This window comes from Centropristis striata, chromosome 14 (assembly GCF_030273125.1).
Source record: "Centropristis striata isolate RG_2023a ecotype Rhode Island chromosome 14, C.striata_1.0, whole genome shotgun sequence".
Taxonomy (NCBI): Eukaryota; Metazoa; Chordata; class Actinopteri; order Perciformes; family Serranidae; genus Centropristis; species Centropristis striata.
Window position 1 is genome coordinate 28,125,614 of NC_081530.1, and position 66,889 is coordinate 28,192,502.

The following is a 66,889-nucleotide window of genomic DNA, read 5'->3' on the forward strand; positions in this document are numbered from 1 at the left end:
GTCCTTCTGGGACGTGACCCAGCATGCATGTCATGTTGTGTAAATCTGTCAGCTCAGTCCTGGCCTGAGACATCTCACTTCACTTGAAAACATTAACTTTATATGACCCCAGGGTGGACCACACCCAACCTGAGAATAATGATGTTTGTGTGTGTTTTGGTCCCCTGTAGACTTCCTTTAACAGAAACACAATTAGTCCAAGGTCCAAGAACAAAGACTTCAAGAGGCATTTTCCATCTTCACAAAAAAAAACACACCTTTAATGGAGTTAACAGTTGACATGCAGGAAGAGGGTTGTGTGTCCTGCGAACAGGCCCCTGGAGGCAAAATACACACACACAAACAAACACACATGTACACATGACTGGAAATATATCTGCTTCCTTCCTTCCTGCTTTCCCCTATTTGCTCATTTTTGTCACACTTGACAGTTTCAGATCTTCAAACAAAACTGAATATGGTACAAATGCACCCCAAGTGAACACAAAGTACAGTAAGAGTACAGTTTAAATGATGACTTTAATTATTGAAGAGAAAGAAATGTAGGTTTACAACACCAACTGGCCCTGTCTTAAATAGCAATTGTAAATTTAATTGATAACTGGGTTCAATTAGAGTTCAGTAGAACCTTCCCAGCATCGGTGTGCAATATCATGTTCTTCACGATAACACCGGTATAAGCAACAAGCATGGCTGAAGGTGAAACCGCCATTAAATAAAAGATTAAAAAAGTGGACTTTTTATGTTTTATACAGTCTGAATCTCACTTTATTGTTGTTGTTGTTGTTTACAAACTAAAGAACTGAGATATTTTTAATTTTTTTTTACTGAATATTTGAAGCCAAACTTTTTTAAATTCTCGAAATGATTAATAAAATATTTCAGTATTTTTGTAATATAATTGAGAATATTATTACAACAGAAATACCTTCAAATGTCATGTTATTATTTTAGAGCTATATAGCCCTGTCCTATTGTGCAACAATGTGAAAAAAGCGAAAAAGGACTAAAAGGTCACCGCATGCAGCATTATATATCGCGTTATAAATAAATTCCAGAAGTGAGGAAAAGTGATTGAAATAAAGTCATTTTAAGGTTATTATTATCTGCAAATGGAGAACTTGGAAGAGTGGTGAATCTTGTCAGGAGTGAAGCAAATATAATTAAAAAAAACCCTGTATTTTTAAAACTAGCTTTTATTTTTGTTTACCCAGGCTATGTTTGTATTTTGTTTGACGCAAGACCTGAAACCATTAAGTGTGACATGTATGCAAAAATAGAACAAATCGGGAACAGAGGCAACTGTATGTACACACACACACTGACAATAAGACAACCCCAGGATATGATCATAGCTTGAAGTTCCTGTCATGCTCTCCTCGCTGCATTACACGTCCTGTTTGTCTTCACTACTTCCTATGTCTGTGTGTGTGTGTGTGTGTGTGTGTGTGTGTATGATTTTAAGCATTTTCATGACAGCCCCCTTTAGCTTTACTGTCTTCATGTGTGCTTAATGCAACCGGATAGTTGTTAACAATATTTGGATTCCAAGAGGGGCGGCCGCTTGCTGCCGTATTGGTTACACCTATCTGGTTACATATGATGTGTAAACGCTCCAAGGGGGAGCCAGAGGTTACTTTAGGACATGTGGTCTTGTCGCCTGATTTTTGCGTATGCAGCCTCTCTTGACCCATTTTCTTTAAACTTAATAGTGAGTCTGAACATGCTTCCAATGACATGGACAGACCGTCAGGAAAAGTTACTTAAATAGAGGAAGGTTTCTATAGGAGAGCTTTTTAAAAGACACACCGCTGGAAGTCTCTCCCTCCGTCTGTTGCTACCCACTTCCCCTTTTGCGTCTGTCTGATAGCTGCAGTGTGTGTGACTGAAGATGTGCGCCTGTCTCAGCTGTGTTTGTGCGATCTGTGCTTCTTGTGTTTCTTCTTCTTTTTGTCCTCTCTGTCGTGCGTGTGGTCGCGGCGCCTCCTCTTGGATTTGCACTCGTCACTGCTGCTGCTGCTGCTGCTGTCGCTGTCCGACTCCTTCCTCTCCCTCTTCCTCTTCTTCTTCATTTTCTTCTCCTGGAGGACAAACATACAAGATAAAAAAATGTGTTATGTGGCAATAAAAGGAACTTTAACAATGACGGTGCAGAAATGTTTAGGAAGTGGGCGGCGGTTTCAATACCTCAAAACCCCGCCACTAAACAATGATTTTTCATTATATCAGCATAAAACCAGACTGGATTCTCTCAAACTACACTTCTGTAAAGAAGAATGTCTTGTGTCTCAAAATAATTGTTTGGAATGAGTTACTGCCTTTTACTTTGTGTAAGAGTGCAAGTATTGCAGGTTGTTGTTTACAAGTGTGGTGCAGCGTCCACACTGATGCAGGTGTTGTACATTCGTTTCTGACCTTCACCTTTGGTCATGAGGTTTGGCTAGAGACCAAAAAAATGAGACTGCGGATTAGAGCCCGACAGATATATCTGTTGACAGATATTATCGGCCCTATTTATCATTTATTTTCTCAGTTATCATTTATAGAATTGGCTGACTATGTAATATATTATTTCTATTATTATGTATAATATTATTCAATATATAATTCAGTTTTATGTTTGAGAAAGTAGCTCTAGAGTGCTGAAAAATCGTTGCACAATCCACATAAAAAAGGTCTACTTTCATTCCAGCTCAAAATATTACTATATCGAGTGCCATATTCGCCACATATATTGGTTAATGATTAATCTCCCCCCTCTAAAATTAGAATCCGCATCGGTCTCAAAAATCTCGTATCAGTGGGCTCGACTGTAAATACAAGCTACCATAATGAGCGTACTCCGTAGGGTGGCTGGGCTCAGCCTTAAAGACAGGGGCCCTCATTTACCAAACGAGTGTACGTCAGAAAGTGAGCGTAAAGTGGGCGTAAGATGATTTCTACGCAAGCCTCGGCATTTATCAATTTGGACGTGAGCGGACGGTACGATCAGATCTCACGTCTGCTCTCAGCTCGTGTACGCAAATTTGAGTCAGCGTGAAGTCCACACGTCTGAGTCTGAGAATTGATCTTAGACTAATGTATCGATGCCTGGAGCTGATAAAACTCTGTGGTGTTTTGATTTTTAATGTGACAAAGCAAAACATGTTTAGACTACATCATTTATCATTAAAACATAATCCAAAAATAAATACACCCTGCGATCGTGAAATTCTTTAAACAGAATACCAGCTGAGGATATTAAATGTTGTTGTCTTCTGCTGTTTACTGTTATTATTATTATTATTATTATTATTATTATTATCCAGCTCCGACACCGGAGCGTCAGCGTCTCTTTTACCAGCGGTGCTGCCAGAATAGAAACATTTCCAATCAGCGCTGTCACACGCTCCTCTGACTAGGACATCATTATTAGTAAATGTAAAGAGGTCAATAATATCTCTCCATCATAATAATAGCAATATTCGGATATTATATAGATTATTAGGCTTTATATATCACAATGTAATTACTCAAACCTCGCCGGGAGTTTAATAGTCCGCTACTCTGCTGACAGCACCACTGATTTCCTTCTTTTTCACTTTTTATGCTGCCAAACAAAACCAGTTTGTTGTGTTGCTGCTGTTGGATGTCAGCGTTTCACTTTCTGACAGAGAAATTCCTCTTCTTTTATTAATTAAAACTTACTTTAAAACATTGTTTACCTCCTTCAACCAAAAAGCTGAAAACTTCTAAGTCCGTGCTCCAAATGTAAAATATTCAGTGAACTTGTTTGAGTTTATAACTATAAGTACTTTTATTTAATAAACCTCCGTCGCTGCGTATTTCTGTAATATGTCTATATTGCCCCTATTGTTAATTGTAACGGTGCACTTTGCTAATAAAGCTGAGTTTAGAGGGTGAAAAAATCCTCTTTTTGGCCGTATTGCGCCCTTTGGTGTCGTAAACTCTGAAGGCGAGTCTTCTGAATCGGGTATACATTAGGGCGTGGTATTTAAATTACGCATGTTTCGAGCCGCCACATTTATCAACAGCCGATCATTCTTACGCTGTGGTTGGCGAGATACGATCGTTTGATAAATCACACGTGGACCCTGTCGTAAGACGAAATATACACTCAGATCTGCGCTTGTTTCTACGCTCGGTTGATAAATGAGGGCCAGGGTGAGGAGCTCAGACATCTGGAGGACTTTGCAGCCCCAGATAGGCAGAAGATACGCATGGATGGATGAATCTCAAAATAATGACATAGTATCTCAAACTAATGAATAAGTATGTCAAAATAATAACAAACTTTATCAAAAGTCAATATTTGAGATACTAAGTCATTATCTTAAGAAAGCTTCTTATTTAAGGGCTTGTGGGATCTTTTTCACCATCATATTTGCCGAAATGGGCTTCTGTAACTCTGATGGTTCTCTTGAAGCTGTTTTGTATTTCTCAGCATAAGTAACCACGGAGATGTGTGGGTTGTTGTGTCAGATGACTCACACAATAAGAAAACTGTATGAAAGCTGGAAAAAAAGGAAGTGATAGCCATGCAAGACATTTACTGTAACATACTGACCTTCTTTTTCTTCTTCTTTTTGTCTGAGTCTTGCTGTGGTGCAACTGTGGAGGTCTGCTGCTGTGGCTGCTGTGGCTGCCGTGGCTCTTCATCCTCCTCTTCAGGAAGAAGAGCGTACTGCAAGCCCGGAGCAGAGAAGCAGTCCTTTGTGAAGTGACCTGAAAAGAGTAAGGATTTATTAAAACTTTAAAGTGATTTTAAGCAAATGTCCCAGTAAACAGTTGCAGGAAACAAACATAATCTCTGTGTTTTGTTCATGTTGTTGTTGTACCCTTGCAGCCGCACTTTGAGCATGTCGTGTTGAGTACAGCCTCCAGTGTGATCCTGTTGCCAGTGTGATCTCTAAACTTCTTACGACGCCTCGCATCCTGCCTGCAATCACACACAAACAGTAAGAACACACATATGTTCATGCACCCATGCAGAAACCTACATACCACCTATATAACAAAATAAAACCGCAAGTACTTACTCAGCCATAACATTGTTCGGGTCCAAGTCCCGCCCCGTTCCCTGATTGACAGCTTTCATTGAGAAGGATAACTTCACCTTGTCATCCCGAATCTGAGAGAGAAGAGACAGAGCTGCAGTCATCCTATTAACTTCAATAACAGTGTGTGTGTGTGTGTGTGTGTGTGTGTGTGTGTGTGTGTGTGGTTACCTCTCTCCCGATGACTTTAATCCACACCTGTTCCCCCACATCGACAATCTCTGAGGCACTCTCAACCCGGGAGGCCGACATCTCGCTCACATGTACCAGACCTGTATGAGCAAGGAAAATAGGTTAGATATCATTTGGAAAAAAATAATTAAAATGCTGAGCAGAAATTGCACTCAAAAGGATTTGGACATTCAAATATCTCTTTGTTTTTCTGATGATGATGATGATATATATGCGTTAATTAAATCAAGACTCAAAGATTCAAACATTTTGTTTTTATGTATTCATAATGACATTCATTAAGAAAAGAGACAGGTCTGCAGACGGATTTTAAATGTATTTTAAAATGTATACCAGCTCTAACTAAAATAAAAATCAAATAATTTTATCTTAAACGTGAAAAAAAATAATATTATTTTCTCAGGGTTTGAACTCCATGGTTTGATTGCTGAATTTGCCCCATTAACTTTGCTCATTGTGCCCTCCAGTGGTGAAAATGAACAGCAGCAGGTAGTCAGTTTGAAATGCAGGTCAAGGACAATTTTGCCATAACAAATTATAACCAAAAAAGGTAATCCAAGTTTAAATTCAGATTATATAACTGACATCCCACTTCATCAATCTGTTTTGTCACATTTCTCTAAAATCCCCAGTAGGGGTGGGCGATACGGCCCTGAAAGAATATCACGATATTTCAGGCTATATTTGCGATAACGATATTCTTGACGATATTACGAAATACTTAAAAGGATACAGAAAATATGCTTTTTTTAGTCTGTATAAATAAATAAAATGTAGTGTGAAGTGCAAATCTCCACAGTTGCCAAATACAAAAAAAATTACTCTTGACTCTTGAGTATGAGCAAATAATAAAAATAACCATTTAGTGGTTTGGGGGGCATATTTTAATGACATTTTGTAAAGGAGAATAACGGTTCTTGTACGTTTTATTTAAGGCATCTTATTTTGTTCTGTGGTGGATTCTGTTAACACACCGTGCTCTTATTTCGAAAGCTGCATGTGTTTAGCAACAGAGTGCAAGTAGCTTTTTGTGATTAAAACAACTTTAATTGTTAGCTGATGTTAGCTTGTGGCTAACGAATGGCATAATGCAGCAGTGTGTTTGGAGGGCAGCTCGGTATATTCAGTTGTGAAAGTGTGTGAATGCGCGTGCATGTCTGGGAGGAGGACGGAGAGGTGGGTCGGGGTTTGACTGACTGGTGACAGACACGCAACCTTACGCCACTACATCAAGAAGTAGGAATGTTGCCAATATCATGATATGCATTTTTTTTTTAACCATAAAAAAATATACCGATATTATCGTGAACGATACGATATGGCACACCCCTAATCCCCAGCCTACTGCAGAGCCCTCCTGCACAACTTTTACTAGGAAGTCCCATAACTCAAACTGGGTGATTGTGCTAACATAAATATATAAAATCAACATATCAAAACCATGGACTTACACTGTATATATGATATATACTGTGTCATGCCAACAGATTGCAACAGCTACCTTACTGGCCCTTCCATAAACAACAAACAACAGAGCTGATAATCATGCAATGTTTTCTTGCAACTGCAGAAGGAAATCTGTAGAAATGTTGAAATCCTACTCGAGTAGCATCATGTAGCGGGGTCTCTTCTGCCAACTTTGGCTGAAATAGCACGGTCATCCACTGACACAGACACTATGCACTAGACTGTGAGAAAGAGGGCGGCCTCTTGGTTCCTGCAGTCTCTGCACTCATTCTGCATTGCTTTCGTCTCTGGCTAAAGTCCCATCTCTGATGCAGTGCTTTTATCTGGAAGTGGATGCAGTTGTTGACTTCTTTCTCTTCTGTATTTTGTGTTTTTTGCCTTCTTTACAGTTCTATTTCTTCATATTATTGTAATTCATTACACTCAATTTGCATTTGTGACTTTTCCCCCTCTAATCTTGGAAATGTTTGCAACAGAAGTCTACAGAGATAAATTAACTTTTTGCCAACCTTCCTTCTTGTATCCTGGCAGTCTGACGAAGGCTCCGTAGGCCTGCACAGAGACCACTTCTCCCTTTGAAATGCTGTGCATTGGTGGCAGGCCATCCAGTCCAGCAGGCTCTTGTGCTGGGCCATCACTGTCCGACATTGCCTCAGCAAAGGTGGACCACAGGTTTCAATTAGTGGATCTAGAAGATTGATGATTAAAAATATGTCATCATTTGTAGTTTCATAAAAATAGAAGAGAACATTATTGTACATGTTTGACATTTAAGATGGTTTTTGTCCATAAATCCTGATGAAGGACAAGACAACAAATAAAATTCAAGTATCTGGTGGTAAGAGTTTCAGAAAACACACGTAATATCAGTGTCTGCTTTCAATATCTGTACAGTTTACATTATAACAGGTTTATAAAACATTAATCTGATATCTGACATAAGGAGGACTCTATTCCAGTCAAATACTCCCAATAAATGGAACTAGAAAACCGTAACCTTTTACCAGCTGAATCATACCATATATCATATATCACCGAGAGGAATCGTATCAAATGTTTGTGATAGAAGCAGTGTAAAATGTACATTGTACTTTGTTATAAAGTCTCCATAAACTGTATAACCTGTACTATTTTTAAAAATGGCTAAACAAGAAGAAAACATCGCGTTACATAAAATTGCGTGATTTAAAATTAATTGAAGATTGAAAATGAAGTTTAAAGATATTCAATTTTAGGGGTTAACACAATGAAATCCCTCTTTGAAAATTAGCATTAGAAACACTTAATATTTGCGCTCTTCAACAGTATTTTCACTGCCCAAATGCTACTCAGTTATCTACCTGATGGATACAATGTAGCTCAGATTTGCAGACTAAAATGTGTGCATATGAAACTTAGATATGATGTTAAAAAAGCTGCTGTAGGCTAGCTGCACTTTACATCCACTATAACGAGCTTTCAATAGTAGCAGCTAGGCTAACGGTGGCTAAGCTAAGCTACATGAAAGCATTGTTTTCTCACTAACCTGGTTAATCCAACAAACACAAGCATAAAAATGATAATTGGTCCGTACGTGAAGCATGAATCTCGGTCTATAACATAATAATCGGTGCACATGGTACCGCGATTTCAGGAGATTAAAAATATTAAAATAATATTACCTTTCGTTAGCAGAGCTGTTTCAATTTTACATCCGGGGCAGATTCGTTTACCAACAAATCATATCAACCAATCAGCGCAGTCGGCGCAGATTTCGACCAATCACAAACTTCAGGGCAGGCGGAAGGACTTCACTGCTGTTCGTTCTTCGGTCGACGTCCCTCCATGAAAGACGTCCATTCATTTCTTTATAAGTTAAGCGTTAAATTCAACGTTTTTGCTGTTTCTTGTCGACTACCTCGCAATGATTGAACCTATGAAGAGACCGGCGGACATGGCGGTGGTTCCCACGGCCGTGAAGCGGCCCCGGACGGAGCTGGTGGCGGCGGCTCAGTCCCAACAACTCGTGGCCATGGTACGTAGAGTAACGTTACTGTAGCTGGAGAGGAAAGTTAGAGCCACCAAAACATACACACCTGTACCATTGTATACTATGTTGTTTACTCAACATACCTTTAAGTCAGGGATGGGCAACTTAAATGCTGGAGGGGGCAACAATTTTTCATGTTCACTACCACAGGGCCACATATAGGACCGTGCACTTAACCAGATATGGTGAAACTGCAATTTTAAATATGTTAACAGTGCAGTAACTTAACATATTTCATGCTCAAATGCATGTATAACAGTATAAATAGGAATACAAAAGGTTTGAAGCAAATAAAAAATAACCACTTACTGTGAACAGCAGACCAACATTAATTGTAAGAAGTAATATTGTGCATTTTTACACTGCACTAAGATTTCATGCTCAAAGCATGTAGTTGTACTGAGGGCCACTTCAAGTGAGGGTGTGGGCCATATGCGGCCCCCGGGCCTCCAGTTGCCCATCCCTGCTTTAAGTGCACTAGCTGAATTGTCTTAACGTGTTTAAATGGGTCTGTGCTGCCAGCTAAACAACCAGGAAAATAAAACAATATTACATTTACTTAAAACGCAGGAAATGCTGTGGTGTGCTTTATTTACATTAAACCCTGACTAGTGGTCGACCGATGCAGGTTTTTTAAGGCTGATGCTGATACCGATTATTTTGACATCAGTCTTAACCGATCCCCGACATGTGCTGCCTAATTTTTTGGGCCGATTCTTGAAGCCATTATTGCCTTTTCTCCCTCCATTTACATGATAAAAATGACACAATGATAACAAATGTTACACAAGTCTCAATTTAAACAAAAGAAGAAACATTTATTAACAATTTGTCCAAACAAATGTACCTTTAGTTGTACCAGGCATTAAAATGAACAAGAAATTGAAGAAAAAGGGTGGTCTAATAATTTTTCCCATGACTGTATATCTGTACAGCAATTAACCCAGGCCTTACCTCAGTCAGACAGCCACTATATTTGATCTTTGTGTTTTCCACAGGGTCCCCCAAGGAGCTCCAGCCTGCAGGCTCCCATCATGCTGATGTCTGGCCACGAGGGCGAAGTCTACTGCTGCAAGTTCCATCCCAACGGAGCCACGCTGGCCTCCTCAGGATTTGACAGGCTTATATGTAAGATATTAAATCTTAAAGACAATCCTGCAGGTCACACATCCTCTGTAAAACATATTTATACTCACAGTTACTGTGAATAACTTGTACACTGTGTTTCTTTGCTGCAGTGATGTGGAATGTGTATGGAGATTGTGACAATTACGCCACTCTGAAGGGCCACAGTGGAGCAGTGATGGATCTGCACTACAACACAGATGGCAGGTAGGAAGGATCAGCGATGAAGTTAAACATCATAGGTCAACACAACTTCAGACAAATCTAACTGCTACATAAATGTTGAGTTGAGTTGCCAAACAGAAGGAAAAATGGAGAGTTAGTAAAAGTAATTTAAATATCTAATGTTGTCAAGTTTAGTCCATCTTAAACATACACAAAATGTTATCTGTCGTTGATCCAGTGCAAGTAAAGTATCAGAGTCAGAACTTTTGGTGCTTGTCACAGTGAAGTACATGTGTACATATATAGGTGGTAATCCTATACCTTTTATGTTAAATGATATTTGTTTGAAATTATGATGTAATCCTTGTTTTATATGCATGCAAATATTATGAGTAGCAGACACTCATTGGAGCTTGACTGTTAGAATGTCAGAATAAAACATAATTACAGTTACTGCGATTATAGCCTTTTTGCAGCTTTCGTTAATAATTCTGTAATAATATCAGCTGTCCATCACTCACATTGGTCCAAAGCAAGTGACCAAGCAAAAGTGGCTTGTTTTCTGTTGTTTTTTTATTTTTAGTATTGTGTAAGTATTTTGATTAGTTTTTCAGGTTATACAAAATACAATTTGTAATAGAGTTTGAACCGTTAAACAAAATCCAAATCCAGAAATGCACCATTGTTGCACCACTACAGTTTACAATATGACCTATCAAGACATAGGATCATCGGTTTGATAAACGACTCATAGACACGCACAAAGAACACATTCAAGTGAAGAAAGGGGGGTGAAAGTTGGAGGAGATTTTGATCAAAGTGACCGTTAAAGACACGTCCAACCCATGTTTCTTAATTCACTGAGTTCATCCAGCAGGTTGAAAAAAGTGTCTTGAAAGAGTTGACTGACTGTGTTCTTTGGTTGTGTATATCAGCCTGCTGTTTTCAGCGAGCACAGACAAGACTGTGGGTGTATGGGACAGTGAGACAGGTGAGAGGATCAAGCGTCTGAAGGGCCACACCTCCTTCGTCAACACCTGCTACCCGGCTCGCCGAGGGCCCCAGCTCGTCTGCACCGGCAGCGATGACGGGACAGTGAAGGTGAGATTTCCAGCTGCAAATTAGTTGAAATTCAGTAATTGGCCACTGTATTTACTGGCTATTGTTCAATTGAACTGTGACACAATGTGATGCTCTCAGTCCTCTCAATAATACACTATGTTTCTGAAAAGGATTTAATGTTGTCACTAATTGATCTCAAATACTCCAGCTCAGTTGTTGCTCTGATCTCCTGATTATGTTTCCACATGTGTTTGTCACTTTTGTAGCTGTGGGATATTCGTAAGAAAGGGGCGATCCACACTTTCCAGAACACCTACCAGGTGCTGGCCGTGACATTCAACGACACCAGTGATCAGATCCTGTCAGGAGGCATTGACAATGACATCAAGGTACTGGACTCCAACATACACAGAAAACTGGGAAATTACACTGAAAATGATAATATCCTGGAAAATGATTTTCATTGAAATAGATTAGATTAGATTAGATTTGACTTTATTAATCCCACAGTGGGGAAATTTCTTTGTTACAGCCGCAAAATTTCACACAATTTTTAAGATAAAGATAAAAAATAAACAATCTAAGAAAAGACATTTAACAATATACAATAATATACTATATACAATTTAGTGCAAATTAAGTGGAGAATGTGCAGAGTGCACATTATATGCAAAAATATTCAGGTTGTGCTGGTGTTGTACAGTCTTATGGCAGCTGGAATGAATGACCTGCGGAAGCGTTCCTTCTTACACCGTGGGTGTAACAGTCTGCTGCTGAAAGAGCTGCTCAGAGACCCCACAGGGTCATGCAGGGGGTGAGAGGGGTTGTCCATGATGGATGCCAGCTTGGCTTACATCCTCTTCTCACCCAAATAGATTTTTTTAAATATCATGATGAGATCTGAGAGACTCAAATAGCTGTAAAGACATCACAACACATGCTGGTGATGCTGGCAACATTGGGAAGGGAGAGGAGGTCATGTCCAGAGAAAACATTTACATATCCTTGCACCTATCCATTGTGTTGTAGTTCCTGATGCAGAAATGCTAACACCATGTTCACTTCAGCATGTTTTTTTCTTCTGAATAGCCCCAATTCATGGCCATATCTCTTCAAGTCCAGATGATTCTGATAATAAAGTGATTCTGAGCTTAAAACAGTGTGCTTCCTTGTTGCTTAATCTGATTCCAAAGTATGATTTGATTAAGCCATCCACCGCAGGCGTAATACACGGCAAGTGTCCGCACTTTCCATGAACTTCATCCAGCCTTGCAGAGTGAAACCATGTCCTTTGACTTATCAATAGTTGACTGGCCATTGCAGCTCTAATGACAATAAGATTGAAGACAACTGATAAAGACTGCAACAGTTAGTTGATCAGTTGTGCAAATTTTTCATGCAAAAATGCCAGGAAATGCTGTTTTCAGCCTCTCACATAGAGACTTTCTTTTTTTTCATTATTTCAGTAGTTAGCGCATTGTCATTGTGCTGTGAAACTGCCTCCCTCAGGTGCCGCTAATCCCATAAAATGGTCAATTTGCTGCTAGGTCCTCTTCACTAGCGCTTTATAATGATGTTTAAGAATTACATTTGGTGTTTTATGTCTCATTCTGTTACCAACAAACCCTGCCGTAGGCTGCTGTGTGATCATGTTCATGTGCTGTAAGAACATTTGTTGTTTTTCCTTTTCCCCTGGACTTCACTTCCACAGTCATGACAACTGGTTCCACTCACATACAGGCCTGTATGTGTATGTGCTGTTGTATAAATCCTGTTTCTGTATCGTGCAGGTGTGGGACCTGAGGCAGAACAAGCTGATCTACAATATGCACGGACACGGTGACTCAGTAACCGGACTCAGCCTGAGCTCCGAGGGGTCATACCTTCTCTCAAACTCCATGGACAACACAGGTAGGATGTTTTTGGGTATATTTACAGTATAAGAAATGCATCTTCTCATATAATAACAATTAAGTTTCTGTGGTTGACTCCTTTTTTTGGCTTTTGTCCCTGTGTCTCTGTGTAGTGCGTATTTGGGATGTCCGACCTTTTGCACCCAAGGAGAGGTGTGTGAAGATTTTCCAGGGCAACGTTCACAACTTTGAGAAGGTAACTTAAATTACTCTCACCCAGATGTTCTCTACTTGAAGTTACAGCCCTGATACTTCTTTCCATGGTTGATATCACCCAGTCTGCAGTATTGTTTATATATATACACTACTGGTCAAAAGTTTTAGAACACACCAACTTTTCCAGAATTTAATTGAAAATTATTCAGTTTAATGTCTCAGTGTACTCTGAAATTAATGCACATTTGCAACATTTAAAATTCTTTATTGAGCATGATAGTGTTTTGAAAGTAAAAAAAAGATTCAAAATCACATTTTATGTTGGACTAAAGGACTAAAAAAAAGACACAAAATGACCAAAAAAAGACACAAAATGACTTACAAAGACATGAAAAGAATTCAAAAATGTACAAAATAGCCCAAGACTCCATAGAGTTAAGTTGTTAACCCATTTCTTGTTCCCTGAAAAAGGCCTACTTGTATAATTCTGAAATGTACATTATTTTTCAGTTTTGGTTAAGCTTACCTTTTTTTATTTACCTCTGACAGTTCACCACTTTTGTAACCTTTCAGGCTGTTCATTTGACTTGAACTGCTTGAATTTCAATAAAAAAACTGGAAAAATTGGGGTGTTCTAAAACTTTTGACCCGTAGTGTGTGTGTGTGTGTGTGTGTATATATATATATATATATGGAAAATACTGGAAGAACAGAATGATTTTTATTAGTAAGCAGAATCTTTAACCTGCATATTTTGCCACTGTGCCAATGAGTTGCAAATATGTTTTGAGATTATCTTCCTACAAAGACATCAGTACATGTCACTTTCTGACACACAATAAACAGCACTTCATACTTCATCCTGTGAGCTGACACAGTCCATAAATTCCAGTCCTGCTGGTGGTGTTTACGCCTGTTGTCGACCACTGTTGCATGACACCTCCTTTTATCCTCTCCTGCCTCTCCCGTCACTCTCTGCTGTCCTCTCGAATAAAGAAACCGTCATCTTTCATCTTTTTGGTTTTGTCATGTTGCTAATGTGGTTTCTAACATCTGTCCCTGTCTGTCAGAATCTACTGAGGTGCTCCTGGTCGACTGATGGCAGTAAGATAGCTGCTGGCTCCGCTGACAGGTGAGAGGCAACCAATCACTCACCTCATTTACACACATAAGCTGGGGGTTTATCTAGTTTGGGAAAGATTGATTTTGAAATCTTTGAAATCCTTTTTTGTGTACATGCACCCAAAAAAAAAGTATAATGTATAACATGTTTTCCTATTTTTCTGAATTGTCAAGGCTTTTCGATGTAATTTCAGCTTATTATCCCTTAAATGTTCTCAAACTATACAGAAGTATACTTTGATTTTTTCATGGACATAGTCAGGTCATCCCTGTATAATAATTTACAGTGAAACTATTTCAAATTTTATATGGTCACGGGAACATTTCTAGCAGCTTCTCCGCTAACCTAATAAAGAAAACTGATTTTTATCAAATTAGAACTTGATAGAAGCCGGTTTGAGCGGGTTTTACAAAGTGCAGCTGTCGCCCCGCTGTGCTGCTCTGTCTGCTCTGTCTGTCTTCTTTTTTCGACACAACTTTCGGTTATTATTTTGTTTCTCATTGGATGAGAAGATAGAAATGTGTTGTGACAGTGTGTGAATTACATGATTCTTTCAGTTAGTGCATGAGAATTATGTGCACATACATGTTGTTTTTGGAGCCCTGGTTTCTGTTAGCATAAAATATCTTTTACCTTACATCCAGTCCTTGATTAAAGTTCCACATTGGTTTTTTTAATGTAAATATAGGTTTAAAAGGATATATCACCAGGAATAAACAAGATTTAGGTAAATTCTGTATAAAAAGTAAAAATAAATGTTGTCTCATATCGACTTCACACTTTCTATTTTTTCTGAGAACCCAAGGACGTGAAGTCTCAAATGCAAGCTCTTGAGATCTATAGGACATGTGTATTATTAGTGCGTTATTATATACACAATGTACCGTGTATTTAAGGGGACCCCCATTAACCATAATGGCACGCCTGGCATGGCTCCCTCTCCGATGCTCGCTACAGTTCATTTAAGAGCAGATGAAGAAGGAGAGACAGGAAACGTTACATACAACATTTCAACCATCAGTGATGTAACTCTCAGAATGAATGCCTTGCTCCTGGAGATAGCCTGGTCCCCAATAACTAGCTGTTAGAAAATGATGTGTATACTCATTGCTAGGTGATGCGTCTATGTCATGGCAGTTGTATTGCTCAGAAGCCAAGGATGTGTCGTGTCGAGTGGAAATTTGTTTGTTTGAGCCGGTAGCGGCAATATTGGAGGCCAAACAATCAGCCTGTTCTGAACATGCACTGCATTAGTATAAACAAATCTATGAACCACTATATACACGTATAAACTCATATCTATATATTCATTGTTGTGCTTCTATTGAATCAACTTCAAGATAGAACAAAAATATGCCTTAACCCTTTATCAGGCGAAGAACCGTATTTGGTAACTTCAGCGGATATCCAAAATAAAAATATTTCAAGAAAAAAGTTGCAAATTTACTAGATTAAAGTGGCAGATCTACAATAGAAAAAGTCCCAGATTTAAGAGATTTAAAGTGGCAAATCTGTGTGGAAAAAAGTCACAGATTTACGAGAAAGAAGTGGTGGGAAAAAAGCAACTTTTTTTCTCACAGATTCACCACTTTAAGTCTCATGAATCTGCAACTTTTTTTCTTGTAGATTTGCCACTTTAATCTAGTAAATTTGCAGCTTTTTTCTCAACCCCATTTTGATATCCACTGAAGTTACCAAATACAGTTCTTCGCCTGATAAAGGGTTAAACCCACCTATAACTAGTTTGTGTCGAGACTTATAATACATTAGTAAGTACTTACAGAAGTCCATATTTCTAGATGAGTATCCATCTAAAATTGCAAGCTAGCTGTAATATTCTCTCTGAAAAGTGACCTCTTTGAACCTCGCTGGATCCACCAACAACATCGTTACTTGATATACACATACAGCACAAAATGTATTGTAACAACAATATGAGGACTCTTAAGTCTCATATGTCTCGGCTTTGTGCTGTCTCACATCAGGAGTCATTCTGGCTGTTTATTTGTCTCCGTTTATAGATTTGTGTATATCTGGGACACCACATCACGTAGAATCCTCTACAAGCTTCCGGGCCACGCCGGCTCAGTCAACGACGTGGCCTTTCACCCAGAGGAGCCCATAGGTGAGTCAAACAGGCTGTGATACATGTGAGAGGAATAGAATTGAGATGATTGAAGTCTTGATGCAGTAATCTTAAGCAGAGAGCTGGGGAGATCTGGAGGGAAGATCGTTTTAATATTTATGTGGTTCTGCTAAAATGTGTTCATTACCTAACCCTTTTATTTTGTGTGTTCATTTGACATTACTGGTTAGTTCACCTGAGGCTTAGAAACAAAACATGACTAACAAAAAGAGTTTAATCATCTTTTTCCCTTTGTCCCTCTACACAGTGCTGTCTGGCTCCAGTGATAAGCGGCTCTACATGGGAGAAATTCAGTAGGGTGTGTGTGAGCATATGTGAGTGTGTGTGTGTGTGCGTGCGTGCGTGTGTGTGTGTGTGTGTGTGTGTGTGTCCTGCAAGCGAGTGTCCTGCCTAGAAGTGGATGGGTGGTGTTCGACAGCGGGTTAGGACTCTGTAATTTCATGTGCTTCAGCTCGTCATAGAACAACCTCAGGACGTGTGTTTGAAGTTATCATCAGTCACAACAAACCTCCACAATGACTTGTTTTGTATTCTCATTCGTTTCCTTTTTAATAAACTTGAGTATTCTTTAAATAGAGTTTGTGAGATTCTTTTTGCTGCTGGTTTTATTTATTTTAGTGGGTTCTTGAAATCCTTGAAGGTTTGTGACTTTGAGGAAGAAGAAACCAATGCCTTGAAAAGTTTTGGAAAGATGCATAAATAGACGGATCATTAAAAGTGCTTGGATTCCAATATTTGTGCAAAAGTAGACAGTTCTTTTGATATTTGTTTTACTTAACGTCAGTAAATAGGCCACGTTCTGCTGTTTGCATGTGCATCTCCCACAATTGTGTCATTGTTTCACACACCACCTGTCTCCAAAGTGTGATGGTCATGTTTGTGCATGTAGCACAGTAGAGAAGTGTTCACACATTCAAGTGTCTCTTTCCTTTTAATTGTTGTCTGTTAGCTTCTGTGAGCCCTGCTTGTTCTCTGTGCTCTTACTATAATTAACTGTGATCAGTGTCTTTAACTATGCCGTGTTGGGTCCTTGAATTTGAGGGAATTGGTTGTGGAAAGTCCTCAAAAAGTACTTTAGTTTAATGTTTAAGCACTTGTTGAAACCCTGACGTGTTATTTTACTTCATTCATCTAAAACTACTCAAAGAAAACATCGTGTCTCCAACTACACTAGATTTATCTGACAGTGAGGGCTTATAAATTAGGTGTACTGTAAGATTTTAATCAATTGTTGCAGCGCAGCAGTATATGGAATTACTTCCTTCAGGTTATTATTATAAGAAGTTGAGCTTTTTATACAAAAGTGGCGATATATAAGAAAAGACAACAGACGTTCTTACTGTGGAAGTTAACTGTTATAAATGTGAACGGGAAGTTAATGGTGTTGCATTAATTTTACAGATCTGGCCTGTTCTGTCCCAAATGTCTCAGTTATGGGAGTTTAAATGTGCCAAACAGGAATCGGTCTGGATTATCCCTCTGCTTGGAGATGCAGCAGGGTGCTGAAGGAACATTTGGTTCCTATTTTGTTTTATTCTATCTGCATGAATGCACTTCATTCAAATGCACAGTTTTTCTGTCTCTCAGTTATCCACACAACCAGCCTATTATGTTATTATCTTGAATGAAGTGCTTTAAACTGCTTGGAATTTAGGTTTTATTGGATGACAAGTCTACTGACAAACAGGACACATTTTGAAATGGGAAACTGATGTGTTGAAGTGAATAATCAGTTCACTGTATATACTATATGTACTGTATATAAATATGTAATTTACTGAAGCTGTAAGGTGCCAAAGAAGCTTCAAAATGCTCCATGATAATGCTTGAATTTGACTTTTGAAAAAGGTTCAGGAAACCTAAATTAATTTGTTTTTTCATCTTCCTTGTTCCAAAGGGAATTCAGTCTTGTTGGACAGTAAAGAATTTGAACTGTTTATTTGATTGAAAAGGAAGAGGCAATTGATGAGAATGAGTCATATTAAACTAATGAATTTTACAGAAAACAGTTTTATAAATGCATTTCATTTTATTTGATGAGTTCTGTTTGTGTCTCCTTGTTCCACCTTAGTATTGCCTCTTCATGTGCAAGAGTTGAGCTTTTGTCTGGATTAGTCTATCTAGTAATAATTAATTAGGTCGGTTTAATTAGCACTATATAGAGTTACTGGCATGTGTCTGCCGCTATTCATGTTTTTTTTTTTTCTCCGGGGCCTAATTACACAATGAACAGAGGTTTACTTAGCTAAGTAGGGCTTTGATTATGGGTCACTTCACCTATTAGAATGAAGTATTTCGGAGCTTTGCTCTATTTGTAAGGCAAGGTAAGTTTGTTTAGCACCTCTCAAACACTGCAGGCAGTTCAAAGTGCTCTACAGACAGAAAGATGGAGATAGAGCGACATTTAAAAACAAAGCAAAAATGTAAATGAAATGTTAAAGTTTTAAGTAAGTGCTCCTCTTGTGTGACAAGATCAAAGTCCTCCAGAAAAAAGGAACAGCACATATGGTGGTTGCAGACTACACGCATTACATCTGTAGTTTGTGCCAGTACTCTTTGATTTAACTAACTGTAAATCGTGAATATGCAAAATGAATTTTAGTTGCAATGAAAATGTTTTGAGATGTTTAAAGGAGGAAACATTGCAATACTATTCTTCTTTTGAATGCCATGTTATCTGAATGCAGCTGACTATATTTAAAAGTAATGTGACCCAACCCTACAGTATGTGTAATGTCATGGTTGTAATACTGAACAGGCCTTCTGGGCACAGACCCTGGGGCCAAAAGTGTCAGCCCCCCCTGTCTTTCCACCACACCAACCACAAATAAATGCAAAATGCCCACAAAAACACACAGAATGAGTCTAAAAAAGACACAAAACGACCACATTCAGAGGTATATTTGTTCCTGTTTAGTTTAATGTATTTAATTTATCATAGGTATCGCTTTCTTGTGTTTTTCTTTATACAGAGAGTAGGTTTGGATTTCATTAGTGTCTAGTAAGTTCATATCTAATTTGTGAATAAATCATCAGTTTTGCTTATGTCATTTACCTGTTTTTCCTTTTTCAAATGTACTCGGACAAGCCCTCATAGAGGCAAAAAAAACAGATTTATTAACAAATTAAATAGGAACTTACAATAGAAACTCAAAACTACTTAGTATATATAAAAAAAGCCCACAACAAAACACAAACCATTCCACCCCTAACAGAGGGGCCTTTGGCATGTCTGTGCCCATTGTCTCATAATCTGCCCGTGTGTAATGTCACATTGATTATAGTAAACTAGTTATAACATGTAAAGATTTGTTTGTTTTTCCATTGATTGTAATATGGCCTTACGATAACCACCTAAGCCTTCATTACTATCTGCGTTTGCATCATGAGTTTGTATGAAGCTGACTTTGTTGTGTAGCGTCGCGCTGCTCGTGGTAAGTAGCTGAGATTAAACAAGGCTGCTAATTGTGTTTCTTCCGCTCTGAATAACCGCAGCCTGAGGAGGCGAGCGGCAGGCCCGCGGGCCGGCAGCTCTCCCCTCGGATGGTGGTGTGGGAGGCGATTACAGACTATTATTTTCGGCTGTCTGAGCCTCCTTCTCCTCCTCCTCCTGCGCGAGCCCCCCGTTTTCTATTGTGCTCCCTTTTTGAACGCCTCGCGGGGCTGCTCGGCCGCGCGCACGCACGCACGCGGGTCTGCAGAATCCATGCAGCTCCTCCTCGAGGGGGTCGCGGTGACTGAGAGCCCCCACCCCCTCGCCTCTCTCTCCCTCTCTCTCTCTCTCTCTCTTCCCCCCGGCTCCTCCTGCGCCCGCCCCGGCACCGATTGTTGACAAAAGACGCTGCGAGACGGAGCGAAGGAGCCCGGAGCCCGGTACTGGTGAGCAGATCCGTTAACTTCTTCCCGTTAGAGGAGAAGATCGGGGCGGCGGAGGTAGAGGGGGCACGAGGACTCGTCTGTTCCTAGAAAACCGTGAGTCACAACGGGCTGCTTTGTGTCCGGAGCGGCTCGCATGTAGCCAAACGTTAGCCGTAGTAACACTGCGGGGTCGGTCCCCTCCTCCCCTCCGCCCCCGTGTGATTCGGTATCATATGATGCTCATTTCTGTCTGTAGCCTGGGGCAGATTATGACAGCTTTCTGTCTCTCTTTGTGTCTTTGTGTGTCCCCTCTCCGGAAGGTGTGGCCGAGGTGATACGGTTGTCGGTGGTGGTCGGACCGCAGCAGGCCGGTGTGAAGAAGTGGACGCCCCCCCCTCCTCCTCCTCTCCTCCTCCTCCTCCTCCTCCTCTTCTCGCGATTGGTATTTACCGACAAAACCAGCGGCCAAGATGGGTCACTCGCTGTGAGTGCGAGGGCCACACCAGCGTTACAGGAGGAGGAGGCGGCCTTGGGCAGGTCTATTCATCCGGGAATGGTGTGAGCTGAGGCGGCCAGGCATTCTGGATCTGACCGGGGACCCGTCATTCCCCCGGAGCCTCCGCGGCTCCAAGCCGCGTCCTGAGCCCTCCAAGATGGGGAAGTGCGACGGAAGATGCACGCTGCTGGTGATATGTTCACTGCAGTTGGTGAGTGTGTGTGTGTGTGTGTGTGTGTGTGTGTGTGTGTGTGTGTATGTGGTTGTTTGTGTGTATGTGTATGTGTGCACGTCCAAAGCTTGCTCTCTTCTCACTCACCATGATGATATAATTAGAGCAGCGTGCTACAGACACACACGCACATTGCAATCAATTTTTGTCCAGCCTCTTTGTACAGTCACACTAAAAAAGCTTTGAGCTGCAGCTGCTGGGGTGCCATGCCACATTACAGGCGTGTGTGTGTGTGTGTGTGTGTGTGCATGCATGTCTTTGAAGCAGAGGGAGCAGGGCAGGGGGTGTGCTTTGGTGTCAGGGGTGGCCTGCGTGTCTGAAGAGAGAGAGAGAGAAACAGAGGGGTGATAGCCCCAATCTGGGCAAAACCATGTGAATGTTAAGCACAAGAGGGACAAGGAGGCCCTGTTCACCATCTGGTCTCCATTCTGGAGTTAAAGTTAGCCGTTCCTTGTTCCTACAAATAGCTCAAGACTATCCCTCTAAAATGTAATAAGTGTGTAATATGAGACAGTATCAGCTATTCCTGTAGTGAATGATGCAGGCGTGGAGCCCGGCAGTGTGCGGGCCGGTTATCCAGGCTATTGTTTGCAGGGCTGATGAGTTGTTGTGTGGCAGGGGGATTCGGCCCATAGATTCTCATTAGTTTGGGGGAGCTTTTGGGGGGTGCTCCTCTTTTACAGTCACTGGACTGGCTGGTGCTCCAGGCAGTTACCATGGAAACAACTGCGGCAGACCTGTGTATGTGTGTCCCTGTCACTGTCTGTGTGCGTGCATATCTGGTCTGTGTGTGTGTGTGTGTGTGAGAGAGAAACCTTAATCACTCGTGTGTGTTGTGTTTCTGTGTGCGTCACATTTGCATATATCCTCAGTTGTGTGCGTGTTTGCATGTATGTGTGTTTTCCTCTAATGTGTAAATGACCCCTCCCCCTGTCCCGTATAGGTGGCGGCCCTCCAGAGGCAGGTGTTTGATTTTCTGGGCTACCAATGGGCTCCCATCCTGGCCAACTTCCTGCACATCATGGCTGTCATCCTGGGCATGTTTGGCACCGTGCAGTTTCGCTTCAGATACCTTATCTTTGTGAGTATCTCCCTTGCCTGCCTCTGATGATGCACTGCTCCTGTTTACTGTAAACTGATAAAAGCATGAGTGTGCAGTTACTCTCATTGAGAAACTGATCTGTGTGTGTGTTTGGCAGTATGCAGTATGGCTGTTCCTCTGGGTGGGCTGGAACTCGTTCATTATCTGTTTCTACCTGGAGGTTGGAAACCTGTCTCAGGTAAGTTCCCTGTCTCTTGTGGTTATGTATGGATGCTTAACAACTTCTGTTGAGTTCCATTTTTATAAATCATTTATTTGTTATTTCAGTGGTTCTTGAACTTCTTGTTACAGTCTGCATGTATCTGCATGCTGTGAAACAGTTTACCCTCAGATTGATTTTTCCTTCTCCGATTGTTTCATTGATGTAAAATGACTCAGTAAGTCATTAGAACACACATTTTTGGTTGCAGAAATGTTTTTTTCTTATCCTTTTTAAATATCTTACATTATAGGATTGGATGCACCTCGATTCTCTCTTGAAAGTTTAAAGAAAAGTCAATAATCGGAAATGTAATACCCAGTTTGCTAATTGCTCATAAAAGGAGGATTTTGGTTAAAGAGGAGTCTTTATCATTCATTAATGATTAAGGGCAGCTTTTCATGTAATCAAGTCATACATACATGTTGAAGTCTGTGTTATTTACAGCAAAGAAGCTGCTACATGCTTACTTTCTTGTCAGTGCTATACAGTAAAAAAACACAAATACATCCTTGTTAAAAAGTGTTAGGTTTTAAACATTACAAGTAATCATACAGTGAGAAAAAATAAATCACATAGAGAAATAAAAATCTTTTGATGAAGATACAAAATTGTTGTATAATGGCATGTATGATCGTAGCCCCCTGAATTGTAATTTAATCCTGAGATGCTAGAAATTTCCACTCCAATGGTACTGCGACCCCTTAGTCTGGGTTCGACACCCATGTTGGGAACCCCTGATTTAAATAATCTATGCAAACATGTCAAATATTCTCTGGTTCCGGCTTCTGAAATCTGAGGATTTGCTGCTTGTCTTATTTATCATAATTTATCAATTTTCTACAAGTGTAAATTAAGCCCAGGGAAATTGTGAAGGAAATGTACTTTTTCTTACTTAAAGGCACAATAAATAGGATATATATATATATATATATATCCTATATATATATATATATTTATATATATCCTATATGTATATATATATCCTATATGTTTATATATATATTTATATATATAAACCCCACAATAGACTCATGGAAAATAATCCCTCTTAGATATTACTTATGACCCACTAGCAGTGTGTGGCTGTATCTCGTGGTTTTCTACAGATCCATGAAATCCTTGCATGTTTGTTAATTATAATAGACACAGGTCATTAAAAGTTCTTGAATTCATATATTTTGTGCAAGAATACAAATTGAAGTTTTTCATTTCTTCACACTGGTATAAGCTACATTCTGCTGTCTGCATGTATGTCTCCTGCCGTTGTGTCACTGCTTTACGCGCCATCTTCTTTGAGAAAGTGTAATGGTCTCATGCATGAGTGACTGAAGTCGAAAGATGCTGGTTGAGCAAGCAAGCAAGCCTGCCAGTTCTCATTATGAAAATTCCCAGTGTTGTGACAGTAATTAACCTTGATCCATATATCAAACTATGCCGAGTTGGGTCCTTGAACTTGAGGGAATTGGGCCTAGGAAGTGTTGAATTCAGTGTTTAAGTAGGTGTGCGGGCGTGATGTTGGGCGTGGCCTGACTGACGCTGTAATTGGTGTCTTCTGAGTTTGGGAAGCTTCACCAAATTCTTCTGTCCGGTCAAAAATAGCATGCTCATGCCTAGCTAGACTGAAGATTGCTAAATTTGCTAGCCAATATAATGAAGTGGGGCCAGTTTACAAATCTTGCTCATTGTGCCTTTATTGAATTTAATTGTATGATGGACTTTAACGTTTTTCGAATTGGAATTAACGTGAGCTGGAGCCCTATTTTCAATGTATATGTGTGTGTTTTCAGGACCGAGACTTCCTCATGACGTTCAACACATCCCTGCATCGTTCATGGTGGATGGAGCACGGTCCTGGTTGCCTGGTCACGCTGGTGCTGGACTCTCGCATGGCCCCTGACGACCACCATGTCATCACTGTCTCCGGGTGTCTCCTCGACTACCAGTACATAGAGGTGTTGAGTTCAGCCATTCAGATCCTATTGGCGGTAAGTAGAAAAACATTTTTTTTTGTTGATCAGTTTGCTGTGACTCAGCCTTTACAACATTAACCACCTGATTTCTGACCTTCTCCCCTCGAACAGCTGTTTGGCTTCGTATACGCCTGCTATGTGAGCAAAGTCTTCCAGGATGACGAGGACAGCTGTGAGTTTTTTTGTCTTCTCCTTAAAGCTTGTTGATCCTCTTCCAGCACCTTGTTCAGCTGATTAGGTCTACCTGTGTCAAACTGTCCAGAGGGCTTTTGTGTTAGCGATCCACGGCTTTGTTTTCTCCCGCCTGATTCACGCCGAGTAATACCACAGCAGAGGATTCCCTCTGAGTGCTCTATGTGTTGGGAGTATTAAAAATGTCTGCTGGAAGATTCCCATTGTTAAGAGTCGCCGTCTGTCTGCTGGCTGGTGCTTGTCTGTGGGCTTGGGTGTGCCATCTGTGTGTCTGAATGGTTCTTCTTCTCATGTGGCTCTCCTGAGTCTTTCACTCTCTCTCAACAGGGGAAATTAAGTGTAGTTAGAATATGGCTTCATGAGATGGATTTCCTGTAAAAGGAAGTGTCATGCTGTGTGATAAGGCTGCTTGATTATGGCAGAAACTATAATCATGTTTATTTTGGTCAACACTGAGATCACAGACCACTTAAATGTCTTTTTAACAGTGGATTTCCTTGTATTTTAAATTAAACAAATCAAATATTTAAGTAAAATAATAATTAAATAAAATACTTAAAAAGAATAAAGGAAAAAATAGACAAATAAATAGAATGAACAATATATAGTATGTAAATACATATACATTTAAACAAATAATCTAAAAAAATAAGATAGAAATAAATTAGATCACCTATATTGTCATGTTGCACTTTCACAACCTGCTGAAACGGCCAAAGATCAAAAATGTCTAACATATCTATAATCAATTTTATGACCAACGTGTTTACTTTTTACTTTTTCTTTAAAAAACAAACTTTTTGGCAGAACTATGGACCATAAACATTATTTCTAGATCATCTCTTGTGTATTTCTGTTCTGCAGTGTCATCTGCAGCAAACTAATGAGAAGAACACGCCAAGGCCATGCCCTATCTCTCAATGTTAACCACAGTTAAAGTTGTTGTTGACAAAAAAACAAACCAAACCCAAAACATAACCTCCCTGGTCGAGCTAATAACGGCCGTTTTGTCAAGGAAAGGAAGAAGGAATTTCAGCAATACAACATCACAGGAATAATTCTATTAAAATGTCAGATCTTGCATCTGGGGAAACAGATCTCTCACTTGCGGTCTATATCTCCACTGATGCATGCAATCAGGGATTTTATTTTTCAGCTGGCACCACAAAAGTTTGTTCCTCTGAATCGATTGAGAAAGATTAGAACAATGTATCAGTGACACAGAAGCAGATGAAGTATAGGTGCATCTCTGCAGATTCTGATGTCACAGTGGGTTTACAGTGTTATAAATGTATACTAAGCATCGTGATACCTTAATAGATTTTCATGTCAAAACAGAATCGGATCTTGGAATACAATGCTTGTTTAAAAAAATCCAGATGTAAGAGAATGTGGAATGATGTCATCTCTTTTTTTTCTCTCTCCTTTTGAAGTTGATTTCATCGGTGGCTTTGACTCGTACGGCTACCAACCTCCTCAGAAGTCCTCCCATCTGCAACTGCAGCCTCTTTACACGTGAGTTCCCAATATATCATTCTCCATTCTTCTTCTTCTTTGTTCTCCCTCTTGATTTTATTGTTGAACGTTTGTATTTCAAGAGGTACTCCAGCAATGCAAAAAGAAGGGGTTAAATTATCAGGACTTATTCCTGGTTAAGTATAGTAGGAAGGGGGAAATTGACAGACCAAGCTTGCTCAACCCTTATTGGAGCACAGAGCAAAATGGGGTGGAACTTAGGAAGGCTCAGTTGTACAGCATAGATTTTAAAAATTGTGGTAGTGATTAAAAGTACTTTGGTCCTACCACATACCACTAAGGCTAACTCCTTGCTGCGACAGACAGGTTTGAATCCGGCCAAAAGTCCCTTTGTCGCATGTCTTACCCTCTTTTTCCCTTTCCATTCTCTCTGACACTGTCTCATAAAGCTGAAACATATTACGGCCTCTACTCATGGTAGCTTGGCTTTTTAAAAATGGTGGTTTGTGCAAGATGTCATGTATCTCGCTTGTGGCCAGTGATAATTCTCTCTGACCAATCAGTGGTCAGTAGTATTTTAACTCCACCTTCTAGTAGCAGCTTAGCTCGCTTGGAACCTCAACCAATGTGTGAATGAAAAAGTACTATCCACAACATTCCTCTAGGAAAACCTAAAAAGAGCTAGTTAAGATGAGTAGAGCTGGACCTTGCACAGTGGCGGTTCTAGACCAGTTTTACTGTGGGGGCCAAGCAGGGGCCAGTGTTTAATCAGAGGGGCACATTAAAAAACGTCAAAAATGATATTTAAGCATTCAAAACCTTTATTTTAGCTAAAAGTCTCATTTAAGTATATTTGGAAGAACTACATTAATTGAAACAATGAGACTTGCCAACATTAACAATTATTTTTTTACAACAATGACATTTCTAATTTTTGTGCACAATTACTTTTTTATAATTTTGAAAGTGCAGTAAAGTGAGAATCTTTATATTTAGCTTTTATTGCACAATTAAACTATTATACAATGTACACATTCTGGGTTCCTTTTGTGTACAATGAGATATTGTTTGAGCAAAAAATAGGTAATAATTGTTCCGTCGTTCATCGTTATAAATTGATCATTTTATTATTAATTTGATACAGGGGCCACAGCAGGGGCCAAGGGCCCCTACAGGTGTAGAAGCGCCACTGGCCTTGCACTAGAAATGCAGCAGAAAAATGCAACTTGGTGGTATCTTTATTTCGCTGCCTGATTGCCTACTTCTTTAAAACCTGCACCTCCAATCTGTGTATAATTCTTGTTTACATTCTCAATCCCAAACTGCTATAATCCTGACATTATCATGATTATTGTCTGTTTATTTGCTCTTAATGTTTCACTCATGATGAATAAATCAAACTCCATGTTTAAATCTGGAGTGTCTTTCATGCCATTGCATCAAAGTACCCTTTACTGTAACACTGATGTGTGACAGCGTGAATCCCTCTGATCTTCTCCTCTCTGCATCCCAGGGCTGGTTAACCGTTGGTAGCGCCCCCTTCAGGCCAAACCCGGACGGTGTCACTGTGGACAGAAAGCGGTGGTTGCCTCGATTACACTCACTCTGTGTTTCACAGTTTACCCGAGGAATGGACTTACCCCCACCCGGAGGGAGAGACGTCTGTGCGTGTGTGCATGTGTGCTTGTGTCTGAGAATGAGAAATTCAGCCCTGAATAGAATGTACAGAGCTCAGGGAAGAACCAGCATGCCAGGTGGTGTGATAAGATGAAGGAGGCGGGGGAGGACGGATACAGAGAACAAGAGCTGGGGACACCTCTGTCAAATCACAGAAGACACACTTCACTAAACTGCCAGCTCTCAACACTCCCACAACTGTGTGTATGTTTGTGCGTGTGTGTGTGTGTGTGATTGTGCAACTCCACAGGACTAGCTGGTGCTTTGTGGTTGCACCCTGGACTCTTACCACTCGGTGTCCCTGTGAATTATTATTTTTCAGGTGCTCATGTGTGTGCGTGTGGGGGGCGGGGATGTGGGTGGGGTCACATAATAAAAAGAGGCACGGCTCGTACCTGTTGTCGTTTTAGAATGTGGTGATGTTGAACTAGAGCAGTCTTACGATTCCCATTCCCAAAGCCATCTCTCCCTCTCATGCCGTTAAAACCACTGTTCAATCCTTTTTACATGACGGACCTCTGGCCTGCTGAGGCAGTAAAACAGAGCTGCTGGAGCAGAAAGGATGAACTGCTTAAAGGATGAGCCTGGCTATATTTTATACATTTTATTATTGACCGAAACCAACAAATGCGTTCATCCGGCCCACTTCGTTCCAACTTCCCCAGCTTGTGCCTCTCCGGCCCAAGCCTATTAGTTCCTGGAAGCGTAAATCTTAAAGGCATACTATGCAGGAATTACCACTTACTGTTTGTAAACCCAACTTTTAGACATGGCCCCTCCTCCCCGGCTCTTAAGAAGTGAAAGAAAACCTCTTTGGTTTGCTCTGCTTGGCATTTCCGAACGCCATATATGCAGTTTTTGACACTGTGTGACACCCAGAAACATCCCAAACGCAGCAATATTAAAAGAAAAGAGAAAATACAGGCAGAGGCACATTTCCAGTGGTTCATAAATGATGATTGAAAGGGATTACTTTTGTATTAGTCTATACTGTGAGTGTCACAATATAACGATATTGACAATTACTGTGATCTTTAAAAAAATAATAATAATATTGATATGTGAATAATACATGTTGCAAGATATCTCATTAATCCAACTTCCAGCGGCTTAAATATAATTTTTGTTTCTATCCGTTCTCGCTTTGTTATGTAGTTATAGTTAAAGACTGTGCTCCTTTCCTACACAATATATTTTGAGTGTAAATCAATTTCCAACCCCTTCCCACCCCCAATATTAAACACTTTAATATAATTATCATAAATTTATTTGGTCAAGATAATTGTGTAGTGAAAGTGAAAAAAAAATCCTGCATAGTGTACCTTTAAAAAATCTATTTATCAATCTATATATATATATATAGTATAACAAATAGTGCATTTGTTTGGGTCTATTTTCAGCCATGCCAGTGAGTATTTACAGCAGCAGGACGGTGCATGTGGTATCATCTTAAAATAAACTACACCTTCATCTGAATGAAGGAACATAGCCACTGTGCAACAATGTGGCACATTGATGTGTTTTTAAGATTTTAAGTCCACTCATTGTTGGTTTTGGTCTTCTAATATGATGTGTTGACATTTACAATGAGAAAAATTATAGAAGATCTCCAGACTTATCCTTTAAAGTTCTGGGTTACTGCAAAAATCAAGTCAAATGTCCATTTCCAGGATATTATGTTTTCAGGAACTAGATTCTGCCTACTGTACGTGTAAAGCTGTTGATTAGGGATGCAGATGGCTTTGGGATCAGGCATTAGTGTGTCTATGGGGGGGGGAGCAGTGGGGATACTGTGCATGTAAATAACCAGCCAATGATTGTTTTTGTTGGTTCCATTTAGAAAAGGGGGGTTGCATTAGGGGGTGGGTCAGGCTTGGGGACGATGGGTACACATTGAAGTTTTTCTTCATACCTGTTTCTCTCGTTCTCTCTTTTTTGGATATTGTCATGCTGCCCTCATCTAAGCCATCTGCAGCTTGTTCTCTCCATCATCTTTCTCAATAACTGCATTCGCCTCTGCAGCTCATTCGCTGATTTCCACAGGAACATGATGTTAAAGGAGACCTAAGAGGAACATATCATGATCAGTAGTTTTTGTAGATGTAACTGGAGACATGAAGAGGGGAGAAGGGAGACAGGTATGAGGTGAAGACCTTATCGGGTGTAAGGAGGAGTTTGAAATAATAAAAATACACTTTCTACGTTAAATAAGACTTGTTGTCATCTGTAGTCGACACACATTTGTCTCACTGAGCGTGACTAAAGGTTTAATAAAATGAGTGCTTTCATCCTTAATTTTGATTACATTATATTAATGTCTGGATTATGGGGCACAGAATTACATTTTTGCCAGATTAGTTTGGAAGATTATGCACCCTGGTGAGCTGATATTGTACAATGAGGATTTTGATTTGTCAAAATAATGTGATGCATTTTATAGAAAGACAGCCCGTCATTACAAAACAACACTATGAAATTCATAAAGACACTTTTTTTATGCATGCAGTGCTAAAAGTACAAAAGTATCAAAATTAAAGAACTTGTAATGCAGAATGGAGCCACTCAGATTGTTTTATAAATTCCAAATATATTATTAGATTATTTATATTGATGCGTTCATGTAAGCAGCGTTTTGATTTAGCAAAGATAGGTTCATTTGAACTACTTAATATACTGTTAAAAAATAAGTCCAATCACTTTAAATTGATCACATTTTTCATGTTAAATCTTGACCTGAAAAGTAACTAAAGCTGTCAGCTAAATGTAGTGAAGTAAAAAGTATACATAAAATGGAAATACTCAAGCAAAATGCAAATACCTCAAAATTGTACTTAAGTACTGGACTTGAGTAAATACTTAGTTACATTCCACCGCTGGACCCCTCCTTGAAGTTGATTTTAATGGTATTAAATGTATGATCTATAATGAGAATAAAGTTATAAAATAAAACGTTAAAATAATTCTCAACTATGACAAAGTAGCACTCTTGACATTCATAAAGTGACTTATTGTTTGCTTTTTTGTTTACTACTATAAAAAAAAGTAGGCCTAGCTATCATGTAAAAATGTTGCAGTGTATTAATATTTAATAAAAGTAATATATGAGTGTGACTAAGGCATACTAAAGGTTATTTAACCCTAGAAAGCCTGAACCATTAAATAACTGCCAGAAAATTCTTCTTTTTTTTAAACTGGAGTGTTTATTGAACCTGCTGACAGATAATTTAAAAAAAAAATCCAAAAACAATAGGGATATATGATTCTAATTTGTATCATATTTGATACATCAGGTCTTTTTGTGCAATTTGTTGCTCAGTTTGTTTTTCTTGAACTAACAAAAACATATAAAACCCAACATTTTTAACCTTTTAAGGCTTTACTTTCTTTTAACATTTTCCTCAAACATGCAAAATATGTTTTTCCATATAACACAACATCATACATCTGATGATAAGAAGTTTCCACGCAGCAATGACTGATCCACCAGTGGAACCTGCATATAAATTTTGCTATATCTTGTATTTTTGTGCAATTTGTTGCTCTTTTTTTTTTCTTCAACACATGTATACATCAGGTTTTTCAGGAAAATAATATCACACTGATGATGTATAGGTCTCAAAAACTTGTGTATCAAATATGATACACTTGGCTTTATAGGGTTAATCCAATATGACTATCACACAAGTTGATATCTTCAACAACCTATTCTAAAAATTTCCATACGATTGCCATAGTTTTTCTACCAGGCTGCCATAATCCAGCTGCATTACGTCACCCACACAGCGGCGTGGGACAGTCGGTCTCTGCTCCGGTCTGCAGCAGCCCCGGGTCGCCGCTGGCAGCTCACCAAAAAGCCGAAGGGGTATTTTTGTTATTTGGGCCACCCCCTTTTACACCGTGCACTTACATACCGGAGGTCTATCGGAGCGTCCAGCAGCCGCACACTGTCCGTGTGGCGCAGCACGTTGCCATGGCTGCCAAGTACCCCGTTACCGTAAGGACCCCGGTACATTGTGTACAGTCCACCCCCGACCAGGGCACGTAACAGATGATGGAAGATAATTAAGTGTTTTCTAATGGAAGTTGGCCAAGTGGCCTACCACTGACGGCCTTACATAAATAGAGATATATATTTTTTTTATTGCAGTTTATGTTTTTGTTGTTCATATTAGTGACGTCCTCTGGAAATACAGCATGTCTATTCAAGGAGAAAAATAATAAAAATAATAAAAAAATAAACAATAGACCGAAATATCATCATGAAACTCCACCGGTTTATTATAGTTTCATTAAAAAAAATTAAAACCTGAAGTTTTATGTTTTTAATGTGCAAGTTATAAATTATATTAATAAATAATTTGCATAGAACAAAACCCCCAACACTGGACCAAGCCCGGCTCATAATTCCTTATTTTATTGACACTCAAAAAACCTTTTGCCTTTAAAGTTGGCTTATTATAGCCTAAAATGCCGTAGACTACTTGTGAATAGGGAAACGTATGAAGTATGTAGAAAATATATTTAATACATCACCATGAAACGTCCCACGTTAATAATGCAGTCTACATTGAGGCATTTTTTTCTTCGTTGCAAGTTTTCTTACATGTTACCTTTGAATATGCAAATTATACATTAAATGTGTGCTAATTTGCATACACTTCCAGAAAAAAACAAAAACAATTGAACACTTGACAACGCCAGGTTCAAAATTATTGTTTTATTTTATTGTTACCTAACATTCTTCTACATGTTTCAAGATATTACAGGTGAATATGATAAAGAAAATGTAACCAATAACTTCCTCTGTTGATTATGTAGCCTACATTAAAACAAAATTTCTTTTGTGGCACATTTTATGTTTAAATATGCAAGTGTTAGGCCTTTTTCTAAATGTTAACTTTTGTTGATTTTATGAAAAATCTACAGAAGCAAATTGACCACCGAAATGTGTATTTTGGGTGTTTTCCCCACTAGTCTGGAAGAAGACATGTTATGGATGCAAAATAGCCCAAAATCTCAAAATTTGGTGCATGAAAACACATTGTTTTTGCTTGAAGTGCCTCACCTCAAAAATAATCAAATGTAACTCTATTGACAAATACTGCGAATGAAGTCAAAAACAAAAAAGCTATCCAAATAGCCTAGACTTCACAATACAAATTGACTAGAAACATAACAAAGGGACCGGTCCGGTATGACCCTCCCCTCCCGGTTGGCGCAATGAACCGCACGCTCTCTCTCATCCCTTCCCGTCATGCAGCGCTCTTGCCTGCTCCTCCGTCGAGCCGCCATGTTGTCGGAGTGAAAGCCTGGGGTGTCAGAGAGAAACTGGGGCCGAAATCCGCGTCCATCCTCCCTCTCCGCCGGTGAGTATCACCTCCTGCCCGGTCGCGGCAGCAGGGGACGTTGCTTATCCACGCAGCGGTGCGGGTATTGTGGCCATGGCGGGTCTAAGAGGGGGCTAAACGGGAGGATTTGGCGCGGCAGTAGCGGCTGCCTCCCTTTCTGCTGCCTGCCTCCTTCCTCCCGTTGTGTCGGTCTTCCGCTCCAGACAGCTCTCGGGCCTTTGTTAGCATCCGCGTCACGGGGACCTGTGGGGCTGCGGACCGGGCAGACAGGTAGAGACCCCCGGGTGTTTATTTATAACAAGACGGGGGTGTTAGGGCACCGCTGCCGCCGTTAAAAACACTGTGTGGAGCCCGTGTTTGTCCACCGGTTGGCTTGTGTCGGGAGGCCGTGTTATTGTTGGTAGACATGGGCATTGAACCCTCCACAACAGATCCGAGGCTGCACGAAAACGAACCCCCCGGCGACGACCCCGTTTCACCGCTCTTCTGCATATTCCGTTTCGTTTTGATGTGTCACGTCTGTTCGGAGGGAAATGTTTAACGTGATCTCCTGCTAGCTGCAGGTTGCCTGCTCGTATTGTCACACCCCTGTCTGTGCCCGGTATGCGGTGGATTGATCCCCGGTATTGAATAATGATTAACCCAGTTAGATTGTGGAGCACAGTGGCCGTTTCCGTGTGCCGAGCTAAAACTTGTAGCGTTACAAGCCGTTTCGCTTTTAGGGGGAACGGCCACTGTGTTGTGGATTTCCGGGTGTTTCTGTACCTGATCTGTAGCAGAGGAATAAAGAGCTAACATTTCCTTGTTGCTCAATGAAGAGTGGAGCAGGAAAACAAACGCATGTATGTGAATGATCACTTGGCAGGCTGGTTTGTTTTTATCTTTTGGGACTGTTCAGCCGGTCAGCTCGTGTGCTTTTTTTTTTTGCATGTTTTTTTATTTATTTTTTTGTCTGTATGGAGGTGGTGTGTTGCACAGTGGTTTCAGCAGACTGGAGAGAAAGCTGCATGCGTTTGAAGATCCACAGTGTCAGACAGACTCTGGCAAAGTTAATTACTGTATATGGCTCAGTGTAAAAAGAGCTGCTTGTAATTTCCTCATGGCCTGTAGGGACACTAATGTGAAACTGGTAATTTTAACACAGATTAGAGCTTGTTGGATAAAGAGAGGTTGTAAAATACAAATTATATCCCTCTGACTGTCGAAAACCACAGAGGTTGTTTTGCCCAATGTTGACCACGACCACCAATCAGTGTGGTGCACGCACATTGTTGCATACATTTTTGTTTTGTCATTGCTCATAATGACACTCTGCCCACCACCCTTTACAAAAGTTACATGACAGGGCCTCTCTCCAGTCACATGACCCTCTGAACTTATGTATAAGACCAGCATCAGTTTGTCTTAATTTCTTGGCAAATAAAGTCAGTAATCTCCATTGTGCAAACATACTGATATAATTTAAACAGTTCCCATTTACACAACACACTTGTCAGTTTTTTTTAGGTATGCCTAGCTCAAAGGAATATTAACCCTTCTTGTATATCAATAACTCAGCTAGTGTTTCCTTGAACTGTAGAAGAAAACTTCTTGCATGCCTCTGCAGCAAGCAGCAAAAACAAAAAACTATTTTTTTTGGTGTAAAAACAGCAAAACTCCAATTTCAAATTCTCACTTAACTTGTGCCATATAATCCAAGTTTAATTTATTCAATTCTACGCTCACTACTTTCCAAAAGCATGCATTTTTGCAAAAATCTTATTAAACGATTACGCAGTGTCATATGGAAGTATAATCAAACCTTGCATGTGTGCGTTACCCATCTGTGCTTCATTTCAGGCAGCGCACCTGCACAAGCGTCAGACAGTTCATGCTGAAGTGTTTAAAATAGTAAGGTTTTAGTGAAAGCACTCACTACTTGGCAAGTAGTCAGAGACTGGATAAAGGACACTTGTTTATACTGAGCAAGTTGAGAGTTTGTAGATGTTTTAATAGTGTTGCTGTTGTTATATGCAGCCCCCATTTACTTCAATTCATCAGGGATTTTCGTTTATCGGATTCTTTGTTCATGCATGCAAGAAAAACAAATCTTTCGTCAAGGTAACACAGGATGGGTAATTAATAAATAAGTGGTCATGTTATGGGTGAAGTATTCCTTCAAAGTAATGCTGTTTATTACAGCTGATAATAGCTAGTATTGTTCCCAGGAGGCTTTTTAAAAAATGTAATTCCATGGTAATTTTTGTAGTGCTGGCTCCTCTTAGTTGACAAATGGTTCATTTTGGTCTTGGTCAACAAAGATTTCTTTAGTCTATCTTTTTTTAAAAATGTTTTTTAAAGCTGATTTATTTCCATGAAAATTATGAGCAAGTCTCTGGAAAACACACCATTTAAAGTGGTGCTTTTGCAAGAATCTTCTTGGAGAAACTCAGTTTTCCACATTTGGATTAAATAAACTAATAAAATGGGCGATAAAATTGTTGAGTCAGTTGACGAATAATTTCTTTAGTCGAGGACAGCCCTACATTTTCAGAGGATGTAGTTTGTGGTCAATTCGGACAGTCCTGTGTTTCACTCTGAGGTGTTTCCAATATCTAGTCTACCCTCACTGATTAAACAGAAATAAAATTGAGACACCTCAGTAAAATGCAATACAATTTAAACAACACAACAAACTGCAGCCTTTAAAAATCACCATAAAGTTGAATCAACACCTCAAACAGTTTTAACAAAACTGGAAATCATCATCTTCATGCAAGCAGGACTGATGTAAAAGCCTGCATTTGTTTTAGCTGGATCTTTAATAAACTTGCGTGACGTGAGTATGTGCACTCTTGTGGTGGTGTGACATATTAGCTGCAGCAGTGTGATCTGCAGCCATGTCCCACCTAAAACCATGCACGCACAGGTTTTTATAACAGACAAATTTCTGTGGTTAGAAGAACACCTTGAACTAGAGATGGATACCTGGATACCAACTGCAGATCAGTACGATAAGAGTCAAAATAGTATTTGGGCTTTTACTTAATATAAATATATATATATATATATATATATATATAAAAGAGAGAGAGCGCGCCACATACAGCAGTAAAGTAAAGTTTACAGTACGTCCTGCAGATAGGCAGGCTGTCAGTTAAATCACCTGCCTCCTAAGCCAGCTTGTAAAGTGATTCTCTAGTTTATATCTGTAGCTGTTGATCCCAGCTCTCTTGTTCAGATTATCGGCAATTAAGTAGCTTTAATGGTAGGTTTCCACTTTGCCCCAAGAATGTTAAACCTACTGAATGATTAATTATAGTGCTGTCTCATATGTGGTTGCAACCTACAAACGTAATAATGAACTTTGGGTTGAATTTATTAGACTATTTATATATAATTTGACTGATTTAATCAGTGCCGTGCTGCAGAACGATATGCAGTTTGTTCATTCAAAATGGATATTACAGTTGCAGCTAATTTTTCTAAGCCAACAATTTTTCGCTTGAGAGAGATTTAGTAAAATCAACTGCTGTAGTGTTTCATTTATGTGAAAATATCTTATGCTGCACTTTGCTGTATATGTTCTTTTGTTAGTCTGAAACATCCTTGGAATTTTTTTTTTTATGAATAAGATGTTATGATATCAGAGTTTTATATGATATTCTCTCAGCCTCTTTAGATACCAGTAGGCACACAAAACGGGATATTTCTTTAACAACCTCCACACAGTGCTAGTACACTGTAGTAGATCCATTTATAAAAAAAAAAAAATTGCTTTTCTTTCAACATGTATAGCAGAGATTTTGTCGTTTTTAAGAACATGTTACTAAAGTATCTATACTTTTGACAGCCTTATTTATAGATGCTATGATGTCCAGTTTTTGAGACATGTAGTTCACCACACTGCGTAGTGTTATACTCAGATATAGAAGTATTAGACATATATTTTAACCTTCATTAAGGTAGTTGTTTTGCATTGTAGTGCAGTTGTGTAATAGTCTGCATTAGTTTAACTAGGGCTACTAAATGAACTGACAGCTGACTTTAGTTTGAAATGAAAACCGGTTAAAGGTACAATATTTGTATAGATATTTTTTTTTGCATCTCTGGTGTAGCCTGAAGTTTTTAAAGGTGGGAGGTTTTTTTTGTTCTGAAATGACATGATGAGATATTGGATCTATTTACATGCGATTTACATGCTTACTGTTTTCAATCATGCAAGACTGATTTTATAGAATGGCAACTCTGAAATTTGTTCATGAACCATTTTGAATGAGAAAATCCTTTGTTCTACTACATATTTTGTTTTCTGTCAGCAGGGTGGTTGAACATGTATCATAGCTTGTCTTTGTTTTCCAGTACAGTTTAAGCTGGGTGGAGGACTTAAAGTTCTCATTTCACGTCTTATTGTTGGATGTAGTTACAAAGGTTTGTCTGACTTGCTGCATCACCATGACAGGATTTATGTTGTTACGACAGGTTTGCATACTTTAAACTAGAACCACTAAGTTTATTGCCTGCAAGTAACATATGCAAAATTCATAGTACAATGGCCCTGCAATAACTCTTACTGTCACAAAGGTTACAGTGTTGAATTCCAGTTGAAACTATTATAGTGAGGTGTTGATTTGAAGTGTTGTGGTGCTGCTAACTTGTGCTGCATGATAATAGAAGGTGTTTCCAGAATTTTGTCTGTGCTACATAATTGTGTGTGCTATTTAACCCTCTGAACCCAAAGCAGTTTCAAGGTATTTTTTTATCCGGTCACATTTTACTCACTTTGGCCTCATTTTTCACTGCAATATATTAGTTTTACAGCTCTGTCAAAACAGTACAAACATGATTTGAAGTAGGGAGAACTAAAAAATGTCCTCTGTGATGCTGAACTGTTAAAATGGCATAAATCCTCTAAAGAAAAACGCATAATCTTTCATCATTTCCCACAAACACAAAAAAACACAATGCTATACATATTGGACTTTTTACATTTTAAAAATGTAGCCTGCAGTTCAGACCTGAATTTTTCTCCCAGGACTTTTTGGTCTCAGCCGAGTCATTCATAGCCTTACTGTGGCGTGCAGAACTTCTGTGTTTTAAGTGTTCAGAGCTTATCAACATCACATGTATTCAGAGTATTGACCCAGTATGTCATTGTTTGCATGTGATGTGATGGATGTATTTCTCTCTGGACAGGCTGTGGTGGAATGAGCAGTGTGTGTGTGTTGAAGAGGAAAGCAGTGCTCTGGCAGGATTCATTCAGCCCCCACCATAGAACTACATCTCCCAGCATGCCCGTGGTGCTGAGCAGCGGAGGACATGCCCCTCCAACTGGGCAGACCCCTCAGGCCATACCCCAGAGCCAGCAGGTAAAGACAACACCTTGACACTGCATACATATGTCCATCACTGCAGTTATGTGTGTGTCCTGCCTGTGTTTCAATACTGCGTCTGAAATCAGATACTGTGCACTACATACTCAATATGTGTACTATCGTTCAGCATACTTTTGTGTAAATAACTGCCCAACTGCAGCTCTTTTGTTCCTAAGGGGGAGACCATGATGATGTTTTTTCTTTGTGTCTGTAGTAGTACTTCTGCTTTTAGAAAATGCAAAGTGCAGGCAAATATCATATGGTATCTCGTTACAGACTGCCTTGGTTGCTGCCTCGTCAAAATAAAAAAGGGGAAAAAAGCTGTTTCAAACTCTTTACCTATGCAGTAACAAAATAACCATCAGAAGCACACACATACAGGTGAAATATTGGGGAAAGTAAAACAAAAAGCAGTGCATAATAGAAAAATATAACAAATAAATGAATCATGCCATAGTCGCTGTCTGTCATATTGAACGTTGGCGTCACCACTGCATTGCATTATGGGACATATATGCTGGCATAGTGACCAGTGTTTTTTTCATAAAATAAAACAGAATGCACAAATGATATGCAATTTACTTACTGTTGGTTTGAAACACCACAAGAAATCTCATCCTGTTTTATATGGTACTGGGACTATTTATCATGAGGCGGAGCAAGAAGAGCCAGCTCTTACTTCTCGATAATAAGGTTAGCGTTTTTCATGACAGGCTGCGGTCACACATCCATGAATGTAACATTAGCGAATGTTCACCTCCCGTTCACTTCAATTTCTATGTTAGCGATAGCGGGCAAATAACATATTATCTTCCATTGGCAACGCAAATTATCATCTTCACATCACGTCAAGTTCAACTGTGGGAATCTTTAATCGGCAGAGCCTCAACCAATAACCAAAAAGTGTATGTGTAGTTGTCCCCACTTGGCTGTCAAACAGACTAGAAACCTGCAACTTATTGATATAAGTTGCAGGTTTCTAGCATGTGTTTCACCTCAAGCACCGCCCACATTCAACACAAATATCGCCTTAGCATTTGCTTACATTTATGTTTGTGTGACTACCCGCAAATCCACGAAAAAAAATAGTCAAGTTCATCTGATTAGTAGCCATTTAGTCTTCTTGAAAGCCTCGGTGACTTGTTAGGCTGCGTGTTCAGAAAATGACGGAGCCCAGCTGTTCCCAAACATGTTGACTGATTCATGATGACGGTGTGGAGGGAGAATTTCGTGTTTACCCTCAAAATGAGTAAGAGAGGAAGTCAACTTCAGTGTGCCAGGGAAAGAAATGCTGCCTCTTATTTGGACGTATTTGAGTGTTCGAAGAGAGGATGTGGCCTAAATACCACCAGCAGTTGTGCTGCTTTGAAAATTATGAAATTTGGAATTGAAAAATGACAAATTTTAACTCCTGAATATGTCGTTATAAGGTTAAATAAGATGCCTGGATGAATGTTTATTTACCTGGCAGAATATTTCCTCCTGATTATTTCATGATGTACAGCAGATTAATTACTAAAAAATACTACATTACTTAAAAATAGTTTGAATCCCATTTTCTCTGCAAAGAGACTGAGAGTCTTGCTAAAAACATTAGGTAATTATATTATGTTTGGTATTTGATTGATCTGCATTTCATTTCTACTACACATTGTTAATGCATTTGAATTATATTGATGTTGAACTCCATAAAACATTGATAATTACTTAAAAACTAGATTATAGCCGCAGGTCTCTCGTTGTCTGCTTGTCACTGTTGCCAGTAATTTAAGGATAATGTGCACGTCTGTGTGTACATGTCTCTCAGGGTGTGGCGGGTGCTGGACGTTCCCAGGATGATGCCATGGTGGACTATTTCTTCCAGCGGCAGCATGGTGAACAGCCCGGGAAACATCGCTGGCCCACTGGAGACAACATCCATGACAGCCAGGTGTGTGGCTGTTGCACACTGATGTTGTTATTGTAGTGTATCATGTTGACGACTGTTTGTTTGTTCGCAGAAACATTTGTACACAGAAAACTTTATTCTTACTCGTATTGCTGGTTTCTGTCACGTGACTGTTGGCCTCAGCTGAGTGGTTCATGGCTTCCCAGTTGCCTTGAAGAGCACAGAATTAAAATAAAAAATTCAGGGTCTGGTTAGTGCACATGATTGATTTTTGGTGACATTTTAAATGTAGAATAAATTAGGGCTGGGCGATATGGACCAAAAGTCATATCCCTATACGTTTATCGATATACGATATATATCCCTATGTTTTTATCCTAAAGTGAGAGCAAATGTTCAGTCAAAGCCAAATATGACATGTCACAAGAAGTTTTATTGAAACCGTTTATTTAAGTGAACATAAATCCTGTATAACAGGAGTACCTTTTTTTTTTCTTTTTTGTTTTTTTTTAAATCAATGCTCGATAAAGTGCACATTTAAATAAAAATAGTCCATGAAGTTAAATAGGTCAATCTTTTTCTGAAATAAATAGATTTATATGAGAAAAGAATAGTGAACATTACAAAATAACTTAATATGACAAACCCTTGTAAGGGCAGCATTTATATATCAAAGAAAAAACAAAACTATATCGACATATGCGATATGGTCTAATTCCATATCACATTTAAAAATATATCGATATATTTTTATATCGATATATCGCCCAGCCCTAGAATAAAGTCACTTTGAAATATCACTGTTTAAAACTTAGATTTTGTTATTTTTCCCGACTGAAGCGTGCATCACACATGATTTGTTCAAGCAACGTTATAATAAATGGTGTAATTTTGATAAAAACAATCACAAAGTACTTTTTTCAATTGTACAATCTTTTTACCCTTTAAAAATGTAACTTTTGTGTTATTTACTGCAATGTTCTGCAAATCATTTGAGAAGGCCATTACTAATTAACATAGGTGTTTAAAGCTGGGTTTATGTTTATACGTTGGCTGGCTGTTGGAGGCATAACGTGGCTCTCTTTGCAGGTGCGGTCCATGGACGAGCTGAACCATGACTTTCAGGCTCTGGCTCTGGAGGGACGCGCCATGGGAGAGGTGAGACATGGAGTTGGATGGTCGAGGTCACATCAAAGAAAGTGTTTTATCTGATCATGTAGTTTTAATACCTCATCTGATAATGGAGCATCTAGGCTGTGGTTACTGACGGCAGAAACTCTGGATTCAGCTCGCTGGATTTGAACAGGTCGAATGCTGTTTGAAAAAGGCTGCCCTGTAGTTTATGGGCACCTGGCTGAACAAACACATGATGGATTGCTCGCGGAGAGTGAAACTTGAATAACAGGAAATCCAAGGGAAAAAGAAATGGATCAGTTGCTCAGTGGAAGTGAAAGCATTGTGGACTTGCGTTGGCATTGTTTTTCCCAAATGAAAAGCTCTGAAAGATGAGAAGAGACTGAGCAGAGATGTTTTTTTAATTTAAGCTGGTTGGACTGGCTGTTGGCATTTATAAAACACAGTGTACACTCAGTAAGTCTGTTAATGTTGGACCAGTGCCTACAATTAGTTTTGGCCTGTTGAACACAGTGCTGATGTACGTTCGTGTCCCATATTGGTTGAATATTGTTTGGCTGCTGGGCACTGTAATAAATCTTTAATTATCAGTATTAACATTAGGGCTGTAGCGAAAGTCATTTTTCAACATTTGAAGCTGTTATTGAGGTTTCTGAATTCAGCTCTTAAGCTCTGTTGTCATCAACTCGCTGTTTTTTCATCTTGGTAATGTGTTTTTAGTCTCATATAAACAAAATCAACTCCACAAAATGTCAACAAAATAAATATTCTTACACCAGAGACCAGCTTTAATTTGAGCCTGATGTCATTGTGAAACACATTTCATTTAAACTCAACAGAAACAAAATAATTCATTTGAATATCTACATTATGTAAAACTGAAGTTTTGAAAATTCCAACTGTTCAGTACGACCTGTTTAACATCTTATAAAATAACCTGGTATGGCTGATCTGTTCACACTTTCAGATTTTGAGCCCCCATGTAACCACAATTTTCCTGTTCCTGAAGATACGGATCACATTTGCAAAAACAAGGTCCTTTTTATAAAGCAAAAAAAGATGCTTCTTTGCAACTCACAGTGTGTTCAGACCGGACGCGTAGCGAATATTCGCGTCGCGTTACTCGCGCGAATTGATACGCGCGAGAATTGAATTTAATTCGCGTCACTCGCGCGAGTAACGCGACGCGAATTTTCGCCCAAGAGACTATTTAGCGCCAAATAATTGCCTCCATTTCATTCTGTCATCAACCATGGCTGACATTACAAGTATAGCGTCCCTGTACCTGCTCTGCCGTCGTGTCTGGGTGAGTGACATCATCCGGAGGCGCACTCAGCACGGAGAGAGGACCGCAGAGTACTTCCACCTTTTTCCTGTCCCTCCTGCCGACCCACTCCTCCTTCCTGCCTCTTTTCTCCTCTCTCTCATGTATGTATCTCGGACACTGTCGTCCAGAGTCTCAACGCTGATAGGCTGACCCGACACAGCGTCACGCGAATATTTCGCCAAAGTTGAATTTATTGAACTCACGCGAATTCGCGTTGTTTCATTCGCGCCGCGAAATTCGCGTCAATCGCGGCATTCGTGTCGCGCGAAACCCGCGATTCGCGCCGCCGGCAAAAATTCGCGTCTATTCGCGTGTTTGCATTGACTTTGTATGTAATCTTGTCGCGCGAAATATTCGCTACGCGTCCGGTCTGAACGCACCGTCACGGTGATAAAAAAAAAGTGAAGAGAAACTCTGATGAGCTGCTGATAAGGAGCTGAAGTCTTTCAGAGTAAAATAACTGAAATGAAGCTTGTTAATAATGAGCCCTGATGGTTTTATGGTTGCTCATAGACACTGGCTATTTTGTTTCTGCTTCATGCATCCAGTTAGAATGACCTGTACTTGTTTGTTGGAGGCAGTCTGGGGTCAAAGTACTTCTGACAGAAGTGTGTATTGCTGAAAGTGTCAGTGCAGCACCGGCAGCTTCACACAGCAAAGCAAAATACTTTCTGGTCATTCGAGTAGTAGGATTTGAGGACCTTTCTGCTCAGATGGCCAGTTATACAAACTTATTACTTATGTTTACATTTATTTAGATATTCTGCCATTTGCTTGCATTATATCTTCAACCGTTTTTACCTTGTTCTTGTTTTTTTTCCTTTCCCTCTTGTGTCTTTGTAGCAGCTACTAACTGGTAAGAAATTCTGGGAGACGGATGACTCTGGGAAGGATGGACCAAAAGGGATCTTTCTGGACCAGTGGAGGGACAGTGCATGGGGTGCCTCAGGTAAATACCAGTCTGGAGACGTTTTCTTTTATTCACTTCAGAGGACCAGGTCACAGTATTGTCTGGAGTTGCCCTTTTACACATGTAGCACACAGCAGCAGATTGTCTGTCTGTGTCAGACATGTTTTCACTTACTGGAAATACTCCATTTGATTTAGATGAGGAGCAACAGCTCAGTATAGAGTGCAAGAGGCAGGACACGATTGAAAAACTATGCTACAAAACCCTTTTTTTAATTTTTTTTAACGTAGCTGGTCCGTAATTTGGTCAGTGTCCTGCATTCCTTATATTCATCCTGAATCTCCTAATCTCTTCAGTTAGACATTTTCATTGTGTCTGTTAGGGTTTGGCAATATGATGGTATGTGTGTCAACAGGTCAGAGATTTGGCAATACCGTTTCTATCGCAGTAACTATTCTTGCACGATCTTGTGATCTCACGTGATTTCCTAATTCTCGCATGGTTTCGTGTTCTTGCATATTCAGCTAAGTGCAAATTACTTGATTTGGACAGAATTTTAGTTTTATTGTTTTTGAGTGTTTTGTTTTTGACTTAAAAAGGCTGTTGTTTTTTATTGTTGTCGATGGAAGCTCCAAGTAGGGAAGTTAAATTAATAAATTAATTTATATAACAATGACTCTATCGTGATACAAATTGTTACAATGATATTAAATTATATATACCGTGATAGAAGATTTCGGCCATATCCCTCTAGTGTCTCCGTGTCAATGACCCTTCTCCTTCACCTCATGTTTTTATCCTTCCGGTTTCACACCAGTCATGCAATAGAAACATTATCAACAAGCCTACTTGCTCACTGAATTCTTCGGACATTGACCGGCTCTATTCACACATGGGCTCAATCGGACGTTACACAGGACATTTTCATTCTCACTTATAGCTCCTCAGACTAATGTCTGTTTATGTTCAGACAATAGGCTCGTTAATAGGGCAGGATTATTTGTGAAACATGTCATTTTTGGGGGTTTTTTTTTTCCCACAAGCGCATCAAGAAACCCTCACAACAATTGCAGTCTGGTGTTGGACAATGTATATTTAGATCCCAGTCAGAATCTAAAGCTAATGTCAAAGTGAAATCACCCTCATGTTCTCTCAGATGATGAGATTTGAGATTTCTGGTGAATCATATCAGCACAATGCAGTTATTTCTGTAGGCATGTTGATGACAAAATAAATATCTCTGCATTTCAGAAGCAGTCTTGCACATCACTTGTGTATCAGTTTACAGCTGCAGAAAAAAGTGATGCACAAAAGCTTATTTGTAGAGTGAATTTCTTTTGGTAGATGGCTCGTTTCTTGGACCTTGCAGGTCAGTTATAGAAAATGTTTGGCATACATACTACACAGTGTAAATGATGAAGTGCATATACTCTGTCTGGAAGTCTAGTGTTGAAGACAGCCGTTTCATGTAAAAAAAATAAAAATAAAAAAATTCCTTGGTTCATAATGAGGAAAAAAAAGTCTAAGAAACCTCAGCGGAGGCAATTAAAATACCTACAATGCAGCTGTAGGCGACAGACAATTACAAAACATTAACAGAAAGTTGTAACAGTTAGAAGAAATCCAAAACCCAGGGGGTAGATAACCCATCAATGGGATTATAATTGGACTGATACCATTAAAATCCAATTAAAGACATCTAATAAAATAAATCAGAAAATGACTGTGTATTTTGCAGCACTTGCATACCAAGAGTGGCCCCTGGTGTCACAATCTAAACAGAATGTGATGTGGAAACTTTTAGGCCACCTCAGTAAATACAGTTAGTTGAGATGATAAAATTTACAGCCATACAAATACTTTTAATGTAGTTAAAAAAACAAAAAAACAAACTTGAATATTATCATGTGAATTGTGCCTGTGTATCACTATCAGATCAGTTTATGGAGCAGAAATGTCCGTTAGACCCCAACTGAGTCGATTTGATGCATCCAATTTTCATTTATTTTATCAAGGTATTTTTTTAAATCATTTTTTATTTTTTTAATGAGCATACTTAGCATCCTGTGTTTATTTATGTATTGGTATTATTAGTATAATTGTTAATGTTTCTGTTTCTCTGCTTTTTTGCCTCCCTATATATTATTATAATACTATGTTTTTTTGTTTTGTATTTATTTTTCTTTTTGTTTTGTGGGTTGTCTTTTTTGTGGTTCTTTGTTCTAATGTACCCTTTAAAAAACAAAAATGTGGAAAACAGCTGTGGAATAAGTTACGTCTTGTACTGATGCTTATGAATGCTAATTTCCAATAAAAAATATATAAAGAAAAAAAAAAGAAATGTCCGTTAACAGTCCCGCTTCCTCTCATGTCAGATCACTCAGTGTCTCAGCCAATCATGGTGTCCCGTCGGCCAGGGCAAGGTTTCCATGGCGGCGGTGAGGTCGGGGTTGGCTCTGTGATGTCACCGCGCTCTGAGAGTGGCGGGCTGGGAGTTAGCATGGTGGAGTACGTCCTCTCCTCCTCGCCGGCTGACAAGCTGGACTCCTGCCTCCGAAAAGGACCTTATGTAAGTCTTGTAGTCTCTCACATTTTCTCTCGCTTCTGAATCTCTATTTTTCTAGTCGTAAAATCTTGACTTTTCATTAACCTACTTAACATTTTCAAACCCCAGTCTGTCATTTGTCTCTCACTGTTTGTCCTCTGTCAGCCTTTGATTATCAGATGAGGACAGGTCTTTCACCTTGTCCATGTCTGTCCTTCCCACTCCATATGCCATCTGTCACTGTCAGATTATCAGGACCTCAATATTTCAGTTTTTCACCGTGTCTGTTGTATTTCTCTCCATCACACAGGGGCAGAGAGATGGAGAAGTGGAGGAGGAGAAGAGGGAGAAGCCAAAGGCAACATTTGAAGGAGAGAAACTGAAAGAGTTGACAGAAGTTGAAGCTGACGTCATTAATGACGTCATCAACCCCAACGGGCTGCCCGTGCAGAACGGCCTGGACGTCGACGTCAAAGAGTTTGGGTCAGTAGCCATGTTTAATTAAAGTCGAAACGAATTCTGAAGGGAAATTTTTAAATGTTGCATGGAAGAAAATGTGAAATAAAGATGTTTCCATCAATTGGTTTAAAGCAAATAAACAAAGATGCAAAAACTTGCTTTCGTCAGAAGATGGCAGTGTAATGTGTTGCTGTAGGCTAATCCGTCAGTAAAGCGTAGAAGAAGTAAATTCAGCAAGAGAGAAAAAAATATTTAAAAAAACATTGGCCACCCATGAGAGAAGTTTTCAGGAATTGGATTCAATTGGGCAACTTATAATGCATCTTTCATGTCAGCTCATCTTGACTGGCAGAGTTAAATGTTCAATACGTCAGAAATTATTCAGACAAATCGTTTCCATCTCCTATTTTTCAAAAAAAGACAAAAACCACCTCAAGCGAGTGTAAAAAATGTTATGCACGTTTTTGAAAGTTTGATCAAATTTTGGTGTTTCCATTAAGCTTTTCTCATGCAAATCCTCAGAAACACAGACAATTTGTAGATGGAAACATGACTAGTGTGACAGTCGCACACACACTCAATGCTTATTGCTCTACAAACAGCCTTTTAGATGTAAATTTAACTGCTCCTTCTTTCTCACCCCTGCAGTCGTCCCCCAGGCAACATGCCAGCCCCTGGTCCCGAAGGTGACCTGCTGGGAGGTCCCGGAGGTGTAGGGGCTGATGGCCTGACACCCCTGGGAGGTGGTGGAGGCCCCAAACCTCCTGAGGACTTCTCTGGCGTGGAACAAGGTGGTGTCACTATGGACCCCATGGAGTCAGTGATGGAGCCGCTTCAGTTTGACTACAACTCCCAGATGCCCATGGACTCTGCGCCCACTGTGGGCTTATTTGATTACGCCAACCAGCAGCAGGTAAGAGCAGCAAGCAGAGAGCTGTATACAAACATTCGTCATTAGCTCTGCAGGAGATTAAAATGTGATTCACCTGTCAATGTGCTGTTTGCAGCTGTTTCAGAGAAACAACGCCCTAGCAGTGCAGCAGTTAACAGCAGCTCAGCAACAGCAGTACGCCTTGGCAGCAGCACAGCAGCCTCACATTGGTAAGAGAGTTGCATGCATGCATGAACATATATATATATTTTTTAACAATAATTTTTATTGAAGTTTCAAGTGCATATCAAACTTAGTCGAATGTACAAACATTTTAATTTATATCCCCTCGATCATACATTCATTCACTGACAACAAACATCAAACTAATGGAGAATAAGTACTAAAATGAAATAAATAAGACTAAAGTGGAGCAAAATTAATAAAAAATAAATAATAGTAATAAAATAAAATAAAAGGCAGGATCATTTCATAACCTATTGTTCAGTCAGTGTTATCCGTTTCATTGGTCAGGAATGACATAAATGATTCCCAAATCCAAGCAAACTCCTCCTGTTTACCTTTAACAATGTATGTCAATCTCTCCAGTCCAAGACAAGTCATCAACTCCTTCATGCATGGACATATATGAAGATAACTGAATGCTAACATCTCATTTGTCTAGACATTGTTTTTCCCTGTCACTATCTTCTCTACTGACACAAATTATATCATATTTTTTTAACACTGAACCTGGGGCAGTTTCAGGGCGTTTTCTGCTCCTCTCAATTTTCACTCACTGTGGCCTCATTTTTGACTGCAGTATACAGGCATTGCACCTTTTTGGTAACGGCACAATCACGGCTAAAAGTTGGGAGAACAACACCTTTTGGGCAGTTATAACACAGTCATGTATCTGTATATTTTAGTCATAAATCATAAAATAATTAAAAAAAAACAAGTTGAATTTCTTTATCAAGTTATTTTACAAAAAAGAAAAAAAGACTATAGTACCATTATTCTCAGTCAACAAGTTACCAATATTGGGGGGGAAAAAGGGGGCTCCACAAGTATAATTTTAAATGACCCATGGAGAATAAAGTGATTCTGATTAGGGATGGGAATACTTTATCGATGATCGATTAGTCGCTGTTAAGAATTTGGTTGATGACATGGAATTTTATCGATCTGATGTTGGCATTTAATAAAACGCATCGTATTCTGTAGTGCACAACGATTCTATCGTCAAGACATTGGCCCTCATTTATCAAACGAGCATACGAAAGAAAGTGAGCGTAAAGTGGCCGTAAGATCATTTCTACGCAAGGCAGTTATCAATGTGGATGTGAGCGGAGGGTCCGATCAGATCTCACGTCTGCTCTCAGCTGGTGTACGCAAATTTGAGTCAACGTGAAGTCCACACGTCTGAGTCAGAGAATTGATCTTAGACTATACTAGTATCGATGCCTGGAGTGGATAAAACTCTTACTGTATCAAACCTTTCTAACATGAATTATTAAGTAATTTTATCCAAAACTTATTTAAACACAAAACACACTAAAATATGCAAGATTAAACTAACCTCATGCCTCTTTTCGTCCTTTCAAAATAAAGGCGTTCGTTTTGAAAGCAGGTTTTAAGACTTTTGCACAGTACTGTGTATATTTTTTATTCTGCCTCTGAATTAAGCGATTAATCAATTAATTGATCATTAACGATATAGATGCTCGAGTTGGCAGGTTTCTCCCAAATGCCCATCCCAAATTCTGATAATATATCACTTTTTTAAAGATTTGGTTTATTCTTTATAATTGTTTGTTCAAAGATGAAATTTTGACAATAATATCTGTTAATATAGTGTCTGGCTATAATAAAAGGTATAATTTTATGGAAAGAACCTGCTGATGATTGTGGAGTTTACAGTTTTAACAGCACAGGTCTTATTTTTATAGCTTTTTTTCTATAATTTGTATTGATTTATAAGATTTTACTCAGGAGTGAAGGGAATGTGATTGATCGCTTCACAAAACGCTTTACAACACAATGGAAAATGCAATCATATGATTTTACAGCCTCCATGATATCTAAGCCAATTATTTTTTTAAAAAAGAAGAAAATAAATTAAAACAAAGGTAACTTTAAGTGAAATGTCAGATGCAAAAGTAAGAACTCACTTATATTACATTTCCTGTAATTCCCTACATTTGTTGGTCTCTACCTGTGACTCCAGAACACAACAGTAACTCAGTCAATGCTGCAGTTTCTGGTTTTTCCATTTTTGAACGAAATAACAGAAGACGCAAGAAAAAGTACATGTTGTTTCATTCCCATGGTAACTAATTAATTCTGGTTAATATTTCTTAGTTGTACTGAAAGGCAAGTAATGCTTAACAAGCCTAAAGACACAAATTGGTCATATGCTAACCTAAAAAAAAAATCTTTAGAGCTTAATTTGTTTGATCAATATCAAGAATCTTAATTACAGTTTTGACAGAGTATGTCCTGAAGTTGCTGTCATGTGTAGAAGCTTCATTCTAGGAGTTTCTCTGAATATATTCTGTGTGTGTTATATAAAATCTGGTTCACCTTTCCCTCCATGTGTTCTCAGGTCTGGCCCCAGCGTTTGTTCCCAATCCTTACATCATCAGTGCCGCTCCACCGGGGACAGACCCCTACGCAGCGGGACTAGCAGCAGCAGCTACACTCGGTGAGACACTCTGAAATGGACCCTGAGCTCCATTCAGATGCTTTTGGAAGAATTTAGAAACTAATTTAGATTTATTTCAACATGCAAAAAAACACATACTCACGCATCGTCCTATCTAACCTGTATTTTTGTTTACATTTTTTTAATAATGTTTTCTTCTTTTTAACATAAAACACACAGAACAGCTTAGACACAAAAGAAAGGGGGAGCAGAATGTGAGCATGTGGGTACAGTAAATAGAAAAAAAATATGGAAAAAGTAAATTTTTCTCCTGCAGCAAGACAGAGCAGCATCCAGATGAGCATACAAACATAGCAAGGCCACAAGGCACTTGTTAGACAGTGTGCACTTAAAACAAAGTCACAAAGCAAGGAGGATGACAGTGTGGGGCCCAAACCTTATAAAAAGCATCTATTTTGGAGTTAAGCATGTATGTGTTTTATTCACTAGGAATGCAATCCATAACAATGTTGTGCCATGATTTTTGTTGGAGCAACATTCTTGATCCAGAAGAGTAGGATGTTCTTTCTAGCAGCAAAAGTCAGTATATGTGTTTACTGTCAGTGAGCCGACCATCCGGGAGTCCAACCTGTATTTTTTTGCGTCCAGGTCCAGCAGTGATGCCTCCCCAGTACTACGGTGTGACCCCCTGGGGGGTCTACCCCGCCAACCTTTTCCAGCAGCAGGCGGCTGCAGCCAACAACTCGGCCAATCAGCAGGCGGCAAACCAGGGCCAGCAGAACCAACAGCAGGTCAGTTGGCTGCTCACCAGAAAACTGGCATGCTGACTGCCTGTGGCTCAGGCTGTTTCAGTCAGAGCGCTCCTTATGTGCCAGTTGAAATGTGCAGTCGCTCTTACTGCTGCTCAACTTGGATCTATAAGCAGAAAACTATTTGCAGCCTGTGTAGATTATAAACCAATCAGCAGGAAGGGTTTCATCCAACTGCTGTTTATTTACTCCAGCTTTCCTTATTTATGCTCATGCTAATAAAAGAAATGTGCTATTATCGCGGCTATTTATTACATGGCACCATTTGTCTCTCTGTGTGTGGGCACATTGTTTTGGACATTAACTAGAGGAGAATATCATAAACATGATAGAAAGTTGTGTCTGCAGCACACCACAGGCTCCCTGCTTTGGAAGAGGTTTTGTATTAATTTGCATATTGATAAAGACAATTCAAATGCTTCTTCTATTTCTTCCTTTTGTGAAGGTGATGCGTGCTGGGGGCAACCAGCGACCTTTGACCCCTAGCCAAGGTCAACAGGGTCAGCAGAATGACCAGCTGGTTGCAGCAGCAGCAGTCAACTCAGCCCTCGCCTTTGGACAGGGATTAGCAGCTGGAGTCCCCGGTGAGTATCACACTCTGGTTTTATTGTTTTAGCAAAACTCCCAACAGTCCCATTTACATTTTCTATTGCAGCACAATTTCCACATATCTTAGTTATAAAACTATTGAGTCAGTGAGAAATACAATTACAGATAACCACCCATGGCGACATTAAAGAAAGGACATGCTGAATTTTAGGTGAACTCTAAATATCTCTTTGCCTCTTTCTCAGGCTACCCAGTCCTAGCACCGGCAGCCTACTACGATCAGACAGGAGCCCTGGTGGTCAACACTGGAGCTCGGAGTGGGCCTGTGCGCCTCATGGCTCCTGCCTCCGTCATCATATCTCCCTCCGCAGCACAAGCAGGTAAAACAGCAATCCACGTAAAGCCTCAAAGGTCTCTGTTGTTCTCTGTAGCCAGGAGGACAAAGAAGGCTGTCATACACACAAAACAATAGATTGAACATTGTGGTCTTTAAAACGTGTTCTGATGTCCCATTCATCCAGAGCAGCATTAAAAGATCAGGAGACTGTACCTTTTAAGTCTAGCCTTCTTTTGACAAGCAGTTCCCATGGGTCAGTGTTGTTGATGTGAATTTAAACACACATAGGTAATGTTGGTTTACATTATTATTAGAGGTAATGGTTTAAAATGTATCCCATAATGCTATAGCACTTGCTCAAATCAAATTCCTTCAGTATGAATATTTTCTGTTTGACTGTTGACACTTTGGTGGGCCAGAAGTTAAACCTGTGTAATCAGTTACACACAGGTTTATATAATTTGGTTGGGAAAAGGGTCTGTGTTCTTTAAATGTGAGAAAGCCACTAAAAATACATAATAGACTCCTTTCCCACACAAAGCAGACGGAAAGGCCTTTCTGTTTTGTTTTTAGTTTTACGAACACACCAGTCCTGTCTCACTGCTTCCCAGTCTGTCAGCGTCTGTTAACATATTGCTCAGTTTAACAGATTTGGGCTCCTAGTTACACAGATGATATTCCTAAATCATAATTTGTGACTCCTAAAGAAAGTCTTTTCATTTCGGCTGATATTTAACTTTAACAGCTTTTCTGTAAACTAAGTTAAATAACTAATATGCTGCCAGTCAGCACATCTATGCATTTTTCAACATGCGATTTCATTTAATGAGATGTCTAGTTATCAGAAGAACAAAGTGAATTGCGAAACGCCAGTTTAATAATTTAATTTACATTTTAAACGACTGATGACAAGGTCAATAAAGACTTTAACTGTTTCCTACTGACATATTTTTTAAATCTAACAGAGCTGAGCTTATCCATCTAAAAGATCACTTATGATTTCTTGCAACTCATAAAACTCATTCTAAAAACATGATTCAACATAATTTCAGCTCCATGTATATTGAATAAACCTAATGTTCAGATGCTTGTCTGACTTCATTTAATTTACTCATTTTTTTATAACTTCTGATTTATGAAATCTTCAAGCGGAAGACATTACGCCAAATTAAGCAGAAGAACTGAAATACAGAAAAGTTCTTTTTTTTTTTTTCATGTTTACAGCCATAACCTTGTGTGTCCACTCGATGTCTTGTTTCCATCACTGGCAGTGTCACAGCTGGAAGTGAGCAGAGTCATTTTTCCCAGCAGTGAATGTTGATTGTAACCTTTACCACTAAAGACGGGAGCCAGATGTCAGTGGGTTTGTTTTCCTGTAGTTAAGTGGTTTTATTCTGTTGTCTCCACCTACAGTTGCAGCAGCGGCAGCCTCTGCAGGTGGTGCCAACGGTGGTTTGGGCGGCGGGGCCAACGGTCCGTTTCGTGCCATGACATCCCAGCAGCCTCAGCAGCAGGGTGGTCCTGGTGGCGCTCTGGGAGGAAGTTCCTTCTACGGCTCCTCCTCCCTCAGCTCCTCCTCCCAGAGCTCCTCTCTCTTCTCACAAGGCTCCGGCCAGCCCGGACCTGGCTCTGCCTCGTTGGGGTTCAGTCAGCAAGCCTCCTCCTCCCTCGGGGCCACACTGGGGGCCACGCTGGGAGGCTTCGGCACCGCAGGTAGGAATACACTTTTCTCACACAGTCTGCTGCCGGAGTGTCTGTCAGGCAGCTGAAGTGTTTTGGTGTTTTTATACTTTTAGATTAAATATAGTAACTTGCACTAAAACGTAATGGTCCAACAAACAAAAGAAGAGTAGATTAACAATTCCCTGCTCTTCCAGATACCATGATCTGATCTGTATTTGTCTCCCTCTAGTGGCCAACTCGAGTGGTGGCAGCGGTTCCAGGCGGGACTCCCTGACTGGCAACAATGAGCTGTACAAACGCACGCCCTCCAGCCTCACCCCGATTGGCCATGGAGGCTTCTACAACGGCACCTTGGGCTTCAGTCCCTCCCCTGGCCCCGTCGGCATGCCCCTACCCAACCAGGGCCCCTCCCATTCCCTCACACCCCCACCCTCCCTGTCCAATCACAGCTCCTCATCCAACCTCAATCTTGGTAAGTGTCGGCGATGAAGTGACTGAGATCGTCACTGCCATTAACTGTGTTTTGTTTTACAGTAATGCCACTTTTAAAAGCCACTTTGTTTCTCTATGGAAACGGTCCGAGTGCTCTTCCGTCAAACAAAAAGCCAGCGATATGTTTACGTGCCAGAATAAACCTGCGATTACTATCAATTAGAATAATTTAATGCACCTGTCCGTTGATTTCCCCATTGTTTCTAGAAAGCCACATGACACTTAAGACTTCTCAAGCTTCACAACATCATTAGTTTATTATAGCTTAACACACGGGCCAATCTTGATTTTAAATTAAATGTGTGTTGATTTGCACCACATATATAATCTTTGAGTAATAGCCTTAATGGGACGTTTATGTAGATGCCCTGATGTAGAGCTGGAATTGGAATATGATGAGATATGCAAAACGATATAAAGATCTATTTTTTTCTCTACAAATTCTGTCGTGGTGACAAAAAAATCAGCGGCCAAACTGTAGCAGCACATTTGGACAATCCTTAACAGTTTGAGTCTTGCACAAGGGAGTGACCCATAGATAGCACTATTTTGCTAACCTTACACAAAGTCAACTTTACCATGTGTTTATTTATTTATTCAAATAACTACCAGAGAAATGATATATTGTCATATATATATATATATATATATATATATATATATATATATATATATATATATATATATATATATATATATATATATATATTGTTATTGAGATATGAATTGTCACTTATCAAGATGGAAGATTTTGGCCATATTGTCCGACATACCTGGGTGTAGTCTCATAAGCAAGGTTGGACTAGTTCAATATCCAAATCGCAGGATGCACAATATTTGGCAAATTAGATTAAGATTCAGTTTTGCACACACACACACACACACACATTGAAACAGCACATTTCTGCCCAGAGGTACCTTGCTCAAGGGCACTTCAGTCCTGGTATTTGACCCTCAGGTTACAAGCATGATTCCTAACCTCTAGGCCATGGACTGCCCAATTACCATTCAGAATAAAGTATTGTGGTGGTGCAAAGATGTCCCAGCCTACAAATCGTATTCTATAGACTTCAGAAAAAAAATCTGTTCGTTACATATCCTTGCAAAAAAAAAAATCTACAAACTTTATAATCATTTAATTATATTTTTAAATTAAAATAAGTATAATGAAAAAGATAATTCCCTCCACTATCATAAATCATATCACAGTTGCAGTATCATCATAATAATCCAAACTAGATATTTTTTCCAGATCATGCAGCTTTGCAAGGAATGTTTTGTTCACATACCTATATTATTTAGTAGACTAGAGAAATGATTTAATTAACTGCTGTTCAGTTAACGTCTCAAATGTGACAGCAGCTTTTTTTTAAGGCAGCATGTTTTGAGGGATTAATTACCAACTGAGACTTTTGTTCCTCCTTGCGTGTGTTTTCTGTGATTGACAGTTGGCACATGAACGTGTTATACAAATGCTTGATTTGATGAAACAATTTAACACACAGACGGAGCCAAGTCTCCGCTTCATAACAGCTCTGATGGATTGATTACCTGCATTTGGCAATTCAAGTATTTTAGGCGTCCTACTGTACAGATATAAACTGCAATAAATAGCAGCTTTTGAAGTGTGAAAGCTGAGCTACACTGTGTACAGACACTAACTGGAATATTTGAACTTATTACCAGGTTACAAATCATTCCCCTCTACCAGCAACAAGATCTATCAAGTGTTTTGCTACCACCTGGTACATACATTGCTGGAGAAAACTAGTTTTTTGTGTGTTTATTTATTTAATGTATATTTGTACAGAGACAGTTGTTTAGCATGAATCAATGCCACACACCACATAATTTATAGTCTAAGCTCAACAACAAATACACAAGAGACAATAAAAAACACAACATGTCCATATTTATTAAAAGCTCAAAACAAGAAAATACAAACAAAACGGTACGAGACGCAAATGCAATAAAACCCCAAATCATTCACTACTACATGACTGATCCCTCTTTAAAACGGTTTGAGTTTGAGACAAAGTATTTGACTTTTAAATACACAGCAGGTTACCACTTATACAGCAGTCTAATACATTTAATGAAGGATAATTATTCTTAGTGTAGGCCAGTTTAATATTCGAGGCGGTGCTGCCATCCAGTGCTCTGTTTCTGTGCTGCAAAGCCATGATTTAATTTTCATAATCTTGAAACTTTAGTACTGCAGTGTCATCAATTAAAAAAGTAATCCATATTAACCCATGCACATAATCACTGCAGCATTTGAGGATTCAGTGGAAGAGAGAGAGATTAATTTCCCCCTGGCTTTTACAAATTGCCATGCACCAAGTACTGATGTAGGACCCAAACAATGTGTTCCTCATTTACTTATTTTATTCGTTTTTACTTCTATTTATTGACTTACGGATTTAAAATATTGTTTTTGCCACTATAAGTTGTACATGTCTCCACTTCTTTGGATATCTGTTTGTATACATGGGAAGAAAATTCAGTATTTTTAAATTAAAGTTCAGCATGGTTTGGTTTTTTGGTTCAGGTCTCTGTATTTCTGTGAGATTTACTTTAATCCAGCATGCTTTCTTGAGTCTGAGCATTATTTGACTGTTAGAACTGGCGCTGTTCAAACCCTCAGTCTAACAATACCTCCCTATTGTCTCCAACCCCACAGGAGGCCTGACCAATGGTAGCGGGCGTTTCATCTCTGCAGCTCCAGGAGCAGAGGCCAAGTACCGCAGCGCCGCCAGCTCAGGCTCCTCCCTCTTCTCACCCAGCAGCCAGCTGTTCCCGTCGTCACGGCTACGCTACGGTATGTCGGACGTGATGCCGTCGGGCCGGAGCCGCCTGCTGGAGGACTTCAGGAACAACCGCTACCCCAACCTGCAGCTCAGAGACATCGCTGGCCACATCATGGAGTTCAGCCAGGACCAGCACGGCAGCAGGTGCACACACATACACACACACACACACACACACACACACACACACACACACACACACACACACACACACAAAGATCACTGAGTAGAGCACGGGGATGGTTATTTAATTTTCACTGAGGCCCCCGCAGTGTTGGATGAAAAATAAAGACACGAGGGAATGTTGATAGCTGCTGCTGTTTTGCAGCATCAACTGTTTTTGTGCGCTCAAGGACAGACCCAAAGAGCACCTGAGCAGACTCCATCCCTTTATGTCCAACTCAATCTGCTCTTACCCTCTAACAATGCAATACCAGTTACATTGTGCATGTGTCATAACCCTTAGCTCCCATGGGGTCAGAGAGTTTGTGTCAGCCTTCATTTAATAACCTTGTCCTGATGGGTATATGCCAGCGTTTGTCAAACGTGATTGATCCTGTTGAAATTTATATTTTGAGACTTAAGCAAGCCATTCTCTCAGGCTTGGAAAAGCTCCTCCAGAGCCACAGAAGAGGTTATACAGCTGTCTTTAGAATATAATAACCACGACAAATTAACTAATGGTCATGAGTCAAATTGGTGCATTACCCCTTTTTTATATCTCACAATGTCAAAATTTTGTGGTAAACTTTCTTTGGTCACTAAATCTTTGGTCCTAGATTGCACTAAGACACATCCACTGATGCCAGACACACTGTTTTCTGTTGGCAACAAAGATTTCACATTATCTTCACAATTTGTCAACCTTAGTTTGGGACAGCCCCAGATCTCACAGCATACAGGGGCCACTTCTGGAAAAAGTCTAGTGGAGTGTTGGATCAAAGTTCATGCTTCAGTTTATGTTCAGCGCAAAGGGTGAACAGGCTGGATGTGCTAATGTTTCAAAGTTACAGCCCTTAGACTATATATATATGACTATATAGACTGTGAACCTGACAGTTCTGTTTTAAACATGGCCTCTTTTTACAGTCAGCTTGTGTTATATTACCTCTTGAGGTGCTATATTCTCAAGTTGATAGCAGAACAGTGTCACTGATGTGTTACCATCTCTACCTCTTTATATGATACAATCCAGAGAAGATGGTCTTACTTGGGGGCCCACTCTGGGGCTCTGGTTTCTGGGTCTGTCTGGGTTAAACCAGCCCTGCCTCATCGACACTTTTCCACTGAAATGATCTATTAATACACCGTGACGTCCAGTCTGCACATTCCAGACGTTCTCTTTCCTCCGTCTCTTCAACATCACGGCCCTTTTTATCTATGCCTTTTGCCTGGCATCCATCACTTCACCTCACAGACTGCTTGGTTCCTCCTTCTTGTCTTTTCTCCACTCTGATTTTCATCTCCTTTTGTCTGGCTGTTCCCTCGGGTTAAAGATACAGGAGAAGCGCTCCCTCTGTCTTTGTACATCTGTTTCGCTTTATTGCTCTGTCTCTGTCTGATGTGGTTATTTGTCTTTGTCTTCAAGTTCATCCAAACTTCGTGAATCCACTTTATATACTAAGTGGGTTTAAGGAGAGCAGGCTGCATACTTTCTCATGAGGCCTTTATACATTGCAAAAGCTAGAAAATGAAACTGAAGAATAACAAAACAAGAGGTATCTGTTGTTAATATAATGCTTATCCTCTCTGTCTCTAACAGATTTATCCAGTTGAAATTGGAGCGAGCCAGTTCAGCGGAGCGCCAGCTTGTCTTCAGTGAGATACTGCAGGCGGCCTACCAGCTCATGGTCGACGTCTTTGGAAATTATGTTATCCAGAAGTTCTTTGAGGTGTGTGTGAAAAGTGGAGTTGGGTTCATTTCGGGTTTTACCAGTACAGTCTGTGTACGAGCTGAAACTGGTTTGATTTTATGCAAACTGGCTGAACTGGAATTTGCCTCGAAGGCACATTGTGACAAATACAGTAGTCCACATTGAAAATGGTACTGTGATTTCTTACATGCTGATGCATGTTGGAGTGTTTGTTTGGTTTTGGATAGCTTGCTATTTGCAATAAGTAGCTACATTCATAATTGGGATCTCTCAGTCTCATTATGTTCTTCCCGGTAGTGGCTACTAATAAGTGTAACGCCTAGTGATAAGATGCGGTATACAGATCCAGTCTGGTGTTTAGATTACGACACCGACCCGATCCTAACGATCAAAAGTGTACAAAACTTTATTTAACTAATGGCATCTCAGTCAATGATTCTCTGCACTTGATATTTATGTTGTGTATTATCAAACGGATTTGAGGATTTACAAGCTTATTTGTGTGCATTTGTTCCAGTTCGGCAGCCTAGACCAGAAGCTGGCTCTGGCAGAGAGGATCCGGGGTCATGTCCTGTCTCTGGCTCTGCAGATGTACGGCTGCAGGGTCATTCAGAAGGCTCTGGAGTTCATCCCCTCTGATCAGCAGGTCATTGTAAGTACACTAGTTTCTGAAGTAAACAGACTGTTCCTTAGAAACGTCCTTAATTAAACCTTTCCTGCCATAAGCCTGCTGTGATTTGGGACTTTTACTGTGAGAAATTAAGCTAACTATCCTTTTGAGGAGTTTAAATTTTAAAGCATATCTACTATCCATGTGCTCGTAATTCAGTCGTGATTGACTGCGCATGGCCCATGGATCACTAATTTTTGTTTATATAGCAGAATACTGCATCGATAAAGGGGTGCGCTCCTCACGCTGAAATAGCATTTTTCATGCACATTATGGGTTTTATGTTGGTGCTGCCTTTTGAAGCAGCAGGCTCCTCGCAGGCACTCTGTCATCAACGATGAATGAGGCTAATGATACCACAGTTTATATGCAAATGTTGAACTGCAGGTGTTAAGACAAATCTAGCTGAATGTCAACAGGAAATAATTGTGCTTAAATTCAGTGGTTTCAGGGAAAAGTACGAGTGTATGTGCGAGAAAGGTATCCATCTCTCCTTAATGGACCTCAATAGATTTCCTCAGGGCGACTGTTCAAAGCCCAGTGTTATTTGTTGGGCTGTGAGCCACTGTGAAAAATGAAGGAAAGGTTGGAAAATGCTTTCAGGCAATATTTGATTTCTCACAAACAATTACATGTCCCTCTCTCCACATTCTGCCTCTGGCTCTGCTCTCCCTCTTCCTCCGCCTCTGTCCCCCTTCTCCTCCTCCCTGCAGAGCGAGATGGTGCGGGAGCTGGACGGCCACGTGTTGAAGTGTGTGAAGGACCAGAACGGTAACCACGTGGTGCAAAAGTGTATCGAGTGTGTCCAGCCCCACGCTCTGCACTTCATCATAGACGCCTTTAAGGGACAGGTGGGTCCCCTCTGTGAGCGCGCACTCACAAAATATTTCCACATTCAATCACTGAAGCCTGCCGGTGCTTGGCTGACATCCACACATACATTTACTTGTGCACACACATACACCGACTCTGCCTCGCGGCTGCAAGCATATTGTCACCGCCAAAGTACATAGACACATACCCAGTCCTTTCCAGGGACAGGGTATCGTTGCCATGGCAACAAAAACCTCAGCCCAGTGGCAACAGCCATCTTCTATCCGCCAGCTAAATGTTACATTAGCATAAAGTGTTAAAAGAGATTTTGTGTCCGTGCATGCTCCTTTTTGTTAAATAGTAACGAAAGGTTTCAGGATGATCTGACAGTATATCTCACCGGTTTCACTTCGCACACATTTGCATGTTGTGTAACGGCATGTTTTCTACACGATGGCTCAGATTTGTTTGTGGAGCTGAAAGCATGTCAGGAATTTGCCTTCACCTTCCCTGCAGGGGTGGGCAGGGTGTGTGAAAGTATGCCTATGATCATTTGCTGCTGTAATCCCACAGACTTTCTGTGCCCCTTTTTAATGAAAACGGTTTGAACAAAGGAAGATTTGTGCCATCTTCAACTCTCTGACCTCCAGGACCGCTCGGTGAATGTGTTGATCAAGTAAACACGTGTAATTATTTGTCTCTCAGGTCTTTGCCCTCTCCACCCACCCTTATGGCTGCCGAGTCATCCAGCGCATTCTCGAACACTGCCTTCCTGAACAGACGCTGCCTATACTGGAGGAGCTCCATCAACACACAGAGCAGCTGGTGCAGGTAACACGCACACACAAGCTAGTACTCGCTGCTGTCTTTCTTCTTCCACCAGTTATGTTTTTTCTGGATAGTGACATCGCAAGTTGGCTGAAATTAGATGCATCCCTAGTCCAGGTTTTTGAAGTTGGCTGCATGTTTGATGTGACGTCAGAAGCACCAGCTGGTGTCCTCACGTTTTAGTTAATGTGTCTGTGTGGTTTGTTTTATTTAGGACCAGTATGGCAACTATGTGATTCAGCACGTTTTGGAGCACGGCCGAGCTGAGGATAAGAGCAAGATAGTGGCTGAGATCAGAGGCAATGTCCTGGGACTCAGCCAGCACAAGTTTGCCAGGTAAACACACCAACACATGGTTTCGTCTTATCTTTTCCTCTTCCTTTTTTAAAACTGCCTCTGCTTTCGTTTTTCAGCAATTGCAGCCAGCCTTTTTTTTTTTCTTCTTCTTTTAATGACACTTCACACTCACCGCTCCCTTCTTTCCCCTAGTAATGTGGTGGAGAAGTGTGTGACCCACGCGTCACGGGCAGAACGGGCAGTGCTGATAGACGAGGTGTGCAGCCTGACTGAGGGCCCCCACAGTGCCTTATACACCATGATGAAGGACCAGTACGCCAACTACGTGGTGCAGAAGATGATCGACGTGGCCGAGCCCACCCAGCGCAAGATCGTAATGCACAAGGTAGGTAGAAAGAGGAAAGGACTTTGTATGTGTCCCATCAAAATGTTGGGATAATGGAGCTTGTTATAAAAACTCTTCAAGGTCAATGTTTTAGACAATCAAGTCCATTTCATTTATAAAGCCCAGAACCATAAATTTGACTCGGGGCTTTAAAATCTGCAAACCCTCTGTCCTTTTTCACACATGCTTTGGAAAAGTAAAAGGCTCTAAAAAGAAAAAAACACTTAACGGAGATAAAAGACAGATGTGGATGAACCATATTGACATCATGAGCCTTTTTAAAATGCAGTTTAATGAGGAGAAATTCTTTCAGGACTACATGGTATAATTAATGGCTCTTTTTAAATATGATCCCTTCATAGCAATCAAAAGAAGGTTTGAACATTAAATATCTTGTCTCTGTGCTGTATTTAGTTGGATGTAGGTTATTTGAAAATAATTGCATTCTGTTTTTAATACATTTTCTTACAGCGTGGCACCTTTTTCGGGATCTAAAACACGGTGCTAATGAACATGAGCGTTGCTAACTCTCCAGACAGTTAACAACCCTCACTTTCATTAGTTCAACAGTTGCAAACCAATGAATTCAGTTACCCATAACACAAGTTAAAATTGATTTTTTTTTTAAACCCCACAAATGATTATCACAGTTGTCTTTGATCAAATTTGTTTTGACTAATTGTTGCAGCGCTTTATATCAACCTTTTGACTTAAAGTCCCTGAAGGGAAATAAAAAATCCTGTCTCTTGTCAACCCATCAGCCCAACCCTTCACTTACCTGCACATCAATAAATCTTTATCCGGTCGCTGGTGTCAATGGTTCCCTAGGCAACGACACAGAAGCTGACATGAGTACAAGTTGTCATTGATTTCGAGATAAATGGCTTGTTGGTGTTTGGGGTTGTTGTTGTAGTGCAAACACAAATGAAGGGGGATCGCCAAAAAAGGGCGTGTTGGAGGTGCACGATCCAGTTTGAACATTGTGTTTGTGTCTCTGCACAGATCCGGCCTCACATTTCCACCCTGAGGAAGTACACGTATGGGAAACACATCCTGGCCAAGCTGGAGAAGTACTACATGAAGAACGGCGTTGACCTGGGTCCGCTCTGTGGCCCTCCTAACGGCATCATGTAATCCGACTCCCCCTCCCTCCAGCCTGAAACCATGTCTACCACCTCCTCCCCTACCACCCTCACCTCACCCTCCTTAAGCTGTCATGTCTACCAGCCCCACCCTCCTCCTGTCTGACCCTTCAGAGGGCATCGCGCCCACTTTCCCCCTCCAGATTCTGCTCACCGAGGACGTTGAGCACCCCTCGTACCCTTGTTTCCATGACAACCCTTCGGGAGGAGCCTGTTGCTACAGGCAGCCTTAGTTTTTGTCAGATTTTGTTGCCCCTCCCCCACCCGAGCCCAGGCCCACTGAACTGGGGGAGGGAGGGAAGGCGTGCAGGGAGTGGAGAGAGAGGTGTGAGACCTGTTCCGCTGATCGCTCCACTCCCTCCTTCTTTTTTTTGTTTTCTTTTTCCTTTCATTTCCTCTTTTCTGAAGAACTTAAAAATCATTTCACTTTTTGCTACTGCTGCACACACAATCCTAGTGTCCCCTCTTCCTCCCATCCTAGCTATTTACCACTATGAGATGGAACGAGTATTTAATTTGTCAAGACGTCACAGAATCATAGACGAATACACACACGCCATCAGCTAACCAGCAGACAGATCATTTAGCATGGGAGATTCGTTTTCTGGTCTTGCTTCTATAAATATAACGTGTATACTTGGTGTAGACCTTTGCATATATATATAAATATATATATAAAACTTTGTAGTTTTTCTGGTTTTTGATGTTGAATCTGTATCTATAATGTATCCTAGTAGTGACCACATACTTCTGACTGTATAATTGTACATTTGTAAACCCTTGTAATGTAAAAGTGCTTTACCACCCTTTTTGGTATGAGAAGAAAAATGAAAAAAAGCTCACTCTGAAAAAAAAAATCTTAGAAAAAAAACCCTGTGCATTTCAGTGTATATTCTCACCTCCTTGGTTGTGACATATGAGTTGTTGTATATTGTAAATTGTAATATCAAATTTTTGTTTTGAAAAGCCCTTTCTATACAGCGTAGTACTTGTACAAAGATTCGCCACGCTTGGTTTTATCTTTATCTTGTCACTGCTTAACTTAAGACGTCGATCTCCCACTGACTCCCAATTGGACACGTTCTGTTAGACTTAGTGGTGTCTTCTGGTTTATGTTGAAGGTTTTTTTGTTTTTGACCTTTTTTTAAGATCTTTTTATAGGAATGCTTTACCCCATGAAATGTGTCATGTGTATGCTGGCTGGGTGGGAGAAATAACTTTTACTCATTTAACCCCCCCTCTATTACCCATGACTGTTTTCAGAGGGGTAAACCCTTGGATTGTACAGAGGAGATTCTTGTGTTTTTTGGCATTTCTCTAGTGCTGTAAGTGCTGTATCATACTGTCCATGTCCTTTTGGGTGAGAGAGGCAGCCCGCCACAGCGCGGTGTACATTTGGAGCAGCCTTGTGTATATTTACTACGAGCACACCTGTAACCATATGTGTATAGTTAACAGAACCTGTGTATGCTTATTGCCTGGGCAACTATTTTTTGTAACTCCTGTTGTAGATTGTCTCTAAACAATTGTGTGATCTTTATTTTGAAACCAAACTGAACAAAAAAACTTTGAAAATTTAACAGTCTCAAGTGTGTTTCATTGCATGTTTGATGCACTCACGCAGGATGAAGAGAAGGAGCAGGCAAACTGCTGTTTTACTTATTTTAAGTGTCTGTTTATAAGAAAAAGGAGCAGGATCTGTGCCATAGTTTCTATTTCAGCCATCTGAATGAATGTGTCTGCAGTGATAAGACAGCGACTACACAGCATGAGTCAGAGAGGTGCTGGGGCGCTTGCTCTAGTTTCTTCATAAATGTGACTGATTAAAAAGGCTGGCATCTTCGCACGGCAACCAGCAATGTAATTGTACTACAATAATTATACTTTTGACATGAGTAATGACCCCAAGGTTGGCAACGAGAGATCCTCAGACTGCACTGCAGTGTTGGGAGGGTGTCTATCAACACACCATCCCTCTTACAATTGTATCTTTTCAGTAGACATAAAGGCAAAAATGATCCTGCCTTGACTTGTCCATCTTTTGTTTGGAGCATTGGCAAAGACAGACAGGATGTTATTTTGAAAAACAAGTCAGGCTGGGTGTGAAGTTGGTGGCAGTAATCCTATGGCTTTGTTGATTTCTTAAAGCGGATCATCATAAACCCTGAGGAAGTGAGGGTGCATTACCTGCAGTGATTTTCAAACACCTGAAAGGAAATGTAAGCTCTGCTGTGGTCAGCTGCTTGAGTCTATAGCTATTTTTTTGTGGATTACCAGCTAAAACTGGGCAATAACCCTGAGGTCCTGACCTCCAGTGGACTTGTGTTTACTGTGTCAGCTAGTTTGTGGTCATTCTATTCATTCATTTTGCTCAATATGGGTCCTGGTGTATTACTTGTCTGGTCTACTTGCTTTGTAGATGGGCTCTGTTTCAAGATTTCAGATACAAAGTTGTAGATTAAATTAGACATAAGGCTACTGTATCCTTAGTTTCTGTACATATTTTAATTTGGTTTACCATATCCATTTAAGTAATGGTATAGTAGTTTCAAATTATTCTTTTGGATTTACAGAAGTAGGTTGTATTATTAAAAAAATATTGTCATTACCATTCATGGTATTTGTAATTGTATTTATTTATATATTTACACATGCAGGGTTGTGTTGTAATGGATTACATGAAGGCTAAGATTACATTACACATTAGTTACATTTTAAAGGATTACTTGATTACATTTAGGATGACAACTTTAAAATATGGCACTTTGAAAAGGTTTTGTTAATGGTAACCCACAGTAACTAACATTTGTCTTTTTAAAATGAGAATTCATGGATAATGGAGTTTATTACCTTTTTTTATTTGCATTGAAAATGGAAGAACTTTTTTGAGTAAGTGCTCCCTCAATGTGGCCTTTGATTAAAAATACAGCATCCCACATGTTGTAGAATACACACAGTAGACCTAAAGTTTGCACCAGCACTTTTTTGTAAGTGTAATTTGATTTGACTATACTGTAGATGCTGAATATGCAAAATGCATTTTATTTGCATTGAAAATGTTTTGAGCTGTTTAAAGAGAAAATAATAACCCATTTTTTTAGTATAAGCTCTAAAAAATGTTAATGTTTGATTTTGCAGTAATCCAAAAGTATTTAGATGAGATTACCTTTCTGGGGTCAAATATGCTGCATTAGTAATTACAAAAATAAATAAGTAACTGACTACATTTAGGAGAAACCCAAGCTTGTTAACATGTTTAACATTTATGTTACTATTTCATATCCCCTTCAGAGTAAAAGCAGTTCCTACCTGGCATCGTTTTGAGGGGGACAGGTGAGAGTGTGACAAATATGTGCAACAGTTCAGTGCAGTCAGCTGTGACCCCAGGAGTAGTGAAATAAGGGGCTCACTAGTTTTCCGTATTTTTATTTATTAAAGAAGATTGTCAAAACAAAAGAAAGGGACTGTAAAACGCTACCAACCAACAAAGTAGGATGACACTTTATTTCTCCTTTCTTTCACTTGTTTTTTGTTGTATCACTAGAAAACATTTAACAAACCAATTGGTAGTTTGACAAAATAGTTTTATACGGTCCAGAAATGGCTTTCCCCCCTGCCTTTCAGCAGCATCTGAGGTTGTAAATAAAACTGAACACGCACCGTCCACTGCCACAGACAGTAATAGAAGATTATTTTGGTCAAGAATAACTTTAAAGCTCACTGTTTTAGCGTGTTTGTTGTGGCTAACACGCTAAAACTGGCTAACCAATACCAACCAGTTCAAGCTACTGGAAGGTTAAGGTTCACAGTGTGATTGCTGTTATCATTTTTATTACAAATTGTGGCATAAAAAAAATAAGGATTAAAAGCTGTTTTGTCCGCCTTGCAATTTTGAGCAGTAACGGTTAGCTAAACCGAGCGGTTGCTAGGCGACACAAGTAGGCTACGGCGCGTGTAGCTCATGAATATTAATTACTGTGAGGTACAGGTGTGAGCTCAGCCAATCACAGCGAGGCAACGGGAGCTAACCTGTAAAGGTGTGTAACAATGGCGTGC

At 39.9% G+C, this 66,889-nt stretch overlaps 4 protein-coding genes across 8 annotated transcripts; 3 read left to right on the forward strand and 1 right to left on the reverse strand.

Annotated features, from left to right (window-relative positions):
* Nucleotides 1-238: 238 nt before the first annotated feature.
* On the reverse strand, nucleotides 239-8,427 carry zcchc17 (zinc finger, CCHC domain containing 17). 3 transcript variants are annotated; one of them, XM_059350359.1, is made up of 7 exons: nucleotides 8,378-8,427; nucleotides 7,226-7,404; nucleotides 5,229-5,329; nucleotides 5,040-5,131; nucleotides 4,839-4,939; nucleotides 4,568-4,725; nucleotides 239-2,081 (listed from the first exon to the last, which is right to left on the reverse strand). In XM_059350359.1, the coding sequence occupies exons 2-7, from the start codon at nucleotides 7,362-7,364 to the stop codon at nucleotides 1,905-1,907; spliced, it is 768 nt and encodes a 255-aa protein (XP_059206342.1). In that variant the 5' UTR covers nucleotides 7,365-7,404; nucleotides 8,378-8,427; the 3' UTR covers nucleotides 239-1,904. The 3 variants fall into 3 exon arrangements, with proteins under 3 accessions (XP_059206342.1, XP_059206343.1, XP_059206344.1); XM_059350360.1 differs by having other exon boundaries at nucleotides 8,242-8,381; XM_059350361.1 differs by lacking the exon at nucleotides 8,378-8,427 and adding an exon at nucleotides 8,057-8,179.
* Nucleotides 8,428-8,473: 46 nt separating this feature from the next.
* Nucleotides 8,474-17,008, forward strand: snrnp40 (small nuclear ribonucleoprotein 40 (U5)). Its single transcript, XM_059350358.1, has 10 exons — nucleotides 8,474-8,730; nucleotides 9,744-9,873; nucleotides 9,984-10,077; nucleotides 10,971-11,136; nucleotides 11,364-11,486; nucleotides 12,888-13,008; nucleotides 13,124-13,206; nucleotides 14,237-14,298; nucleotides 16,311-16,414; nucleotides 16,683-17,008. Exons 1-10 carry the CDS (start codon nucleotides 8,620-8,622, stop codon nucleotides 16,730-16,732), a joined length of 1,044 nt encoding a protein of 347 aa, XP_059206341.1. The 5' UTR covers nucleotides 8,474-8,619; the 3' UTR covers nucleotides 16,733-17,008.
* A 2,975-nt stretch (nucleotides 17,009-19,983) lies between these two features.
* nkain1 (sodium/potassium transporting ATPase interacting 1) lies at nucleotides 19,984-28,188 on the forward strand. Of its 2 annotated transcripts, none has more exons than XM_059350593.1 (8): nucleotides 19,984-20,407; nucleotides 20,614-21,000; nucleotides 21,965-22,102; nucleotides 22,221-22,301; nucleotides 24,113-24,310; nucleotides 24,407-24,467; nucleotides 25,921-26,002; nucleotides 27,477-28,188. In XM_059350593.1, exons 2-8 carry the CDS (start codon nucleotides 20,947-20,949, stop codon nucleotides 27,484-27,486), a joined length of 624 nt encoding a protein of 207 aa, XP_059206576.1. In that variant the 5' UTR covers nucleotides 19,984-20,407; nucleotides 20,614-20,946; the 3' UTR covers nucleotides 27,487-28,188. The 2 variants fall into 2 exon arrangements, with proteins under 2 accessions (XP_059206576.1, XP_059206577.1); XM_059350594.1 differs by having other exon boundaries at nucleotides 20,274-20,314.
* A 4,500-nt stretch (nucleotides 28,189-32,688) lies between these two features.
* On the forward strand, nucleotides 32,689-64,413 carry pum1 (pumilio RNA-binding family member 1). Of its 2 annotated transcripts, none has more exons than XM_059349615.1 (23): nucleotides 32,689-33,258; nucleotides 38,164-38,336; nucleotides 40,150-40,272; nucleotides 41,320-41,388; nucleotides 43,535-43,640; nucleotides 45,977-46,170; nucleotides 46,457-46,629; nucleotides 47,254-47,518; nucleotides 47,613-47,706; nucleotides 50,085-50,183; nucleotides 50,793-50,935; nucleotides 51,399-51,537; nucleotides 51,748-51,882; nucleotides 53,253-53,552; nucleotides 53,752-53,994; nucleotides 56,698-56,968; nucleotides 58,587-58,716; nucleotides 59,216-59,350; nucleotides 60,082-60,219; nucleotides 60,887-61,012; nucleotides 61,224-61,345; nucleotides 61,499-61,691; nucleotides 62,694-64,413. In XM_059349615.1, exons 2-23 carry the CDS (start codon nucleotides 38,175-38,177, stop codon nucleotides 62,823-62,825), a joined length of 3,492 nt encoding a protein of 1,163 aa, XP_059205598.1. In that variant the 5' UTR covers nucleotides 32,689-33,258; nucleotides 38,164-38,174; the 3' UTR covers nucleotides 62,826-64,413. The 2 variants fall into 2 exon arrangements, with proteins under 2 accessions (XP_059205598.1, XP_059205597.1); XM_059349614.1 differs by having other exon boundaries at nucleotides 32,689-33,006.
* The last annotated feature ends 2,476 nt before the right edge of the window (nucleotides 64,414-66,889 follow it).

Coding starts and splice junctions, on each gene's coding strand:
- zcchc17 (XM_059350359.1), bottom strand. CDS start 7,364: ATGTCGGACAGTGATGGCCCAGCACAAGAGCCTGCTGGACTGGATGGC. Junction 5,330..7,225: donor GCCAGGATACAAGAAGGAAG/GTTGGCAAAAAG, acceptor TTGCTCATACAG/GTCTGGTACATGTGAGCGAG. Junction 4,726..4,838: donor CTCAAAGTGCGGCTGCAAGG/GTACAACAACAA, acceptor TACTCTTTTCAG/GTCACTTCACAAAGGACTGC.
- snrnp40 (XM_059350358.1), top strand. CDS start 8,620: ATGATTGAACCTATGAAGAGACCGGCGGACATGGCGGTGGTTCCCACG. Junction 10,078..10,970: donor CACTACAACACAGATGGCAG/GTAGGAAGGATC, acceptor TGTGTATATCAG/CCTGCTGTTTTCAGCGAGCA. Junction 11,487..12,887: donor GCATTGACAATGACATCAAG/GTACTGGACTCC, acceptor TGTATCGTGCAG/GTGTGGGACCTGAGGCAGAA.
- nkain1 (XM_059350593.1), top strand. CDS start 20,947: ATGGGGAAGTGCGACGGAAGATGCACGCTGCTGGTGATATGTTCACTG. Junction 21,001..21,964: donor TGATATGTTCACTGCAGTTG/GTGAGTGTGTGT, acceptor TGTCCCGTATAG/GTGGCGGCCCTCCAGAGGCA. Junction 22,302..24,112: donor AGGTTGGAAACCTGTCTCAG/GTAAGTTCCCTG, acceptor GTGTGTTTTCAG/GACCGAGACTTCCTCATGAC.
- pum1 (XM_059349615.1), top strand. CDS start 38,175: ATGAGCAGTGTGTGTGTGTTGAAGAGGAAAGCAGTGCTCTGGCAGGAT. Junction 53,553..53,751: donor GGGAGGCTTCGGCACCGCAG/GTAGGAATACAC, acceptor GTCTCCCTCTAG/TGGCCAACTCGAGTGGTGGC. Junction 60,220..60,886: donor TAGACGCCTTTAAGGGACAG/GTGGGTCCCCTC, acceptor TTTGTCTCTCAG/GTCTTTGCCCTCTCCACCCA.